This window comes from Pollicipes pollicipes, unplaced genomic scaffold (assembly GCF_011947565.3).
Source record: "Pollicipes pollicipes isolate AB1234 unplaced genomic scaffold, Ppol_2.1 Scaffold_4740;HRSCAF=5597_pilon_pilon_pilon, whole genome shotgun sequence".
Lineage (NCBI taxonomy): Eukaryota > Metazoa > Arthropoda > Thecostraca > Pollicipedomorpha > Pollicipedidae > Pollicipes > Pollicipes pollicipes.
The window spans coordinates 37,387,855-37,444,653 of NW_023596545.1; the positions used below are offsets into that span (position 1 = coordinate 37,387,855).

At 56.0% G+C, this 56,799-nt stretch overlaps 3 protein-coding genes and 1 long non-coding RNA gene across 4 annotated transcripts; 3 read left to right on the forward strand and 1 right to left on the reverse strand.

The window, feature by feature from the left end:
- The first annotated feature begins 22,073 nt into the window (after positions 1-22,073).
- LOC119098427 (uncharacterized) lies at positions 22,074-23,500 on the forward strand. Its single transcript, XR_005094226.1, has 3 exons — positions 22,074-22,102; positions 22,721-22,813; positions 23,395-23,500. It is a non-coding gene; the product is annotated as an uncharacterized LOC119098427 (long non-coding RNA).
- Positions 23,501-23,583: 83 nt separating this feature from the next.
- Positions 23,584-27,437, forward strand: LOC119098317 (putative uncharacterized protein DDB_G0294196). The gene is made up of 5 exons (XM_037221239.1): positions 23,584-23,678; positions 24,060-24,104; positions 24,657-24,744; positions 25,105-25,454; positions 27,432-27,437. Exons 1-5 carry the CDS (start codon positions 23,610-23,612, stop codon positions 27,435-27,437), a joined length of 558 nt encoding a protein of 185 aa, XP_037077134.1. The 5' UTR covers positions 23,584-23,609.
- A 715-nt stretch (positions 27,438-28,152) lies between these two features.
- Positions 28,153-34,881, forward strand: LOC119098318 (eukaryotic translation initiation factor 4 gamma 3). The gene is made up of 10 exons (XM_037221240.1): positions 28,153-28,337; positions 28,773-29,014; positions 29,616-29,993; positions 30,434-31,048; positions 31,481-31,549; positions 31,847-32,116; positions 32,243-32,323; positions 32,861-33,020; positions 33,649-33,789; positions 34,649-34,881. The coding sequence occupies exons 1-10, from the start codon at positions 28,322-28,324 to the stop codon at positions 34,819-34,821; spliced, it is 2,145 nt and encodes a 714-aa protein (XP_037077135.1). The 5' UTR covers positions 28,153-28,321; the 3' UTR covers positions 34,822-34,881.
- Positions 34,882-37,871: 2,990 nt separating this feature from the next.
- Positions 37,872-51,015, reverse strand: LOC119099362 (dynactin subunit 4). The gene is made up of 11 exons (XM_037222498.1): positions 50,734-51,015; positions 50,292-50,429; positions 49,213-49,324; positions 46,705-46,834; positions 45,754-45,856; positions 44,799-44,901; positions 43,348-43,531; positions 42,758-42,857; positions 41,267-41,376; positions 40,384-40,512; positions 37,872-39,755 (listed from the first exon to the last, which is right to left on the reverse strand). Exons 1-11 carry the CDS (start codon positions 50,860-50,862, stop codon positions 39,536-39,538), a joined length of 1,458 nt encoding a protein of 485 aa, XP_037078393.1. The 5' UTR covers positions 50,863-51,015; the 3' UTR covers positions 37,872-39,535.
- Positions 51,016-56,799: the final 5,784 nt, after the last annotated feature.

The window sequence follows — 56,799 nt, forward strand, 5'->3', positions numbered from 1 at the left end:
AATAAAGCGCAACCCACAGCTGAACTGCCTGGGCCAGAGACTTTGACATGTCCACTGAACACTCTTGCACGTCTGCCAGGCTTCCGTTCCCGAACACAATTTCAGAATTAATTTCAAACTGTATTTTTCATTTCGGTCACGATTGGCAGCACCGCGTTCTTGACATGAACGCAAGTGCACTAAGGAATGCAGATTTCGCGCGGTCTCTCGCGATTGCTGCTTCCTTTTTCACCTCCATCCTTCTCAAACACGATCCTCGCAGGGCATTCCGATGAAAGACATGCAACAACAGTCCCCACTCACCGAAGGCGCCACATCTCACGCGCCGTGCCGCAGCGCCCCACGCCAGCGGAATGCACAATACTTTGTGGGCTGTGTTTTACGGATACACCGCTAGGGGCGCCACCTTCACCTTCAAACATCAACAGAGATGCAGTGTTTCGAGCCTGGCCGCCCGGCGCAGCGTACCGACCGATCGCTGACACCAGACACTGGCCGGTCACTCGTTCTGTCCTGGTGTCTCGGACGCGCGTTACACATGCGCGAGATCCTCTCACACGGCGCTGGCACCGATCATGGACGGACGCGGGCCCTCTTGCCTTTCCCAGGCCTTACCCTTTCCCGCCCATACTTAACGGTGCGACGCCTTCTCTCTATTCCGATTTATTTCGCCTTCCCAGCAAACGGAATGTCGTTCAGCAGGTGCCGTTTGGTTAGGCGGCGGCCAACGCGTGCGGGTCGCAACAGGTCGGCGCCAGTACAGAGCTCGTCTTCTCGAGAACGTTAGGTGACCATCCATGGACAGGGAGGTGCAGTGTATGTTGCGTGCCTGTTTCCACCGCGCAAGTCACGAGTCTCCAGTAAAGCCCAGACGGCCACTACGTCCCCATTTCTGGATGCCCACTGGACCTCGAAGGAACGTGACGGTCGACCTGGTCGCTCCTTGCCACAAATCTAGCAGAATCACTGAATTGTCCAATGTGACAAGGGCAGACAACGGCCCGGAGAAGCGTCCCGCAAGGACGCGGTGATCGGTGTCCTTCGCCACTTATTCGCCACGGAGTGTGCTTCTGAGCAGCCAGTCTCCGACAGTGAGCTACTGTCGCGACACGCGGAGATGCCCCCTGCTCCGCTCCACCTCGTAACGTCACACCTGCAGCACGGCGACTGGCTAAACAGGCCGACGGAGGAGCCATCCTGTAAAACGAGACGCTGTCTCGGTCCGAAGCAGTCTTTGTGGACGGTTCTTGCGGTCGCACTGGGGCCCTCATGCATTCTGGGATTGCGCCGCGCAGCGCTGCGCGAGGGCACAGCAAGAGCGGGACGATTCTCGGCGTCTTGTCACCTCCCGACGTCCGGGAAAGCAGTTCGCGAGTCTGGACCGCTCGTGTGTTTTCAGGGTCTGGCACGGTCAATGGGGCCTTCATGGTCCGGCGCGGTCAGCGGGTTGGGACTCCCCCAGGGTGGGAGGCTGGAGCCTCGTAAGGATGCAGTGACCCCTGACCAATGGCCCGTTAGATAGCGGATCTTACGCCGGTCTGCGCCCAGGCACGTGCAAAGTCGGTGAGTTACATGAGGATCGAATTCGGTTTAATTTGTCTCACCGCAGTCCATGACGAGATATGTCTGTCCAGGTTCCCGAACGCACACCACCTACTGCTACAGAGGAGAGGGCTTTGCGACGTGATTACAGCCAAATGGACGCTGGTGGCCGCCGCACACCGAGCAAGCCCCAGCGGTCCGGTGCAGCTGGCAGTGCTGCTGGACCGCACTCGGATGCTGCTGGTCCGCACTCTGATGCTGCTCGTTTGCACTCCGGTGCAGTTGGTTTGCACTCACAGCTAGCACTCCAGTGAGCTGATCCGGCGCAACTGTATTGCTCACCAGGGAAAGGGGCATGAGCCATCGCGAGCACATTCAAAGAAAAGTCAGGAACCACAGACGTCACTTAAACTGACGAAATGTGAATGTTCAGTCCTTGAATGGGATGGATGCATGCTCGTATCTTCGTCCGCATCACTAAAAGAAACACTGCAGGTGGTAAAACTTTTTCCAAAGTTATATAAGTGGATGTTTTTATCCTTCACGGCCACAATAAAAGTATGGGGCATGATTAAACAGCAAGGGAGACCTAGCAAAGCTACGGTCTCTTGCCCACGAGGTGACAGAAGCGTGATAATGCAAATAAACAGCTTTGGTCCTCTAATCATACTGTGCACAGCATCACACCTGCCAAATCAGCGACCTACAGCAGCGGGCGGCGGTCGTGTCGTTGGCTGTTTGTGTGGTCCTTCCGTACCATGTCACTTGACCTGCATTCAGGTATGCAACAGTATAGCACACACCCACACATACTGCGCTGAACCTCAGAAACTGGAGAATTTTATGCCTTGCAACACTGTGATCATGATAATCTCGTTGCATGCTCTATTTTGGCTATCTCTGTTGAAAGCCCCACACAAATATGAAACACAAGAGGTCTCGGCTTGCTGCGGTGTGCCAATAGACGACGCTGATGGCGTCGGTGGCACCTCTGCCGACGGCACTACGTTGGCTCGCTTCTCGATAACACGAAGCGAATCTCATTTCACACAGGCACGCACGCAGAACTTTCATCACGGGGGGGGGGGGGGGGAATGTCGAATTTTTTTCGGCAATGCTGCGACTCTGGGCGGAAATCCAGCGAAATCGCCCACTATCTAGCGTAAAAACCTCATGGATCAGACGGACCATGGCCTCAATGTCGCACGTTAGCTACGCCCCCAAGCTTAAAATTTGTAAGCTGTTTAATATGGATCACGGGATCACATGGATCACTTAAACACATCGCCCATCCAACCCTGTTTCGCGCTCTTGGGACATCATATCTATATTATTTAGTTGTGGTGGTTCATGCTTGCTTTGCTGCGCAAAGAGACGGCGACGTTGGCGCAGATATAATAGCACGGCCTGCGCCATGTAACACTAATTCACACCTAAATTATGTAAAGCGTGTCTTTGAGTTTCCTTTCCAAACTTCCAGTGTGTGCATCAATGGTCAGTCCATACTTGTGAGCATGTTATACTCATTGTTGCTCGAGATTTGCAGCTCATTGACAGCTTGGCCATTGCCCACCTGTTTCTCCCAACACACACCAAAATCTTTCCTGCAGAATACCAAAGTATCCACCCCTGCCCTCTCAACCATGTTTTGCACATTGATATTGTATGAGGGTTGTGATTTTATGATGAGGCTGTCCAAGGGTAAAACCTGTTGAAGTGGAAAGTTCATGCCAATCTGTGTTGCTGACAGTGTTGTGTGTCTGGCTGAAGAGATGTGGACAGACAGCTAAGACAAATGTACAGATGCAACATCCTTGAAAATAAGTAAATCAGACTTGTTTCAAAGAAAATACAGCGATCCACCAGGCACATACTGACCTGAATGGTAGATACAGGACACACTGTCAGATTCTGTTGAAAACGTGTTTTCAGTCTGCTGGCTGCAGGTCCCATCAGTTGGTCCCATTCATCCCTGACCATGAATCAGATCAGGTACACCATGTGGTCCTGGAAGACCACCAACATCAGTAATCTACAGCACCCTGGCAACCAGACTTTGCAGGGATTATTTCACCAGTGCTAAAGTGGGCTGTTGAGCTGCGGGAGCTAGACTTAAGTATATGGGAAGACCAACAAAAATAATCTGATTATATCTTAAATTTCTATAATTTTTATGCTTGCAGGCAACCAGTCTGAGCTCAATTAAACTTTTTTATCATTACCATCATTCACATTTGTGCAGTTTGTTTACAAATGCAAACCTTCATACACCTTTTATGAGGTTCACAATGCACAATAAAGCCTGTCATCAAAAACATGATTTTTTCTACATTAATTCCAAAAGGTTGGTACCAGTAGCTAATGGCTCAGAGAACTTGCTGGTCAAAGTTTCTCTGAGCATTCCTTTATCCACCCCTCAAGCCTGAAGCTACCCTAGCTAGGAAGGTACCCAATTCCATGCATAATTTGCTCTTTACTCTTTTAATAGGCATGTATCACCCTCCTAAAGAACTGGCTATGACAAATTTAAAGTAGACTGGCATTTTAAAGTTGTTAGCCAGAATATAGCTGTCAGCCATCAGGTATTACTACAGCAACATATGTTATATTGACATGGCGACTGAAACTTGATGATGAGTTGATTCGATCAATTCACATATGTTAGGAGTCAGAGGACAACTTGTAGCCCATCCATCCTAATAACTTGGTTGGCTGGTGTCTGCCTTTTAATTTACCTTCCAATGGCAGGCAATGACAATGTTGCTAAGGAAGTTTTTGAGGCTGTGCCCCCTCCCCACCTCAAGGTCAGAAACCCCAGTACTTTTTGGCAATCTTACACACCTGTTAGGTCTTCAAAGCATAACACAGGCTGCTGGAGCTATGCAAATGGAACTCTGAGCTTAAAAAAACCTTCAGTATAAATATCAGTCTCCTAAGTTAACAAAGCAGGAACTCCTTAACTGTAAGGGGACCATCCATGAATGGGTTTGGCCAACTCAGGCCTCTTTCCTACTTATCCCTGACAGGGGTGGCCCGCATTGACAATGGGGAAACATATAAGTCTCAAGATAAAGATAGACCCCAGGTGATGACAGCGGCAGAATGGTACACAGCATTAGGGCACATTTGCATGCTGCTCTCCAGCATACTGCTTTATGTTGGTACAGCCCTCTCCTTTTCATGGGAATGTTGCTATTCCCCGATCACTACTTTTAGGATTTTGGGCTGGTAGCTCACGTATTAAGCATCGGTCAGCTTGGGGAAATGGTATTTCAGGCGCAGGCCACACACTTTCCCTGTTTAACTGAATCTAGTGTGCAATTCTTACCTGAATAAATATCATGTGTGTTGCACGTTAATGGATGCTTACAACCACCTTCAATTATCCATTTGTGTCACATACCGAGAACAAGTATTTTCGTTCATATTCGTCACCAACCCAGTTTCCACAAACGGACAAGCAGATTCGAGGCCCCGCCGATTATGCGACGGTGGTTAAGGTGCCCTGGTATTCCATTGCCCAGGTGAAGGTGGAACACACTTCCATACAAGCGCACGGTGACGTCACAAAAACTCCTGCCACTGGTGACAGCCCCTTGTGCCAACACGTAGCTGTACGCTTCAGTTTGTAAACGTCGCCAGAGAGACAAGCCGCAGCAACTAGATTTATGGAGAGCATGAAGTTGGCCAAAATGAACTAAAAATCAGTCGAGGCCATTTGCCTCGGGTGATAAAACTCTGAAATATCAAAATCTGCATTCATGCGTTGAATATGCGGTGTTAAACAGCGACACAATGAAGCAAAACAAATTCATTTCCTTTGCGTGGAAAACTTCAAGATATTACAAAGCCGGCCAGCCCTACCAAAGTCCCGCAAAGTCGCAGATTTTAACGATGCCGTGCATGGCGTCCCTGGATTTCACGGAATATGGGTTAGCGCTGACGGTATGGAAATGGGACCGGACGGGACTGGATGAGCGTGAGTGGGACTGGCCGAGACCGGACGGCACCAGACTAAATCAGACGGGACCAGGGTGGAACCTGACCAGGCCAATACGGGACGGGGTGGGAACCAGAGGAGACCGGACGGAACTGGATGGGACCAGACGGGATCGGTCTGGTACCGTGCACCCCCGTCGGGTCTCCTTCTGTCCCGTTTGGTTCAGGATCCTTTAAGTCACGTTTAGTGCCGCCGTCCCATCCCGTCTCATCCCGTGCGGTCACTCCAGGTTGCAAGGTCGCGTCCGGTTCCGTCAGGCTGCCGCCCAGTTCCGACCGGCCCTGTCTGGTCCGATCTGGTCTCGAAAGATCCCATCTGGTCCCTTACTGATCCATTCGGCTCTGTCCAGTCCTGTCTGGTCCAGTTCCATACCGTCCCGTTCTGCCCGGTCACGTCCGATGCTGTTCGATCCCGTCTGATCCTGTTTGGTCCAGCCTGGTCCCGTCCGATCCCGTCTGATTCCGTCTGATCTCCTATGGTCTCGCCTGGTCCCGTCTGGTTCGATCTGGTACCGTTCGGTCACATCCAGTACCGCCCGGTCCCATCCGGTCCCGTCTGGCCTCATCACTACATCGCGTTCTGTTCGGTCTTGTCTGGTCGGCTCCGTGCCGTCCAGTTCCATTGGGTCATACCCAGTGTTGTCCGATTTTGATGAGGTGCCTATATTCTCAGAAAATCATTCATAACGTTGAAAAGTTATCCAGACCGGTTTTCATCACGGCCAAACGAAGTACCCGCTGAGAACCCCACCTAAATTCGGGACGATTAATTACCATGACCTTTGTGCCGATTGGAGGCTCCCGAAACAATAATAGCCTCTTTCGGTCAGGTACCACTGTTACGCGCGGTTTTCAAGCGAATATATTTTGTCCGTCCCGGTGGCTCAGTTGGTTAGAGCGCATGCCCTCCGATCCACCCACCCGTGGCGAGGTTGGTTCCAGTCGCTTTAAGGCGCTCGCTATTTGACCTTGACAGGTATGGCCTGCGGCCGGCGGCAGCGGTCGCGCTGAGGGTCAGTTGGCGTCAGAGGGCAGGACGGACCGTGCCGAGCATTGCGGCACGTTAAGCTTTCGCCACCAAATTCTGCCATTGACATGGAATCGCGCGATCGGATGGTACGGGTCAGGGCTCACGCAACAAGCACTGCTTGGCGTCAGTTCTGATCCCAGAAATACATCCATTCAAAGGGTTCGGATCAAATCTTTAAACAAATATTCTTGATTTTATCCTGCTTACTTCTTAAGCGGCGTCCCTTATTCTGGCCACTACTATGTTACGCGCGGTATTTCACTATTTTAGTCATATCGCTTACTTTGTTTGGTCGTGTTTTTACACTCTCATGCTTTAACTCTAGCTCTTGGCGACCGTCCTTCTGTTGACCGTCCGCACAAATATAGGCATTTGCTCCTCACTTCTCAGCAATATTATCATGATTTCCAGACGGCTTCCTCACCGACACAATCGCAATTGAGGAGCAATCGCAATCGCAATTCCTCACCGACGCAATCACGAGATTCCCAGAGCCCGACTTGCTCAAAGGCAACACACGCCGCGGCTGACTAAAAAAATAGAGGAGGTCCCTGTATGGTTGTTGCTTACAAGTTACGTACTCGCACATGACGTTGTGTAATGCGTAATGTTTTGAGTACGTTTGCAAATACTAACCTCAGTTAGTATTGTATGGACCCTCAGCGACGAGATATATATATAATATATATAGATATAGATATATAGATATATATATATAAAATACATAACATGCCTCTCTTCTCCTTCGACCACGAGCGAGATATCTCCCTATAAGTCTCATCTCGCTCTATCATCTACTCTTTTCGAGATCCGATCGTTCTGTCATCTCTCTCTCCTCTCTCTCTCTCTCTATCTCTATCTCTCTCTCTCTCTCTCTCTCAGCTCTCTCTCTCTCTCTCTCTCTATTCTCTCTCTCTCTCTCTCTCTCTTTCTCTCTCTTCGCCTCTCTATCTCTCTATCTATCTCTCTCTCCTCTCTCTCTCTTCTCCTCTCTCTCTCTCTTCTCTCTCCTCTCGTCTCTCCTCTCTCTTCTCAATTTAGTTGTTTAGATTAGCTATGCGCGTGGGAGTGGTTGGTAGCATTGAATCCTTTTTGCCCCCGGTATTGATCCTATCATTGGGGCTTTGTGACGCCATCAGCTGCTCGGACTCTGGAGCATCGCCTACCTGCCATCCTGGTGCGAATGGCGACCACTGCTGGTCCACAGTAGTCTAAAGGCAGTACAGGCAATTGTACTCGCTAATGCTCAACATCACAAAAGAAAAGCTCCTAGGGAATAATACGTCTATCGTGAATGATCATACTTGCTTGGATTAGTTACACATGTCATTGTCAATGGCGGCTGTCGGCTAATTGATCCAGTGTATCCAGTGATCGCAAGTAATTATCATCAGGCAATTCCGTCATAAACTGACCAACTGAGAGTGACTGCAAATGTTGACGAAAACATTAACTCATCGGCAGTACATGGACTTTTCCGGCACGGATGCTCTCGTCCTAACACGGGCAGTAAACGTCACTTTACGCGAATTCCGCAACTAGTATTCCTGCATTCACACCGTCTCATGCGCGCCTGTTCACCAGTCATGTTAAAGGGAGGCCTATAGTGCGGTCGCTACACACAAACTACAGGTCACGCGCAACGATCAGACCCCTCTTATCATGAGCGGAACCGTACAGTCATACATCACGCACCCCTCGGAATTTGTCCATAGTAAATAACTGTCAAGGCTCACCGCGGCATCACCACGTAGCCTGCACTCTCTATCGCCTCCGAACTATGCCGACATCACCCGTCGGACCACCGGAATTTCCCGTCGGCTCCAATACCCCATCGCTATCCGCGAGGAGCCCTTGTCTATGTGACGCGTTGGCCTCCCTACCCGCGAGTAGGCATTGAGAAAAGCATCTGTGACGTGTTTAGCCCGTCGTGCCAAAAATATGAAAAGAAACGTTTGAGCTCGTGGAAAATTAGCAGTCGCCCTAACCTGTGCGTAGGATATCACCTATGTCACATAGAGGAATTTAGGTAAAAACATTCGCCTGACTACGACGCGTTGTGCCCCTTGACACAAAATTCAGGCCGCACATTATTACTTGATCTGCTATTTTCCTTACAGAACGTCTGTTAAAACGCGTAGAGCAATACCAGGCAGAGGTCAGTGCGCGAATTAACACCACACATTAGTGACATATGTGTATATTACGTACGCTGATCACCACAATACGATACCAGCACGAAAAGAGTGCACGACATGTAACGGATCAGAAATGATGTGCGAGTACATAATCTCAACATTCCTACAAAACGTCCTTTTCTTTAAGGTACACTAATATAACACAAGATTACAAAACATACAAAAGGACCGGGGGATCTCAAGGAACCGCCGAAGGGTCGACGATTCCTCCGCTGGGCTTACATTTTGCGGAGGTGTAGGCGCCGAGCGCTCAGCCGTCGGCGCGCCAGGCCAGTACGGTCTCCCAACAACGTGTCCACTTAAGGTTCTTCCGTCTGTGTATGCCTCCTTATGTATGATTGCGACTGTCCCTTCGGTGGGGACAGTCGCGCACAATCGGCGATTGTGACTATCCATCTCCGACGGGGCCGGTGTTTTTAAAGGCCGTCCCCTTTGATCGTCCTAACGCGCATGTCCGGAACGAGCGCCCGGGGAAACGTGACAAACAAAAACCGTACTCGCACGTTGAAAAAAAAAAAAACACTTAGCCCGCAGTGGATAGAGACGCCGCGTGCCACACACTGGGGCGTCTTTTTAACCGCTGTTAATTCGAGGTTGTCCTCTAAAGAGATTAATAGTTACCGCAACACAAAAAATTTGGACTCGTACTTTTCTTTCCCAGCTCCACCACCATATTCTAGCACTATTTCGCAGCTCCGTTTTACATTCTTATTATCAATGCAAAACCGCACAGGTCAAACATACACCAGGCATCTTCAGGCCTTTTCAGATGTGAACTCGATGCGTTGTTGACTGTCAAATGCGTGGCCATGTTTTTTTAATCCTATCTATCTGGAGGCCCTATGGTGACCTTTAAAGGTCATGTTGCCATTGATGCAACTTGATGGCAAGACCACCATATGGCTTTTTCCATATTTGGATTCAATGCGAAGTTATGTGCTGCCGAGTTTTCGGAGTATACAGCTGATTCCGAATGCGTACGTGTTGCTAACTATATACGGACATCCAGACCGAACCGGATGGGACCAGACGAAAGCTGAATTGAACGGGACCAGACGAGACCAGACGTAACTGGACAGAATCGGACGGAACGTGGCCTAACTGAAACGGACCGGACGGCACCGGACGTTACCATGTGGAACGGAACGGAGCCAGACGGCACCAGGCGTGATATAATGGGATCAAACGGAATCGGACGGCACTGAGCGCGTATGAATGAAACTGAACGGTACAGATCAGGACTAGACGAGACCGGGAGGGGTTGGGATGGAACGTGATGGAATGCCGTACGGGATCGGATGGGACCAGATAGGACCGGACGGGAGCGGACGGATGTTACGCGGGGATTTTCCCGTCATATCGTCGTCGTTCCCTTCAACATCATTTTTGCCGTCCGCGCGACTAGGAGCATTGGCCCCTCATTTTTCAGCAATGTCGTCATGCTCACCCTATACATTGCTGACCGGCACGAAACAGCAATCACGAGATTCCCAAAGTCCAGTTTGCATAAACGCAACAAGCGTCGTGACTGGCTCAATGATTTGATGGAGTTAGTGTATGGTTTTTGAAGTAACTTACTCGCACATGACGTTGTATAATGCATGATGTTATGAAAACGTCTCTAGAAATGGTGGCTGCGCTCACTAATAATGAACCTCACAAAAGGAAAACGGCTCCTTGTTATTTATAAGTCCACGGGCAATAATCATATTTGCTTAGATTAATTATGCATGCCACTGTTAATGACGGCTGTTTGCTAGATGTCCCACTGCATTGATCCGCAGGTAATTACCATGGAGACAACTCCCTGCTATAAACTAACTAACAGGGGCGACCGCATATGGTGGCGAAAACATTGGCGCACCGACATTACATGGACTTTTACGAAACAGATGCTTTCGTCCTAACATGGGCAGCAAACGTCATTTTACTGGGATTCCGCAGCTAGGATTCATACATTCACATAATATTGTGTATGCTTGTCACCGATCATATCAATCCCCTATCCGGAATCTCCTATCTGTTCATATGTGCGAACCTCAGTGACCGAATTCACTGCCAGTGCTAATGGTCAGTTACTCATGGTCATCTAATTGAACCCGCTTCTGTGGCCGCAAGCCAATCCACGAAGGGGAAAAAATAAACCCACTTTTCTGACAGCCCAACACCCTTTTCCGACCTCCACCCTCTGGGAGAAGCAAGAAGGCAGCTGAAAAGCGCATCTCACGTTCTGCGAGTCGCGAATCCATCACCGGCGCGATACACGTGCCACTGCTACTCTCACCAGCGGCCAGCGACGTGCAAAATGCGTCCCAACTCATCTGAGTTGCGGAGAGGTCAACCAACAGCCAACTCCCTAATTTCTGAAGGGAGTGGGACCTTTCAACCCACGGCTAGACAACTGCCTGCGCACCGCGTAGGAATTCCTCCATCTCTCCCCGCGAGGACTCATAATACAAAACATCTGTGATGCATTCAGTCCGTTGTGACACAAATCTTTTTTATTTTTATTCTTTAAATTTGATCCGAACCCTTTGAATGGATGGATTTTCAGGATCAGTGCCCACGCTAAGCAGTGCTTGTTGTGTGAGCCCTGACCCCCACCACCCGATCGCGCAATTCCAGGCAACGGCAGAATTTAGTGGCGAAAGCTTAACGTGCCGTAATGCTCGGCACGGTCCGCCCTGCCCTCTGACGTCAACTGACCTTTAGCGCGACCGCTGCCACAGGCCGCAGGCCATACCTGCCAAGGGCAAATAGCGAGCGCCCTAAAACGACCCGAACCCACCCTGCCACGGGTGGGTGGATCGGAAGGCAGGCGCTGTAACCAACTGGGCCACCGGGACGGACAAACCTTTGACCTTTCATTTCACTCGTAGAAAATTCACAGTCGGCCCAAGCTGTACGCAGTATATAAGCTTTGCAAGATAAGCATATTAACGTCAAAAGCATGAAGCTTACCGCGACATGTCCTGTTTCATGGCTCAAAATTCAGACTGCACATTATTCATCGACCTATTTTTTCCCAGATTGTTTATTGCAGCGCATACAACAATGTTAGGCAGGGTCAGCACGCCAATTAACATCACACAGACTGTGTGTAGTGGCATATTCAATGCACATATTCAATGTACAGTCAGTATGTGTGTCACTACTGAGTGGTGACATATTTGTGTATTAGAAATGCAAATTACTATGATACGATGCAGGCACGAAAGGACTGCAAGACATGTAACGGATTAGAAATGTGCCAGCAGCGTAAGCTCAGCATTCTTACAGAACGCGTCTCATTTATTGTCTTGAAAGTGGAAAAAAGGGCTCGGGGTCTCAGAATCGCCGAAGGGTCGGCGATTGCTCCACCGGGCTTACATTTTGCTGAGGTGTATGCGCCGAGCGCCCGGCCGTCGGCGCGCCAGGCCGATAGGGCTCCCATCACCTGTCCATCCCACTATCCCTCCGACAGCCGACTGTCAGTGTTGCTATACTGTGTGGACATGCGCATGTACTGGCTGAACGCGTCATACACCAACGGGGTCAGTGGTTTTAAAGGGCCGCTTCCTATTGATCGTCCTGGCACGCATGTCCGGAACGAGCGCTCGGGCCACACGTAACAAACAAAAACCATACAGGCACATTGAAAAAAACAGCACGCGGCCCGCGGCGGATAAATACGCCGTGCGCGACACGAAACCAGGCGGAATCGGGCGGGACGGGAAAATCGGTAACCAGACAAGATCAGGCGTATCGGGGCGGGACCACACGAAATCGGAGACACTGGACGTGACCAAAATACAGCTCCCGTCTGGTTCGGTCCGGCCCTTCTGATACCCTAGTTTTTTCCGGTCTCAGCTGGTCCCGTTCGAAGTCATCTGGCCCTTTCCGGCCTGAGCTGGTTCTGTCCGGCCTTATCTGGCGCCGCTGAACCTGATCTGGCATTGTCTGGCCTTCTTTGGTCCTCTCCGGCCTCATATGTTCCTGTCCGGTCTCATTTGGTCCCGTCCAGCCTCACCTGGTCTCGTCCGGCCCCATCTGATCTCGTCTGGTTAAGACTAGTCCCGCTGGGACTCATTCAGTCCCACCCAGTTCTATCTAGTCTCTTTAGTCCTGTCCGGTCCACCCCGTGCCGCTTCAGCCGGTCGGTTTACGGCTCCTTCGGCCTCGTCTGGTCTCATCTCACCTCGTCCGGTCCCATCCGATCCTGTCCGGCCTCATCTAGTCCTACCAGATCCATTCTGGTTTAGCCTGATCCGGTCCGGCTCGGGTCCCGTCCGGTCCCGTCCAGACCAATCAGACCTCACGTGGTCATGCCCGGCTGCAGCGACGCTGGCGGGATAGAAGGTTTTGCGGCACCGTTTTGTGTTGGCGGGCAGTTGGAGCGAGGGGTAAGGGAAATATGTCGCCTTTTTCTACTGTTGACTGTTGTTAGATTAGACGCGTACGACTTGATCAATAATGCCACTTTTTGAAACCCTGAATAGCTCAGAACTTCAATTTGAAGTAGTCGCTTCTGCGGTAGATATATCATTGGACTCCTGGCTCACCACTACGAAAATAATGCATTTCATTGGTCATTTTTTTCTCGATCGTGTGTGTTCGGTGCTGTTTGCAGCACACTAATTTATCAAAATGAATGTGTAATAAGTGCTACGAAAGCTTAAAGCATTCTGCTTAGACGTAAAACATATGCAAGCCCGCGAATCCAACAAAACGTTACATAACAGCTTTGATTTATCCCCTTTGATGTTTACCCTAGTAACTCTTGTCGAGGCGAAATTTGGCTTTGGAAATAGGAATATCACACGGTCCGTAGTGACGCAGCGGTTCAGACATCAACCAGTATACTTCTCGATAACAGAGCCTTGCCGCCCGCTGTGCTAATCATAAACTTTTTTTTTTATTCGCAGCAAGGGGTGCCAAGACGGTTGTCATGACGACGGTGATCGTGTCAACGCGGGGAAAGAGGATCCTTTTAGGGAGCGTTGACGGCGAATGTGCAATAGGAAATGATTGGCACTGATTCCTGATGTCTTCACGAAGCTGCAGTGGCACTATCCATGACGCAGTGGCACTACACATTTATTAAACGCAACTGGTATTGAGGGTTCACTAGTATTTTTTTAAAAATTAACCGTAACACATTCCCTTTAACTTTGCCGTGTTTAACTTATGGTGTTGGATCATTTGCAGTAGAAGCGGAGGCGCAACTAATGTTTAGTTATGGGAGCCCAGTGAGAACTAATCCGGCTGATTTTCAACTATGCCAGGATCCATCTATGCTGCTAAATAAAATTGGGCCGAGGCACCCCGCCCCCTCCCCTCCCCCCCTGGCTTTGCGTATGAGTCAAAGTACCCGCGTATAGAAACCGTCGTCAAGTTTATCGTTAAAATTTCCAGACGAATTGTCGGAAGGGAACGGTTGGAACGCCACACGTACTGAGCAAGCTGGGCACGCTCCTGACATCTCAAGATTATTGTCCTTTTCGCTATTGCACAAGTTTCGTATCTACCATTCTAAATACGCCATCACCACGGATACGCGCATGCGCACTAAACTTGCCCGCATTGTAAGTTTCTGAACGTGATCGAACTGTGCTAGCGATAGCAAGAATAGTAATATGTAGCAAATGAAATATCAATATTCACTGACGGACCAATAAAAACACGAGAACTCCGTTTAAGCCGTCGGCGTTGGTCATGTTGCAGCTAACCTACGGACCTGAATTTCGGTGACAGATCTCTCTTGCAATTGGAGGATTTGCACAGTTTGGGGTTATGCTTGCCTCGTCTGATTTAATTATCCGCTCCCAGTAATAGGTGGTGAATATTAGTGAAAGTGAGTGGTGACTACGGTGCTGTGAAGAAGAAGGCTTAAAGTTGAAGTGGCACTGTAATTCAGTGGCGGATGCGGAAAGCGTCCTATATGTCGTCGCAACAGGAAACCATTTCTCAGTTCTGAAATGAGCTTTCCCAGTGGCAAGCAACAGCCACCATTGATTCGAAACAGGAACTTTCCTCAGCGATTTGCTCACCAGGGGTATCAGCAATATGGTAAGATACTGCAAGTGTTGTGCGTTCTGTATGGCCAGTAGCTGATGATGGCATTGTGATTGCATGAGCATTTTGGTATACATTGAGTTTAGTCAGCATCAAGCAGATCAGACATATTATTAAAGTGATGAATGCATACAGTGGTGTTCATGGTGTATATCTCTGCAAGTTTGTCACAGTGCAACATAAACTGTGCAAAGTAAATAATAAGGTGCTCAAAGTATGCTGATGTGGGTATAGAAGATCTGAATGCTTAGTTTTTTGTCAGGTCTGTTCTCAGACCAAGCTTCTAGAAGCCCATCTACAAGCAAAATCCATTACTGCATTGGATGCTTGCTCAACAGTGGTGTGTTGAACAGTACTCCCTGAATTTGGGCCAGGTGAGATTGTACCAGTGTACAAATATTTTTTTTGCATCAGGGACTTCAGAGCATATTTGTAAAAAATCAAATTTCCACATTATTCCTTGAAGCAATTGTTCCCTTAGCACTGAAAGTGGTCACAGGTTTGTTTTTTTCTCGAGTGCTGAAATTTATGGTACTGAAGCTTTTACAATGCCACTGCTACACTAGATATGGTTCGGGTAACATGTGTGTCTTACAATTGTGAGCTATCCAATGTATGGCTGATGACAGAGAACTTATCAGGATGGGCCCATTGGTGTCTGAAATGAGGAAATCTGTTTATTGAGAATCCACATGCTGTCATACAGGAGCCCAACATGCACAATGTCAGGGACATACAGACATCACAGTAATGGGGCAATCTAGACTTTGTGTAGTTATACAGTAAATGTCAGGCTGCCATGTAAAATAGAAGGGCCTAGCTTGGTGCAAGTTTCTTAGAACATGTTTCAAAGCAAGTAACTGCTAAGTCATAAACATTTGATTGCAAACATGAAGCCATATTGTTTTTTCATGGTCGCACACCTTTTGTACAGTGAAAAGAAGTTACTGTTCATAACTATTACATTTACAATGCTAGTGGGTTTCTACCATAGTTGGTTTTATGGTGGATTTGCATGGTTTCACATGTCATTCAGGTTTAGCTAAGATACCATGATGCCAAGAGATGACAAGGAGTGTGAACTAGCACTCTTTGTAAATAAGAAATAATCAGGCTTAAGTAGTTATTTCATCATTTCTGATCCATTAGATGTGATATGCTGCATTTTTGAAAGCATGGTTGTTTGTTTGTTATTGCTTGTACTTCTTTCATCCTTGTCTAAGCAGTCCATGAAGCATTTGTTCCTTTGCTGTTTTCATGGAACATTATAGCATTTATTGATAATGTGTTGGAAATGTACTGCAAAGACTGGTAGTGGTTATGTAAAAAATGAAACAGCTTCCTCAGGTGATATTGTGTACAACATCCTGTGCCACACATCAAATGCAGTGTCAGAATTATCTCAAGATAACACAAGAAGTCCTCACTCTGCTATTTCTCCTTAGATTAATTTATGGTTCACCATTTTGTGTATTTCAGAATGGATGGACAAAGCTGGTAATCTCATATTTCTTCTGGCAGTTATATGATTCTGAATCCTGCAAATAGGTCATGAATTCACTTTTGATTTGTTGGTATACAAAGCAACCGGGAACCCAGGGCATCAGTGGTTGATCTTTTATGATAACTGTGGTACCTGAGATAATTATTGAGTGTCCCAGATTAATCAAATACAGTCATCATATTATAGTGAAGGGCCACCAGAAATATTCAGTGATATTTGCACTTACAGTATGCAGTGTGAATTGTTTTTAACTGCAAATGCAGTGTGTATATATCTGAAGATTACACAATATTGGCATTTAAGAGGCATCAGAATGGGACATAATATTACTTGGCAATGCATGGTGAATGTCATCATGCTATTGGTTCTTTCCAACAAGTACTGAGAATGTCAGTTTTACAGGGGAATATATGACCCAGTGGCATCATATTTTGCATGATCTCATGCAGCTGATCAGTGGCTGGCAAAAACAATTGGCAGTCAGGCTATTCATTTGTATTGTCATTTCTGATGATGCGTTACAAAATTGTCATAAGATAAAATAAAATTGTTCAATATTTTACTCAAATAATTAACAGCAACAAGCATGGGCATTTTGACATGGAAACTATCATTTTGGGCACTTCTAAAGAGAACTTTGCATGTCTGCTAAACGATTGGAGTCAAGCATGAGGCATTGTATAGCTAGTTCACCACTTTGACAACTCTACTGACTGTGGGTTCTGGCATGGGGATGCCATGAATATTTTAAGCCATGGCCTAGGTATTGCAAGGGAACATGTTGAGATTTCAGGAGGACAGCCTGTCCCAGTCATGCTTGAGTAGGAAAGATGAAACATATGCTCATTTTACCATTCTCATCAGGGAATACAATTCTTCTTCCACAAAAGTCAGTTGCACAACCCTCAGACATCCTGCAGCTGCTTCTATGCTGTGAGCTGAATGTGGAGCATTTCCAGGGTCACATCATCCACCAGGCTTGTGATCTGTGTGGTGTGCTTGTTATGTTGGAAGTGTAAATTTGCTGTACAATACTGTGTCTTTTAAAACTATTGTAACCTGAAAACCAGCTGTTAAATGGTGACTGTTTTGGTTGGTACTCTATTATGTAATAATTTGAACAGTACCTGAAATTGTGATTGTCCAAGTAACTGCATGTGGTGCATGCGAAAATTTCCAGCCCTGGTTTCTCCCTGCGCCATCGCGTGGTGATCTCGCCTGGGACACTGGCAGAGAAAAGGGTTTCTACACATGTCTTGCCACGACGGCGGCCGAGGTCTAGCCTAGAGGCGGCCGGCAGTAACCGATCAGGCGGACCCAAGCAGAACCGGGGATCGAGAGTCGGTCGCCATGGGAACCGCTGGCGGCGGCTCGGCCATCTGGCAAACGCGCTGTCGTCATGCGAGCATGGTGGCATGCTGCAGCAATGCATGCCCGCTTAGAGGTGCGGTTTCCTTTTCAGTTTGCGCAGGGAGGAGCCTCCAGCTCCCTCCCCTCCACCTTGGAGAATATATGTATGACAGAGCTGGCCAAATCCAGCAAACACCCTGTTTTTATACTTTTTGGGGGGATAGGTTCTCCACTGGTTAGCAACGCGTTTTGGTTAGCGCGTTTTGGTCGTTTTGGTGCGGTTTCACTGGTCCCAACGCGTTTTGCGAAAGCACGCCCGTGCGACCGCACAGTCTGGCGGAAGCGGGCTGTCGCATGACGTATCGCAGTGGTGAGCCGAACGCTGAGCCCTTGAGCCTTGAATCTTGATTGCAATGTTAGCATTGCAATGTAATCATACTATCAGCGGCTCAGCGTTGCGGATGGGTTGTGTGTGAGGCACGAGCGTGTACTCGCTAAGGCCACCTGGGATTGTCACTGATGCGGTCAAAAATCGGGAACTCGGCTTTGTGGCGTAGGGCGTGGCTAAGTGCCAGTGTCATTCTACCGTGCTTTTACCAAATCGCCCGGGGGGAGGAGGAGGGGGGGGGGGAGGGGGACCCCTCCGCTCTGGCCTCAGCTCCCATGCTGGAACGGTGCGGCGTCTGTGGAAACGGTGCGGCGTCTGTGGGAACCGTGCGGCGTCTGTTGCGATGGCGGTCCGGCCGGCGCGGGCCCACCACCGTCGCCGGGAGGCTGGCCGGCGGCACGGACCGCGCGCTTCCGCCGGAACGGAGGGGGCGTGGCCGCGGGGAGGGGGTAGCACAGTGACCTACTTACTCCGCCAACCGTATTCGATTGCATTGCGGCCTGTCGCGAACCCGCGGTCTCGTCGGCGGTGCCGCCCGTTAGACGAAGACTCCCTCACCTCAGCTGCGCCCGGGAGCACAAGTGTACTATCGCGTGACTCATCTGCGTGATAACGCATGTGCCGGCTTCGTGCACCAGCTGGAGGGACGCTCGGCGTGCAGCGCCGCTCCTCGCTCGTGGCCCCGATCCGACGTCACCGGGCTGGCGACGGGACGCCGGGAGCGCCGGTGTTGCCGGAGCCGTCGGTGCCTTTTTGCGGTGGTGCGGCTGTTCGTGGCGCCTCTGTTTGGAGCCGACTCGTCAGCTGGCACGGCCAGCTGACGGGGTCATTGCCCCGTGGCCTTGGCAGGGGCGGCGGGCTGCGCACGCACGCACGGGCGACGCCCGCGCCTGTCGCCGTGTTTTGGTCAGGGCTGCTGCGCCGGCGGGGGTCCAGCGCCGTCCGGTTTTCGCCGTATTGACAGAAGCATGCTTCCTGTGAAACTGCGGAAAAAGGCGCTCAGGTGGCGTTTTCAGGTGGGAGTGAATTCGACGAAGTTTTCCATCACTGATGTTTGACGCACTGTTGTTATCGATATGCTACTTGTAACGAACAAAATGTGATACGGGAAACGCCGTCATAAATGCAAGGCTGGCCTGCGCTTTTGCGGCGCCAGCGACGCACCCCGACCCCGCCCCGTTCTCCCTCCGGCCGGCCGTCCGTCCGTCCTTTGTGACGTCACAGGCCACGTGCAACGGCAGGCACCCGCGGCTCACGGGGCGGACTGCCTGCAAATCTGCCGCCGCGCCCCTGACATGCGCCTACCGGCAGTCGCAAGGGCTCCGGCTCCGACCGGCCGCGGCGTCGCACGCGTATCTCACCGGGTGACATTTCCATTGTGAGCCGACTCCAGTACGACCATGGGCGGAGCGCATTGGCGAGCCCTGTGCCCAGAGCCAGCATATCTGGTCTGTTAAGCGGCGCACTGCGTGCACTGCCCGCTCGGTGTCGTCCCGACGCTGGCCTGCTTTGTAGGCTGCTGCGCCAGTGACCGCCACTGGGAACGCGTCGAGGGTAGCAGCTCCGTTGCGTGGACACTCTGGGCGAACTGAAGTGTGTTTGTAGGCGTGGCGTCTGGCAGGCTCCCGTTGGCTTGCACGGCTACGGGTGTCATTCGCAGCGCCGTTGGTTGGCCTGAGGTCGCCAGTGATGTCTAAGCGGCGGCACGTGTGCCGTGTGGCGTCGTTCCCGGAGCGCCGCCGGCGGTGTGGTGGCCGGCCCGGCCCGCGGCCGTTGACTGCCAGTACAGGTACAGGTACAGGCACAGGCACAGGTACAGGTACAGGTACAGGCACAGGTACAGGCACAGGTCTGACTTGGCGGCGGGCTCTTCAGGTGACGTCTGCCGCGTCCGGCGATTAACTCTAGTGACGTGGTGTAAGCCGCAGCTGGGGGTACTACCGGCGGACGCGCGGCTGACCGTCGCGTCGTGCATCGAGCGGCGGCGGCGGCGGGTACGTCCGGAAGTCTCAAGCGGGATCCCGGAATACTTAACTGTCTCTCGCAGTCGGAATCGGTGTTTCGTCATGCGCTGGGCGGAATTTACTCTGGCGCAGCAGAGGGATACGGTGAACTCCTCGTGGTGCTCAGCGATTGTAGTCGAAATGGCCGGTTTTCTCATGAAAGCTCGTGTGGCTCAGCCGTTTGCCAGCATCTCCTAGCATGGGTGTCACTGGGCGGATGCCTCCCCGGCCTTGCTCCGGCCACCGCCGCGCTCCCAAACCGGCGTACCCGTTCACACCTGTTGGCGAGCGACCCTCGTACGCTGCCGGCCCTCGCTCCTCTGTCTACGTCGACCGGAAGCAGCCGACAGCCGCATGCCCGCGGCGGCGCCGGTTCAGAGCCCCCCTCCCCCCTCTCCCCTCCGTGAGCAGACCTTGGCGCCGGCTGTTTACCGTCGGGCGGCCAACGATGACCTGGCGCGGCAAGCCCTTTACACCGGGCCCACGCCTGGCGTCGGCCGGCGAACGTGCGCGATCCCGGTGGGGTTCTGGGAGCTCGTGGCTCATGGCGACCGGGGCGCTTCGATTTGATGCTTGACACGCGTCGTCACGGGCCTCGAGTGCCCCTCAAAGGTTCCCGAATGTCGCGCCCCGCGCTGCCGGGACGCCGTGGTTCCGGCGATCGGAGTCCGTCGCCGCCCGTTCGGACGCACCGCGGTCCCCGCCGCGCCCCGGCCGGCCTGGCCTGGCCGGCGGCGGGGAGGTCCCGCCGCCTCACCGCGCCGCGCCGCCGGCGTCGGATGAGTCACCGGTGACGCCGCGCCGGTGGCACGCGCCGGCCGTTGGTGAGGTCACGCGGCCTGGTGATCGGGGCTCGGCGCCCGTTGCACTACGCGCGGCGGATTGTTTCCCGTGCGCAGAAGGCATAGCGCGGGAAAGTACTCGGCACGCTCGCATTCAGCAAATGGGCGTGTTGTGCCCGCCCGGCTGTGGACGCGGCGGTGGTGGGCGGACGAGAGCGAGGCGCCGTCAGCGGCCCCCGTGCCGTGCCATGCCCGTGCAGGCGGGGTCGCCGGCCTCGGTGGCGCCGCTCCAAGCCCCTGTTCCGCGCTGCGCACTTGAGGCAGCCGCGCCGCTGTGAGAGCCTGTTTACGGCGGCGCTCGCGGTCACGGCCGCCTGTTCCGTGTCGCGTCGCGAGCCAGAGATCGGGGGGCGGGAAGGGGGGAGGGGGGCGTGGGTGACGCGGCTCCGTTTATTTGGGGGTCGGGGCGAGGCATGTTGGTGTTGACTGCGATGTTACCGATAAGCGGTGATGACTTCCGCCCACATCGGAGGATGTTGACTCTCAGCGGTGCCTCCTACGTGGAATGTGCATTCACTGGATCCTTTGCTGGGAAGCTCATTGTTGTCACATCTGCAGCACCACATTTTGAGTACGGGTAGGGAGGAGCATTGTTGTTTTTTAGGAACGGCCGCTTTGTCTCCCCTATATGCGTTGCCAGCGAACAGTTCAGTCAGCTTCAAGTGAGCAGCACCGGGAATTAAAGATGAAAATGCATTTGTTATCTAACAGCCTGGATATGCAAAAGCTGCAGGGTTACCCTGCAGTGTAATATATCCAACTTTTACGAGGGCCCCCCCCCCCCTCCGAGCCCAAAATCGTTGGGAAGCAGCTCCACCAGCAGGGGCTTGTTTGTCCACACGATGCCTGCGGTATTGACTTAAGAGTCGACTTTCCGCAACAAGTCGTTAAACGCTACAAGCGTGCAGCCAAGCACCACCTAGTCCCTGCATCTGCCCGCTGGTCCATTATTTTGCATCGCGCCGATTTCTGCTGCTGGTTGTGTGCCACGTCTCTGACGGCCGTGCACCTCAGTGCCGACCGGAGTGCCGTACAGGGCCCCGGCTCCGGCGGTTGTAACGCGGCCGCGCCTGTCCGCCGGCAGATAAGCTGGAGTGCGGCCCCGGGATGGCGCGGATGGCCGCGGCCCCGCCCCTGACCACAGCCGGCCGCTACAACGCGCCGCCCACGCTCGGCTATGGGCCGCCACCAGGTCAGTCGTCGCGCTGTCGGGCCCGGCTGAGGGGCGTTGTGCCCTGCCCGGCGCGCCCCGGCTGGCCCGGCCCGGCCCGGCCCGGCTCGTCGCCGGATAGCGTGCTGCGACCTCCGTCGGTGTAACGGGATCCGACTGTGGTGTACTCGATGGAGCTGGGTCCATGTCAACCCGACGTGACGAGTCCCAGCAGATACGGGCCGTCCTATCCCACCTGTAAGCACTGATGTGTGGAGGTGGCTGCTGCGGGGCATCGGACAGGGGCGGTCCGCGTGGAGGGTTACGTGACGCTGACATCGCCTGGTGCGACGAGCGGTCATCGGAAGCCGCGTCATCCGGTGAGGTCATCCGCCGGCGCTGCCCTAGTTCTGGCGTGGGAATGATGTTTAATGTCCTCCCCATGTCCTTTCGTGGCCTCGCTGCTGAGTGACACGCACCAGGCACGTCAGAAGTCAACCCCCGCCTGAGCTTTCCGTACTGTCGCGCTGCCGTCACGTGACACGCTGCGCGCTCCGTCACGTAACTGCCGCCGCAATGCGTGCGCCGCCTGGCCGTCGGCTGACGGGCGCGCCCGTCGGCGCTGGCGGCGGCCTGACCCGCCGCGTCCTCCGCCGCCAGGTCCGGACGTCCCGCCGCAGCCCGGTTTCCACCAGACGCTGCTGCAGCACGCGCACTACCCGGCCACCGTGCACGACATGGCCAAGCCCGGCCGTGAGTGGGCCTGACCCCCCCACCCCACCCCCGATCGGTCGGCGCGCTGTGCGTTCGCCAGAGAGACGCTCCCTGGCGAGCCGCCCCCGTGGTCGCGAGTCTGGACCGGGTGGTGACGGCGCAGTGGGGCGCCGCGCTGAGAGTGCGACGCGGAGCTCTGTGGCGCTGGCCGTGCGACGGAGCGCGCGCGCCCTGGCGCTAGTTCAACATCTGTCCGGGCTGCGAAGCTGCTGGCTTTGTCTTCAGCTGCTATGCTGACTGTATGCAGTCAGACGACCGGGCCTGCTGTGGGATGAGTCAGCTCCGCCGGTTGCGTGTGTCACCTCGGCGGCAGGTGCTGACGATCTGTTCGGCTGAGCTGCCTCGCCGTGGTTCTGCTGGCGATCGGACCGCCACTGTGTCGTTGCGTGCTCCTGTAATCGATCATTCTGCTGCTTGACGTCGTGGGCAGCCGCCGCGGTTTTTAATGCCGCCGACGGCGCGCCGGCTGCGGCGTCGGGCCCGACTCGGCCCGCACTGGGGCTTGAACCCGCGTCCTCGCGGTCCGGACGCCGTGCCTCACCGCCGTCCCGTGCCGGCAGTGGAGCTGGGCAGCACGCCGGGCGCCGTGTACGCCGGCCAGCATCAACATCAGCAGCACCAGCACCAGCACCAGCACCAGCACCAGCACCAGCACCAGCAGCCGGGGCCGATGCTGCGCGCGCCGGTGGGGTACGGGCCGCCGCGCGGCGCCGGGCCGCAGATGGTGGGGCCGCGGCCGCCCGGGCCCGGCGGCTACGCCGGCCACGGACCGCCCATGCCCGGCATGGGCATGCCGCCGCCGGTGGCGCCGTTCGGCCTGCCCGGCGGTCCGCACGGCGGCCAGGTGAGCAGGTGGCCGCTGTGTGAGAGCGGTTTGGCGGCGAAGGCCTCGAGCCAGGCGTTGTGCGCGGCGCTGTTCGCCGCAGCCGCGGCTGGTGATAGTCGGCTGTGTCAGTGCTCACGACGGACGGCACACGTCGGCCTGAGCCTGACTGATGGAGCCGGAGTTACTGGGACTGTGCGGCGGAGACGGGATGGACTGTATTGCTGGGCCGCGCTGGGAGCGTCCGTTACATCATCGGCTATCTTATCTGTTGCATCATTATCTTGTTGCCCGCCGGCCATGAATAGAACATTGCCGCTATCGGCCGCAGCTCCCGGCGCTCGGCGTCCCTTCCCCCCCCCCCCCTCCGCCCTTCCTAAACCGCCCCTCTTCCGTCCTCAGGGCAGCGTGATGATGTTCATCCAAGGCATGCCGCCTGGTGGAACGGTAGGTGGGCCCGAGACCGCCGCCGCCGCTGCCGCCTGCTGGCTCACGGGGTGCATCGACACCGGAGCCGTCTGTCCTGCTCACTGTGTACCTCGCAGTATCCCGTAGTCGTCGGTTGGGAAGCCACCGATGCATCCGTCGGGCTCTTGCGTTGTACACCTGGGGGGGGGGGGGGGGGGGTTGAAGTCGAGTGGTGCGGCGCGGTGTACCAGCGGTCACCCGGCTAGGGCCGAGTGACCGCTGACCGCCGCTCTTGACCGTCCCCCACCGTGTGGGCCCCGCCGGTGACCGCTGACCGCCGCTCTTGACCGTCCCCCACCGTGTGGGCCCCGCCGGTGACCGCGACCGTCCCCCACCGTGTGGGCCCCGCCGGTGACCGCTGACCGCCGCTCTTGACCGTCCCCCACCGTGTGGGCCCCGCCGGTGACCGCTGACCGCCGCCCTTGACCATCCCCCACCGTGTGGGCCCCGCCGGTGACCGCTGACCGCCGCCCTTGACCATCCCCCACCGTGTGGGCCCCGCCGGTGACCGCGTGTCTGCTCTGTCGCCAGAGTCACGCGGTCGTGCCGCAACAGTACATGACGCCGAGCATGTACCAGCAGCAGTACGCGCCGCTGCCGCAGCCGCAGCCGCAGCAGGGTGAGCAGGACTGGGGAGGCCGCCGGCCGGTGAACCGCCGTCGGGTCACTGGTGGACGGCTTTCGCCCGCGGGACGGGCACCAATATGGGCCTGGCGCCCCTCTGGGCCGGGCAGCGGGTATCGCTCTCGTAGTCTGTGCGCCCGAAATCGTCAGGACCCTACAGAGTGCTGCGTGTACGAGTGGGTCGGCCTCCGATCTTCGGAAGTGTGTGCGACCCCAGCGTCGCTCCGGCGTCGGGGGGTCCGAGGTGTCTGCTCAGCGCGTTGGTGTCCGCTCCGCTGAGGCCCCGCCCCGCGGCCGGCTGTTCGCGCTGTGTGTGTGTGAAGTCTTCACTCGCATTGCCTCCCTCTGTCTGCAGGCATTTACTCGCAGCAGCAGCAGCCACAACAGATGTGGTCGGCCATAGGGCTGCAGCAGCAGCAGCAGCAACAGCAACAACAGCAGCAGCAGCAACAACAGCAGCAGCAACAGCAGCATCAGCAGCAGCCGCTGGAGCCGCGCCACCTGCAGCAGTTTGACCAGCAGCTGTCGTCGTTCGAGCAGCTGCAGCAGTTCGACCAGCGGCAGATGTTGCCGGCCGTGGTGCCGCCGCCGGCGCCGGCGCCGCCCCAGCCGCCGTCGGCGCCGCCGCCCGCAGTCGCCCAGCACGCGCAGCACGCGTTGACGAGCCACCGCATCCCGATCATCAACCCGAGCACAGGCCTGGAGGTGTCGGCCCGCGGCACGCCGCCGCCGGGCCAGGTACGTGTCCCGCCGCCGCCGCCGCCGCCGCCGCCGGAGGGGGGAACAGATGCGGGGCCGAGCCGGACCACGGCAGCCGGAGAGCGGCGGATTCCCGGGATATGCATCTGGCGAGCGGCGGCTGAGTCCGGGTGGCGTCAGAGGGGGGGGGGGGGGGGGGCGGGGGCGCACTGGCAAGAGAGAGGTTTGAGTTTGTTGGTAAGGAAACGAGTGGGATGCTATGGACTACGGTGTGCGCCAGGAAGAGGCGTCATTTGTTTTGGTCATCCCAGGCACTCATTGGAAAGAGCAATCATTTTTTGAGTGCTTTAAAAATGCTTTGGTTTTAGAAGTTTGTGTATGACAGGTGGGTCTGATGTGTATTGGTAACGACAGCGGGATGTGGAAGTGTGTGGTTTATGAGGTATACGGACCGCAGAAGCTATGGTCAGCTTGCAGCAGCGACGCCATCTGTTTCCTCCCGGGGAGTCGCCCCTTCCCGCCGCCGCCACCCGCCCCGTCATACCAGCCCGTGACGCTCCACCCCCCTCCCGCAGGGTCACGCGGCGCCGGCTGAGCCGCCGGCGTGGCGGCCGGGCGCGCCCACCGGCGACGGACCCTGGCAACGGCCGGCCGCTCTCGGCAACGGCGTGGTGGGGCCGCGCGGCTACCGGCCGCACAGCAGTGTCAGCGTGTCGGAGCTGGCCGACGCCGGTGACGGGCCGCGCGCCGGCCGGCCGCGCTCCAGCGCCAGCCTCACCGAGGCGGCAGCTGTACGCCGACGCGCCGGCAGAGCCGCCGCCGCCGGGCGCGCCCGAGTGGGGCGGCGCGCTGCGCTACCAGGCGGCCAACGGACGCGTCGCCCACTCGCCCGACGTCATCAGACGCGCCGTCATTAGGAACGGTAGGCGGCAGGCGGCGCGGTGGGGACGGCTGGGGCGATCGGAGGCGCTGCCGTTTGGTGCATGCGAGCGTTGGGCGGAGAAGGTGGGGGTTCTCGGACGCGTCGTTAAGTGTGGTGTTGCATTGAGGCAGGAGCTGATTGCGTACCGCGAAGATGCAGGTCTCGGGGCCCTGTGAGAAATCAGTGTTCGGCACTGAGGTATAGCGTGAAATATCGTCACGTAGTTCACGTAAGCAGCGTGCGTGCGGCAGCTTCAGTGTGCAGGGGCAGGGTTGCCGCGCACGTCCCCGTGCGGCCGTGCTGACCGTGCGCGCGTGTTGCAGCCTCGCCGGCCGCCGCCAGTCGCCAGCTGGAGCCTCGGGGCGCGGCCCGGGAAAACGGCAACGGCCGGCCGCCGGCCGCACGCGCTGAGGAGGCGCGGCCAGCCGGCAAGGAGCCGTCTCCAGCGCCCGCCGCCGTCCAGCAGGAGCCGCCGGCGCGCGCCGAGCCCGTCCGGCCGGCAGAGGAGGCCCCGCCGCTGGCTGTGAGGTCGTCGCCGGTGCAGGAGAGCGAGGCCGAGGCGCCTGCGGCGGATATGGAGCCGGTCGCGCCCCCACCCGCTGTGGCGGAGGAGCCGGCTGCCGCAGAGGAGGCGGAGCCGGCAGCTGCGACCGAGGAAGCAAAGCCGGCAGCCGCTGTCGAGGAAGCAAAGCCAATAGCTGCGGCCGAGGAAGTGAAGCCGAAACCTGCCATCGGGGAGGTGAAATCGACAGATATCATTGGTGAAGTGAAGCCAACAGCTGCCATCGAGGAAGCGAAGCCGAGCATCGATTTAGGAGAAGTGAAGCCGAGGGCTACTGTAGAGGAAATGGAGCTAGCGACTGCCATCGAGGAAGTAAAGCCGACAGCTGTCGTCGAGGAAACAAAGCCGACTCTCAACGCGGCCGCAGACGAACAATCAGCTGCTGCCACTGCGGCCGGTGCGCCCGCCACCGCTCCGTCTGTGACAGTAAAGCCTAACGCAACAGAGATACCTGGTAAAGCGGCCGTTGTCCCTGTAAACCCGGCGCCGCCGGTTGCAGAGCTGAAGCCTGTGGCCGTGCCGTCTGCGGCGGAGGTGACTCAAGCGTCGCCGCCTGCCGTGGAGGAGGAGCCTGAGCCTCTTGTGGAGGACCGGGGGCCAGCTGTCGCTGACGTTGACGACGCGCAGCCGGCTGTCGTGGACGATGGCGTGAAATCTGCTCAAGTGATCAAGGAGGTGAAGCCCGCTGCAGCAGCCGCGGAGTCCGCCCCGGCGGTCGCAGATGTGCAGCCAGCCCTTGCCAGTGCTGACCCAAAGCCAGCTGCAGCTATTGTCGAGGTGGAGGCGGCGCAGCCACCTGCAGAGACGCCGCCGGCTCCGGCGGCTGCTGTGACGAAGTCAGCTGCCGCATCAGTGCCCTCCGAGCCGGCCGCAGCTACGTCGGACACGCCTTCAATCGTGAACAGTGTGGAGGCGAGCGCCTCACCGCAGGCGGCGGAGCCCGCCGCTGAGGAGCCTTGCCCTGCAGCGGAAGCCGAGTCGACCGCCGAGCCACCGTGCCCCTCCGCCGCGCCCACTCCGGAGGATCAGACAGTCGAGGAGGAGGCGGCCGCGGCGGACCCCGCCGCCACCGCACCGTCAGCTACGGCGCCTGGGGAGCTGCCGACAGCGGCCCGGGAGGCGCCCGCTGCCGCTACGCCGCCTGGCGGGCCGCTGGATTGGCGGCAGGCGCGGCCGGCGCCCGCCGCCGCGCCGCCTGCCACGGCTCTGAACTGGCGCCTGGCGCGCCCGGGCGCCGCGCCGGCCGGCGACGGCACGCCGCCACCGCCGGAGGCGGGCGCGCGGAACGGCACGGTCGGCGCAGACGCCGCCGGCACGCCCGAGGCGCCGCCCGTCGTCAACGGTGACGCTGAGAGGGAGACGCCGCCCGCCGGCCGGCCACCGACTCACATGGACGGCATCAGAGGTGGGCAGCACACGGCCGGTGGCAGCGGCTGCGTCAGGGCCGCGGTACATCGGCGTACGCGGGGCGGGTGGTGACGGCGATCGTCTGCAATATCGGCACGTAGTTCAAACGCCGCGGGTCGCGAGGGCTTGTCCGTAATGTAGTGTTTGAGTGGCGTTTCGTTTCCACTGTCAGTATCTTTTCAGTTGGACAGACACATGGATGTAAGGCGTGGAACAAGCGTGACCCATGAACCTTGTGTAGATGGGTTATCTGTACGTTGATTCTCGTCTTCACCAACGTTTGCCGGCTATCTGTCATGTCATAAGCCAGCGTTCCGATAGCCACCACTGTCTGGAACGCGTACGCTCTGTCCTCGCGCCCGTGTGCCCGTCCGTGCGCCGGTACTCCCGCGCGCCTGGGCTCTCGCCGCCTTAACCGCCGCCTCCCCGGCAGCCGACCTGGTCTCGCTGTCAGGCAAGACGCAGTACGGCCGCGAGGACCTGCTGCGGCTGCAGCACTGCCCGCTATCGCAGCGGCGGCCGGCGGCGCTGCCCGACCTGCCGTCGATCGTGCGCAGGGACCGGTCGGCGCCGCCCGACCCGCGCGCCGCCATGGCCGCCTTCAAGTCGCGCAGCATGGGCGGCAACACCGAGTTCTTGTCCGGCTTCAAGCCGGCCGTCGGACCGCCCGGCAAGGTGCGATGGGGTGCGGTCGCGCGGATGGGTGTGGGGTGCGTGATGGCGTGCGGTATGAGGTGCCGCGAGGAGCCGGTGCCGTCCGTGTCGCGGGAGCGCCGCCGTGCTGCCGGCGACAGTGCGGCTGCCTGTTTAAATAAAGCTCTGGCCGTCCGCCCCTACGCCGCCTAACAGTAGCCGCGTTCGGGCTGGTTGCCTTTGGCTGGCTGTATGCTAGAGCACAAAATGTGGGCGTGGGCGTGTATCCTTTGGCGCAAAATGACCATTGCAGTCGACGCGCCCGGAGACGGCAATAAACAACAAAAATATCCGAGAGGAAGGGGGGGGGGAGCAGTCACGTCTGTTCACTGTTGAGGTGTGCAAGGTCCAGGCCCTGCTTGTTTTGGCCGTGTCCCAATGTTGATCACTGTGCCTGTCTGTCTGTGCTTGAGCGTTGGCTGGAGTTGACGTCTGTATGCGGCGCGGCCTCGCCCGTGCTCACGATGGCTGTCGGCGTGTCGGCCCGCTGCACCCTGTCGGCGGGCGCTCTGTGACTGCTGTCCGGTGCCGTGCGACTGCGGCCCGGCCCGACCCGACCTCTGACCGACCCTCCGGCCGGCAGTACCGCGGCCGCGGCTCGGGCCAGGGCCGTCGCGACACGCCGCAGCAGGGGCCGCCGCCGCCGCGCCGCATCGAGATCAGCCTGAACCGCGACGTCAAGCTGCGCACCACCGACAACGCGTGGAAGCCGTCCAAGGCGGCGGCCGACACGGTCGACGAGGCCGACGCCGAGATGGCTATCATCCGCGCGCTCAAGGGCATCCTCAACAAGATCACGCCCAGCAACATCGAACGCCAGATCGAGAACATCAGAAAGCTGGAGGTGAAGGGCAAGGAGCGACTCGCCAACATGATCAACGTGCTGTTCGACAAGGCGGTGGACGAGCCGGCGTACGCCAGCCAGTACGCCACCGTCTGCGTGGCCATGGCCAAGTTCGAGGTGAGCGGACGGGACGCCGAGTTTCGGCTTGCGCCCGATGTGGTGGCCGTGGTGTGTGTGTGGGTGTGGGTGTGTATGCGTGCGTGCGTGCGTGCGTGCATGTGTGTGTGTGAAGCAGAGGGATCCATAATCGGTTATGCAGCCGGTGTAGCAGGTGAAGATTTTGGGGTGCTTGAGAAACATTAATACTTAGTTTTGTCCAGCACGTTATTAGCACAGACCAGCTGCTGGAAGCGACCTCAGTTATATGGCCGGCGTAGAGGCATATTTTAACGGGCCTACAGCGTTCAGCAGCTGGTTCACGTGGACGCGAATCCTGACATAAAGTTGTGCTGCTCCTGGGCGGTCATCACCGCTTTCTTTGACGCCTGCCGTGTGCCGCGTGGACCGTCGCGAGCCAGCTGCCCGTCCGTCGACTGACGCCGGGTGGTCCGCCGCAGGTGGACGTCGACGCCAAGGAAGGGAAGCCCGTCACGTTCCGCAAGCTGCTGCTCACCAAGTGCCAGGAGGAGTTTGAGAAGGACAAGTCGCTGGGCGTGAACCGGGAGGCGCGACAGCTGGAGATCGAGGCTCAGACGGACCCGGCGCTGCGGCGCGAGAAGGCGCACGCGCTGGCCGAGGAGGAGCGCCGCGTGCGCCTGCGCTCCAACGGCAACATCCGCTTCATCGGCGAGCTCTACAAGCTGGGCATGCTGACGGACCGCATCATGCAGCAGTGCATCGTCAAGCTGCTGCACGACAAGCACGAGGACTCGTACGAGTGCCTGACCAAGCTGGTCACCACCATCGGCCAGAAGCTGGAGAAGGCCGAGCAGACGCGCGGCAAGAACCTGAGCCCGCAGTTCGACGAGTTCCGGCGGCTGTCCACGGACAAGGCGCTCTCTTCGCGTGTGCGCTTCATGCTGCAGGACCTGATCGAGCTGCGCGCCAACAGCTGGGTCAGCACGCGCGCCGCCGGCCAGCCGCGGCCCATGACCATCGAGGAGGTGCACGAACAGGCGCGTCGACAGGCGGCCGAGCAGCAGGTGGCGCTGGCGCAGGCCGAGGACCGGCGGCGGAGCGACCGGCGCCGCGGCGGCGGCGGCCGCGACGGCCCGCGCGGCTCCGGGCCGGCCGCCGACGGCTGGAGCACGGCCGGACGCTCCCGCTACGACGCCAGCCGCATGATGAACGTGCTCAGCGGCGGCGCCGCGCCGCCGCTCGGCTCCCAGATGAAGCTCGGCCCCGGCGGCGGCGGCGGCTCCTGGTCGATGGGCTCCAAGGTGGGGCCGGCGCGCGCCGCACCCGCGGCGCCCGCCGCCAATCGGTTCCAGCTGCTGCGCGGCGAGGGGCGCGCGCCGTCGGCGGGCCGCGCCACCGACGCCGCCAGCCGCGGCAGCTCCGGCGAGCGCGACAACAGCCGCGGCAGCTCTGGCGAGCGGCCGCCGCCGCCTGCCTCGCGGCTGACCGGGCCGGCCGACGCCACCGCTGACGACATGAAGCGCCAGGCGCGCGCCATCGTCGGCGAGTTCCTCGAGAACGGAGATATCGAGGTGAGGGACGGCAGGCTGCTGCCGGTGCGGTCGGACCGGAGGTGTGGTGGTGTCCACCATGACGGTGTCCATTTGCAGTGTCTTTCGTTATAATTTATAGTTTTGTATTGCAGGTTGGCAAGATATTGTGTTACTTCTATGACTAGTGTGTTGGGAGCTACCACCAGGTCTCATGAGCGGTACTTGGACCGCTTAAGACGCCATTCGACGTGGGAGTGTAGTGTGGACCATACCCGCTATCTCTGCATTAATCAGTGTGCAACCTCTCCCTCATCTCTCTTCCGGCAGCCGTGCACTGACCCCATCCGTCCCCACACTCAGGCGAGCATGGAGGATTGCGAGACGCACCTGCACGAGGCCACGCTGTCCACATTCGTGGCCCAGTGCCTGGACGTGTTCGTGGACGCCCGCTCCTCGGAGCAGCGCCACGCGGCCGGCCAGCTGCACCGCCTGCTGCTGGAGCGTGGCCTGCTCACGCCCGCCATCTACCTGGCCGGCGCTGGCGACGTGCTCGACGCCGCTGTCGACCTGGCCACGGACGTGCCGGCCATCTGGACGAACCTGGCGCAGCTACTGGCGCCGGCGCTGCTGGCGCGGCCCGGCCGCGTGCCGCTGACCGGCCTGGCTGCCGCCGCCGCCGAGTGCGTGCGCGCCGGCGGCGGCGCGCGCCTGCTGCTGGCGCTGCTGCGCCGCCTGCAGACGCTGGTCGGCGACGAGCGGCTGCGCGCGCTCGTGCCGCACGACTTGGACTGGGCGCTGTTCTTCGGCGAGGAGGACCCGGCGCGCGCCCTGAAGGAGGTGAGCGGCGACGCGCGCGACGCCGCCGGTCGCGGCGGACTGCGGTGTGGCGCAGCAGAGCTCGGCTCGGGAGGCGCCTCTCTTCACGGGTCTGGCAGCCCAGCTTATCAGACGCCACCCCTGGCACACGTGTTGTCAGGGGCCCGAGGGCCGCATTCCTAAAGGAGGAGGGGTCTGGTAGGGTGATCAGACTGGGCAGAGCGCTACAAATCAGCTCTGCTATGCGTGGTGGAAGAGGCTGGCTCGCCATTGACCGCTGATCCGGGTTGCCTGGACATGACCAGCCTGTGCTACACCTGGGGGCTGGCGCGTAGTGCGTGGGACTGTTGTAGGTCGACGGCTCATCCCACGCCTCCCGTCCGCTGGTCAGCTGGGCTGTCGCTCGTATTTGCCCAGCCTGCGCCGGCCGGCTCCTGCTCGCCGCCGTCTGCGTATCCGCCCATGGCCGTCGCGGCCTCTGACAACACCGCTGTGCGGCGGCAGGCGCAGCTGGAGGTGCTGCTGTCGCCCGACGGCCAGCCGCTGCCGCCCGAGCAGGCGCCCAAGAGGCGGGGCCTGCGCGCGCTGCTCTCGGCCATCCGCGCCGACGGCGAGCTGGCCCGCTGGCTGGAGGCCAACTGCAGTTCGGAGGACCGCCGCAACCCGGGCTTCGTCACCGACCTCGTCTCGGCCATCGCCTTCAACGCCATTGTGATAGGTGAGGGCTCGGCGGCGCCCAAGTGGGGAGGGCCGGCGTGGTGAATGGGTTCTGTTGTCGTTGGATTCCCGCCGCGGCAATCAAAGTGAGGAGGGGGGAAATGTGGGCAGGTCAGGGAAGACAACCAACAATTTAGTCAATGTGCGCCCATTTCCATCGTGCCGGGCATAATGAAAAATAGTGGGGTATAGAACGACACTCAACGGGGACAACTACTGCTATCATCACTGATCGTACCCACGCCAGCATCTCACCGACAACGGTCAAATTTCAGTTTGGTGGTTCTCCATCATTCCTTGACGAACACATCTGAATCTGGACCTGTGGCGCAGTGCTAACCGGCCCAATTACCAGTGAACCCTGTGGCGAACCTGCTGTAGGTGTATCAGCCCCAGATGTGTTGCCTCGTGTGGGAAAACTCACGTGACAATCTCGGGCATGTTCCCCTGACGCACTGCTGTATCCGTCCCGGGACCGTGCGATGTGCGCCACTGCTCGTCCTGGCTTCGGCTCTTCCGTGCTCTGGTGCCGTCTGTGCTCGCACTGGTGTTAGCCCCGCCCTGACGGGGTGTCCCCACCGGGCTCCCCCCCCCCCCGCCCGCCTGACCCTGTGGGCGTGGTGCCGCAGAGGGTGGCGCGCTGCGCGTGTCGGCGTCCCGTCTGGAGCGGTTCGCCGAGCTGCTGCGCGCCGAGCTGGACACGGCCGACCGCGAGCTAACCGCCGTCAACAGTGTGCAGACGCTGGCCGAGCACCTCGGCTTCCCGACAGGTACGCGCCGTCGCTGCATGAGCGGCCGAGAGGCGGCGCTGGTGGCGGGCGTGGCTAGGCGTCTGGGTTTGGCTTCCGCAGGCTGTTTCAAGACGAACGGCCAGCTTCGGGAATTGCATTCGCATTTTTGCAGTCTGGCCTCAACGACGTGTACTTTCTTTTGCTCGTGGTTGTTGTGTGTGACCCGTGCATTCTCGTGTCTATATGGACGCTACTTTTCAGGGGGCACGCTTCTAGTGTGTTGTTCAGGCTTTCACCGAGAGACGGGCGGCATCGAGGCGTGATGTCTTTCCCGTGATAGTTCCCGGGCGTGTCCCGGAGTCATGCCTGGGTTTCGCCAGTTTGTAGTGTGATTCTTGCTCGTCTGCAGTCGTTATGTCCTGGCCTATGCCATTTTTTTTCTGCCGGAACTTATCCCAAAACACTATGCTATTTCACTTATCCATGATGTAACAAAGGAGAAACGATAGTTGCTGTTTTAATATGGGCGAGTCATTGCGATCAGCGGGGTGACAGTGACATAGCGTAAGACTTATACGTATTCCCGCAATCATCCATCCAACAAACCCTCCAGCGTTTTGTATTTAACATGCTGTTCCTGTCTGCCTCCGCCCCCAACACGGTGCCCCCCCCCCCCCCTCCGTCTCCACCTCTTGCGCCGTGTCCCCCGGTCTCCGCCTCTAACACCGTGCCCCCCGTCTCCCCCTCTTGCGCAGCGTCTCCTCGTCTCCTCTTGTGCCGTGTCTCCCCGTCTCGTCCTCTTGCGCCGTGTCCCCCGGTCTCCGCCTCTTGCGTCGTGTCCCGCGCTCCCGTTCCTGCTCCGCCCCGTACCCGTGTGACACCCCTCCCGTGGCCGCAGGCCTGCTGGACCAGCTGCTAAGGCAGCTACACGACCTTGAAGCGGTGCCGGAGGCGGCGTTCCGGCGCTGGCGCGACTCGGCCGACCCCGAGGGCGAGGGCGTGGTGGCCGCCTCGATGCGCGCCTTCTTCCAGGCGCTGGACGCGGCCGGCGAGGAGGAGCCGCGCGTGTGATGGCCGCCGCGCCGCGCCGCGCCACATTAGCCTAATGGGACGGGAGGGGCGGGACGCTGCACTGCCGCCGCCGCCCGGCGAGCGGCGCAGGAGCGCGCCGGCTCCCCGCGCGCCCGGGCGGCGGCGCGTTATTTAAAGATAGGTGTAATGATGGTGGTCATATGGCGGAGGGCAGGCGGCACTGCACGTGGGCGCGCGCGCGCCGACTCAGTGGGCGAGCGCCGGCCCGAGCCGGGCCACGCTCGTGCTGCCGGGCGTCGAGCAATCGATACCCGCTTTATATGATAAAACAAAGGATATTTTAATATAAAAAATAAAATCAAACTGTGTTTTAGTGGTGATGGAATGGACGCTCACCGAATGCCGAGGGACTGTGGGACCGAACTGCCAAATGGCTGATTTGTGTAGGATCCGCGCAAGGTCCTGCTCTTTCAGACGTCTAGCGTCAATAATGCGTTCGACGACCGAAATAGGGAGCATGGCGCCACAAGACGTGTAAGCTTATGTCTGACAGCACTTCTTTAGCCGTTCTGTGGGCGGCAGGTCCGGAATGGAGGGTGCGACGCTCGGCGAGTGCTGTTGGTCGCGGCCCGGCCACGGGTCGGCTCGAGTACAGCCCACACTGAGCTCGGTAACCGGGGGCGGAACACGCGCCTCGCGCAACTGTGGCGATGACGTTTAGTTACGGCGAACGCAGTACAGAGCGGAAAACGAGGGGTGGCAAGCGCCGGAGGTATTCTTGATCGCGGACCGCTGGGAGGGCTGCGCGGCTTACTCTCGTCATGAAAATGTGCGGGGCAATTTCTACACAACGCATGCAAATGCCAAATGCTAATGCCAGCCGCGGGTAGATGGACGGGCCTCCTTGTGGAGCCAGCGTTAGAGCGCCAAGCGCAGACCCCGCAGAGGGGTCACTGCGTGGGCCTAGTCCTGTCGGTTGGGCCCTCAGGTGCGTGTAGCTCTGCTCCACCGTTATCCATACCCCTCCATCCCATAGCCCAGAAATGGTCGTCACTGGCCGAAAGGGCTCTAATCCAAATAGTCAATTACCCAAATCATGCACAAAGGTTACATTCAATGCACTCGGTTCAAGGCTTATTGATGTCCGTCGATGCAACGAATCGTGCTCGCGTACGCCATACACGACTAACTGGATGATCGTAGTTTTCGTAATCTTGAGAACTGCAAGGTCATTTAAGAGGCCACATTCGCGTGGCGTATGTAGAGCGTCGTGACCTTGACCGTCGGACCTTGACCTCGGTGACCTTGAGATAATTGCAGAAGTACGCGGGCGTCAAGATCAGAAACAGGAGGGCCCTAAGGAGGGCATGGCTGCGAACTACACTGGATGATTTCCAAAATGGTTATTTCAGGTCAAAACCTCACACAAATGTGGAAGAGTTGCCTGCGGATAGTACCTGCTGAATTAGCCCGCCCACAATTAAATATTATTATGCGGTATTCAGTAAACAGGGAAGCACTGCATGCGTTTCGACGATCTGCCATTAGGTTTCCATTTAACACAGAAAATCTTGCGAACTACCACATGGTAGAAGGTGCCATGCTTTCACATGTCCATAGCATAGAAATGACACCGCGCCAACAAAGGCACTGGCGCAAATGATTCACTGAGCCAAGGATATTGGCCTCATACCTCGCCCTCCTTTGTCAAAGGTAGGAGACAGAGACCTGTACGCTGTGCCGCCGCACCCTATGTCCGTAAAGTTAGCGATTTATTCAGTGTTTTATTCAGCCACGAGATCCGATTTCGAGCATGTGATCTTGTGGGGGTCACATGCTTATTCAAGTGACCTGTGACCAATGTGACCATACGTGGGTCAAATCGACCCCCACCCGAGCGAAGGGCATCCAACCGGCCGGCCGGCGCGTGTCAATTTGCACGCTTACTTCGCTGCGCTCCTTCTCGAACGTAAACATTTGATTTATCCAGGCATTGCATCACGCCTCTATGCCTCCACCCACGGATTCACATCTCAGCTGTGAAACAACTTGGCGTCGGCGGTGGTCGCCCTCCCCCCGCCCCTCCCTGGGAAATCGAACGGTATCCTGTCATCGCGGTGTGAAAAGCTTAATGCAGCCCATTGCCTTTAGCCAATCTGCAAGCGAACTGGGGCAGAATAAAGATGAACAAAGGATGGTGAAAAGAAACAATAAATCGGGAAACACGCTTGCGTGATGGTTAATGCCACAATGAGCACAGCCCCGACGGGAGTGTTCTGTATTCCGCAGTATTTTGTCGAAATCCTAACAATGGCGAATTTTCCGATCCTTTGCGGATTGATCGGCGAACTTGCCCGAAGTTTGCTGAGTCTTGGAAAAGGCAGGTGAACATGTGAAAATGTCATTACGCATGTCATTGTCATTATGTCAAATGTCATTACATCATGTCTTTTGTAACGCAGACAAAAAACTGTGACAGTTGCGTTGTTATTTTGATTAAATTTGCTGCGAGGCAATAGGCGGCCGTGCTGGTTCAACGTGTACCACAGTAAGCATAAACTATCTTGTTAGTCCATTTTTCTCTTCCTGAGTGCGGAGTGCTGGCGCTGCTTCGCAGCCAATGACCTTCCTTCTGCCGGGCTGCAATTGGTGTGGTAGGCGGGGCACAACTGCAACGAAAATAATCTGGACTGATGGCACAAATTATTATAGGGTTGCTGGTTCCTATTCAGAGGCGCGATAGCGCTAGATTGAAAAAAAAAACATTGCATCCTCCCCCTCCCTAAGCTCATGCTTTAGCTAAAATCTTGCATAACTGTTCCAGCACAAACAAAATATTATGCTCAACACATGCGTACGACAAGGACATTACCTATGCTGCAACTCCATACATATGCCCCACAAAGATGGTGCCTGTATGTGTGTGTGGACCCCGTTTCCAGCTCAGTCTGAAGTCAGAAATAGGCGAGCCAATGGTACATGCCTATATGGCGATGACTCAAATCTGAGGTCTTGAATCTTACACCGACTTACAGGATGCATGTGGTCACCATCAGGCCAAAGGTAGCCTCAGTCATAGCACAGGCAATTAATGCGTGTATTGAGGCTATTGAAGCACACATGACACACCATGTATCGTTAGCAAGCAACAACACTGCAAGTGCCTAGGCCGACATGCGGGATTCTCATACCGTCTTACAGGGAATAACTATAGCCCAACGTAACCCGGCATTACTCGTCAGTCCGCCCACAGAAAAGTTATCACAAACCAAACGGACCAGTGTCATTGCTAGAAAACAGGCAAGGAAGACAAGAGCCCTACTACTGGGCCGTGACCGCCGTCAACCAATTAGCGGATTCTACTGCGCCGCAACCGAACGCTCATTGGTCCGTGACAGCTGGCCGCCGACCAACTGGCGGACTTTGCAGCATCGCAACCGAACGCTCATTGGTCCGTGACAGCTGGCCGCAGGCCACCAACAATGCAAACATCACAGCAACAGTGTGTCACGGAGCCTTGTGATGTCTCGGAGGAACACCAGCTGGCTAGAACACGCACCGCAAGCCAGCACGGCCGGCAGAGCACTACGCGCCGTGAACACGCGTACAGGCACGGACGACTACACTGTGCGACTGGAGATAGAGCAGTGCATGGCTCCGCGTCAAAGTGGATTCCGCCCGGTCCATCTATTCTAAGTGCCGTTATATATTGGTATCAGTGCAGCCATCTAAGTTTACATTGTGCGGTGTCAGTCGCCAAAGCAGCAGGGGCCGTTGTTCGAAAAGAGGGGCAGAAAGTCCCGGGCGAAATATTAGCGGTCGGTCTGAACGAGACTCACACAGCACTGCACTCCACGAGGTGAAAAGGGCGTGCCATATCGGCCAGGAACACGTCGGAAGGAGCCGCCGCTGATCTCATTAAAATTACCCACCTTCATATCCGAGTGTACCGATAACAACACGTGGCGAACCGCATACAAAGCTGAACTGGTGACAGCAGACACAAACCGCAAGAAGCAGTAATTTAGAGCATAGCTTACCTTTATACAGGCCAGTAGCGCCACGGAAACAACGACAGATTTGAGTGGACGGGACAACGTCCAACGAACCCTGTTAAAGCAAAAAATGACAGACTAAATACCAGGGTCATCCTGAGCATGCAAACAAGGCGTTGGATGACGTTTCACTAGTTTAGGCCCATTTAACATTTCTCAGTGCCTATCTTTTTCAAATCGGTTGGAAGGATTCATAGCAGAGCTGGAACTGCAAGTTTTCGTTACGAAAATAGTACAACACGGCTACAAGAACGCATTAAAAATATTAGCTGTTCACTACAAAGTGTTATTGCCCCCAGAGACAAAAGCCCACATTGCAGAAAGCACACCAAGATACTGTGTGACACACTGCTTACGATTAGCCTTTGCAGCTGCTGCCAACTTGCCAGACGATAGACTTAACCAGACTGGTGCGCGATATTACACCGCCCGTCACCCCGCAGCGTGTCAGCGGCTTTGCGGAGCCGGAGCATGCCACTAAGTGATGTCAACGCACCGAGGAGCCAGGCTCAGTGGCTGGAGTGCAGCCATACAACTTAGAACCCTCACAAATAGCAGAGCAGATGCCAACACCAGCGAGCAGTGGGACTGCCGGCACGTGTGACGTTACGGAGGCACCGCCGACACGTGTGACGTCACCGAACTTGGCGGCCGGACCCGGCAGCGGACACCGAACCCCGGCCGACCGCAAAGCCGCCCTAGCAGTGCGACTCGGAAGCGTGAACGTCTCCGAAATCGACCATGAGGCGCGCGCGCAGCTGCAGCGTCTGCGGCAGCTTGGCCTCGGCCGTGACGATGGTGTTGGTGTAGCGGTAGTGGAGCAGGAGCGCGGCCGTGGCGCGGCCGGCGCCGGCGGCGGGGAGCGGCCGCACGGCCAGACGCACCGCTACCTTGTTGGCCTGGCGCCACACCACCACGCTGAGGAGGGCCGACGGCGGCGTCAGTCGCGGAGCTGGGGCGCCGGCCCGCCCGGCCAGCCCATCAGCCACACCGTCACCGCCACACACGCCACACATTTTGCGCTGAAAACGACTCACTGCGATGTACTGTTAAGGCACCAAGATTCTAAAGCCCTCACCACGTCTCTTACTAACGACGAAGACAGGCAGCTGTATTTTCCGTCACGATCCACTGCGGTACAATTGTACGCTTCATATTGCTGTTAGGGGGGGGGGGGGGGGGACCCCGAACGGTGAAGCGTCCCATAGCCTTCACATCGCACCGCTGCGTGTTATGCATTGCAGCCACGCGTTTTCGAGCCGTACGTTGCTGAGCATGCTCACTAGCGAGCATGCGGTTATTTACTGATGGACACAATCAGCCAGCAGGGCTCAGACAAGCACTTCTCACACTGAACTGTGCGGCAAACTCACATGCACCCGTTTCGATGCGCAAGCAGCACGGCCTGAATTTTACAACAGCCGATTGAACAATAATTAAATCACCCATTAACTCATTATATAATGCGATGGGTGGCTCTCCAGTCATCTGAACTCCTGAACCGGCTCAGCATGACACCTTAATCTGGCGCCGTGCATGTCCTGACCTGGGGTCGTCTCTGAATTCAGACGACGTGGGCGCCTCGTCAAACTCGGCAGAGTCGTCCCGCGGAGCCAGCACGATCTCGGCCTCCGGCAGCGTCAGCTCCGCCGTCTGGACTATGTTCGGCTCCACCCTGCCACGGAGGTCACAGGTCAAGGTCAAATCACCATGCCACGGAGGTCACAGGCCAAGGGCACCTCTGCCCGTACACGCCTGGCTCCAGTCTGCCCCGACATTCATGTGATGCATGCTAAGGCATGGTGAATGTCGAGTGGTAACCAAGCTATCGCCCGGCACCGCCTTTACGAGCCAAGTTGGATGTAAAAAGCTTTACCGCAACGCAAGAGCGATACTTTGCAGGAGCATAGTGGATCAGGCAGTAAAGAAAACCCCGCCAACGACCGTTTACGGCGCGCATTTCCCCTCCCATCAATGTATAATGGTGTTGCGCCCACTCACGCACGCAAACCATGATGGGACAGCCCAGGCTCGAACACCTCACCAGTGGGCTCTCCTGACCTTCACATTGCTCTCCTGACCATCACACCTATCTCCCACCTTCACACCGCTCTCCTGACCTTCATGTTTCTCTCCTGACCTTTACACCATTCTCCTAGCCTTCACACCGCTTTCATGACCTTCGCATTGCTTTCCTGGCCTTTACACCGTTCTCCTGACCTTCACATCGCTCTCCTGACCTTCACACCCATCTCCTACCTTCACACTGCTCTCCTGACCTTCATACTGTTCTCCTGGCCCTCACACCGTTCTTCTGGCCTGCACACCAATTCCCTGGCCTTCACACCAATCTCCTGACCTTCTCATCGCTCTCCTGACCTATACATCGCTCTCCTGACCTTCACACCGCTCTCATCCGCTCTCCTGACCTTTTCAGGGTGACCGGTCGCAGCAGAGACGATTCCTTGTGTTCCGGGTCCGGATCCTCCCGCAGCTCCTCCTCGTCCGGATCCCGATACGTCTCCAGACGGATCGCCATCTGTGGATCCAGATGCGCCCGACCGTCAGCAAGTTTTATCTCTCGCGGTTGGTTGCATACACTTGACCGCAATTTCTGTGGGCTTGATCTTGGGATCAGGAACTGCAGTGAGCACACGGAGTATAGTGACGGAACAAACTGAAGAAGAATGAGAGCGAAATGGCGGGTCACGTCTCCGACTGCAGCGAAATGGCAGAACACGTCTCCGACTGCACACATGTCTGAGGCCAACAGAGAAGCCTGCGAATCAGCTCGGAGTGCTGGGAAAGCAGGCGAGAGCACGCCTCCAGTCAGACATAACGAACATGGATGGTCCACTGGCAACGACGCAGCTGATCGAAGAGGTCAGCTCGCGCGTCCTCGTTACCCCCCACCCCTGACCAGCCACCGGCGCACCACCTCCAGCCCGCCGGACCCACCACGCTGAACGCATCTCCCAACACAACGCGCGCTTGCCAGGGGTCGAACTCAGCGTCCCGCTCCCCGGCCTCGTGACTCAGCACCGAGGTCTGGTGGGGAGGGATAGGGGGAGGGGGGGGGGGGGGCAGCCCCAACGGGTCCACTGACCGGGTGGCTGATGGGGTTGGTCTGAGGAGAGATGGGTGGGGGGGGGGGGGGATTAGCCCCGGATGGCCCACTAACCGGGTGGCTGATGGGGTGGGTCTGGGGAGAGATGGGCGGGGGGGGGGGATTAGCCCCGGACGGCCCACTGACCAGGTGGCTGATGGGGTGGGTCTCGGGAGAGATGGGTGGGGGGGGGGGGATTAGCCCTGGATGGCCCACTGACCAGGTGGCTGGTGGGGTTGGTCTGGAGGGAGATGGGTGGGGGGGGGGGGAGGGGATTAGCCCCGGACGGCCCACTGACCGGGTGGCTGGTGGGGTTGGTCTGGGGAGAGATGGGGGGGGGGGATTGGCCCCGGACGACCCACTGACCGGACGGCTGATGGGGTGGGTCTGGGGTGGGGGGGGGGGGGGCAGCCCCGACGGGCCCACTGATCGGGTGGTTGATGGGGTTGGTCTGGGGAGAGATGGAGATGGGGGGGGGGAGGGGGGGGAGTCAGCCCCGGACGACCCACTGACCGGGTGGCTGATGGGGTGGGTCTGGGGTGGAGGGGGGGGGGGGGCAGCCCCGACGGGCCCACTGATCGGGTGGCTGATGGGGTTGGTCTGGGGAGAGATGGAGATGGGGGGGGGGGAGGGGGGGAGTCAGCCCCGGACGACCCACTGACCGGGTGGCTGATGGGGTGGGTCTGGGGTGGAGGGGGGGGGGGGGGGCAGCCCCGACGGGCCCACTGATCGGGTGGCTGATGGGGTTGGTCTGGGGAGAGATGGAGATGGGGGGGGGGGAGGGGGGGGAGTCAGCCCCGGACGACCCACTGACCGGGTGGCTGGTGGGGTTGCAGAGCGTCAGCACCGCCTCCGTCTCCTGACCAGGCACCAGCTCGCCCACTGACAGGATCTTGACGTCCGGCACGTGGTAGCTGCCGGGCAGGGAAGCTGACGTCACGACACGGCCCCGCGCGGCCGGGACACCCGCGTTACCGGACCGGCAGGCCGGGGCCTCCACACTCAACCGCCCCCTATGGCGTACGGCACGCCACAAGCCAGCTGGCACAGAAGGTATTCGTGTCTGCGACCTCCGTCGTCACCTCCGTGCTACATCAGTCGGTTCCGACCGCATGGCGCATGTCAACGTGACAAGTCACAAAACGATGGCTTGAAACACAATCACTACACGTCACACAACACTGCATCAGGCCAATGGGTGTTCATTAGCCAAGCAGGTGGAACGCCCGTACATCCGATCCATCGCCACTGCGCCACACCACAGCCCGGCACGCTGCACCGTCCCACAGCACAACTGACAGCATCCCAGGCGATGCTGCCTCAGCTCCACACACGGTGTGACGTCATCACAGCCGGGGGGGGGGGGGGGCGGGCGTGAGGCGCCATCGGACGCCGCCGACTCACTAAGCGTTCAGCTGGATCCTGAACTTGACGCTGATGGCGCTGTACTCGGGCTTGCTGAGGTTGTGGTCGCAGTAGCGGCAGCGCATGGAGCGCTTAAGCTCGGCGTGCTTGTGCTGCGGCTGGAGCAGGTCGTGCCGGGGCGTCTGGAACTCGGGGAAGGCCAGCCGCTGGTCGAGCGTCGTCGCTGGCGGCCAGAGAAGGCGGCCGTCAGTCGGGCCACACACAGCACGGTCAGAGGGCGGCCGTCAGTAGGGCCGCACACAGCACGGTCAGAGGGCGGCCGTCAGTCGGGCCGCACACAGCACGGTCAGAGGGCGGCCGTCAGCAGGGCCGCACACAGTACGGTCAGAGGGCGGCCGTCAGCAGGGCCGCACACAGCACGGTCAGAGGGCGGCCGTCAGTCGGGCCGCACACAGCACGGTCAGGGGGCGGCCGTCAGTAGGGCCGCACACAGCACGGTCAGAGGGCGGCCGTCAGTCGGGCCGCACACAGCGCGGCCAGAAGGCGGCCGTCAGTAGGGCCGCACACAGTACGGTCAAAGGGCGGCCGTCAGTAGGGCCGCACACAGTACGGTCAGAGGGCGGCCGTCAGTCGGGCCGCACACAGTACGGTCAGAGGGCGGCCGTCAGTCGGGCCGCACACAGTACGGTCAGAGGGCGGCCGTCAGTCGGGCCGCACACATCACGGCGAGAGGGCGGCCGTCAGTGGGCCGCACACAGCGCGGCCAGAAGGCGGCCGTCAGTAGGGCCACACGCAGCACGGCCAGAGAGCGGCCGTCAGTCGCGCCGCACACAGCACGGTCAGAGGGCGGCCGTCAGTAGGGCCGCACACAGTACGGTCTGAGGGCGGCCGTCAGTAGGGCCACACACAGCACGGCCAGAGGGCGGCCGTCAGTCGCGCCGCACACAGCACGGCCGCACCCACAAGTCACATTATGCGGTGCAGAGCACGTGACGGACGGAAGGCTTTCAGCACATCATGAATTCACGAGTTTTTACGCCGGCAGTTATCGACCTTCAATGTGCCGATAGGTCCAGGTATGTCATGGAAACATTGGTTATATTGTCAATGCTCGACATTTCAAAGCTGTGTTCAATGTGACGAATAAACAAGGGGTCCACTCCCCACAACAAAAAAAAAAACAGGGAAAAGCCGCGAGTGGTCTCAGATGCAAGAAGCCCATTGGTTGGGAGGTTCGTGAGGTTCGAACAATGTTCTTGGTTCCCAGTGTTGGTGATAATACATTTTATCTAGCACTCGGCACAGTTATACGGTTAAATATACGGTTAAAAGGGTATTATATACGGTATCGGCACGGTTATAACCCTCCAGCTTAGCCGCCTGTCTCGTGCAGATTCTGGGCTCTAGGCACCCTACGCATACAGCACCGCATAGCGGCGCGCCGGCCGACTGGCGGGCGGGCGCGCGACTGCAGTGCACGCATCTCTCACCAGATGTCAGCACAAGTGGCTCGGTGAGAAGCTCCTCGGGCAGCGATTCGGCCTCGTCCGCCGGCTCGGCCTCCAGGGCCTGCATAGTCTTGGCGTCCATATCCTGCCGATGGAGGCAGCGGTCCAAGCGGGGCGGAGCGAGCATCACCGCCGCGTTCGGGTCAGTCAAGTCCCATCTCGCTGCGTCTGAGCGTGCTAAAGCTGGGTTTCCAGGTGTTGGGGGGGGGGGGGGGGGTCGCGTCACTCGCACCCCTGCGCCTGCTTCTCACTGAGGGGGGCCGCAAGAGGGGCGTGACATCGCCGATGCGAGACAGAGGTCTCCGATGTGCTGCCTACAGTCGGGGGGACAGGTGTCCTCGGTAAGACACGCCTGTCGCTACTGCGCCCGCCCAGGACACCAAAAGGCAGCTACATGGTTTGTGTGGGGCTCAGGCCTGAGTCTGTGGGAGGACATTTCCCCCGCCGAAAAGTGCGGCCTGGAAAAACAGCACGGTGAGAACCGCGAGGTATATCCGCTACACGAGGCTGTGGTCAGCTACGCAGACAATGTAATTTAACAAATTACGCTTAAATTTGGTTATCAGCTGACTTAAACTGATCGCGGTTCCCCAACGCTACATCCAGTTACGTATCTGAGTTTTATGACGTCGTGAGCAGTCCGGAAAGATAATTGTAAAAATAAGGCCACAATCCCTACTAAACCGTTACGCACCAATCCACTACATGTTGCAAACCTGAGTTTTATGACGTCGTGAGCAGTCCGGAAAGATAATTGTAAAAATAAGGCCACAATCCCTACTAAACCGTTACGCACCAATCCACTACATGTTGCAAACCTAGCACTCAAAAGATAACCCCAGGGTCCCAGGTCGCCAGCGTTCGCGGATACGGGGTGGTGGGGCGGTGGGACAAGGGAGCGGTGGGGCGGTGGGGCTGGAGGAGGGGCTCGCCTCACCTTGGCTAGCGCCAGGCTGCGCGACGGCGGGAGGCCGGCCTGTTTGCGCGTGGCCCGCGCCAGCACGCCGAACTTGCCCTTGCTCTCCAGAAAACGCCGGTTCCTGACACGGGTCAGAAAGAGAGGTGAGTGAGTCAAGAGTATGGCCTGTCGACGATAGTCCGCGCTGGCCGCGCCGGGACACAGACAGTGCACGCGTTAGGTACCTCCAGTACGCTTCACTATCAAACGCAAGGGAGGACTAGGGACGACTCATGGTTCAAAAATGTCGACGTGTCGCACGAGCGACAATGCGAAACATAGGCGAAGTTAATAATGCTTCCAATTCTTACGAAAAAGAGAGAACACAAACAAGGCACAAATGATGCGACCAGAAAACCTCACCAACACAAAACCATCGCTCACAAGAGGCCCATTCCAATGTCATTCGACGTAAAACACTTTAAGCACACGTGAACCAACCATGAGACCCCAATGAAACACGACAGCGCCAGGAGCTTGACCAGTAAATCCAGTGCAACCATCGCTCCTGGTCCTTCCTTCGCGTGTCGCAAGTCCCGATTCCTCAAGAGATGCTTCCATTCGCGTGTCATAACAATCTACTCGCACGCCGCACCCATGAGTCAGAGTACACCCACGAGTCATGAGAACATCCAACAGTCGCGAGTGCACTCAAGAGTCCGTGTTACACCAAAGAGCCGCGAGTGCACCCAAGAGTCGCCAGTGCACCCAAGAGTCGTGAGCTCTCAGCCGTGTGCCACATGTTTTCAGCGGCGTGCCACCGTGACGTCACAGCCGTGACGGCCGTATGATCGGTATCACGAGCCCCTACAGGTGTCACCTTTCATTACCGTGGGCCGCTCCCTTATTACCCAGCACAAGTTCCCACACGCGCGACACGAGTCATTCTGCTCGACACCGCGAATCGCGAGTGCACGAGTCCTGACTCACGTGTCCTGCCGGCCGTACTTGCGCTGCTCTTTCTGCACCTTCTCCAGCATGGCCAGCGCGCGGTAGTTGTCCAGCAGTGTGTTGAGCCTCTCACGGTCGGGGTTCTCAAACTCCGTCCACGTGCCGGACGCTGGCGGGCCAACAGCAGCATCAGACGGACCGCCGCCACGCACAGGTGGGGTTCTCAAACAGGCTCGGCTCAGGCGATGGACACTGCTGCGGCCCCACTGGCGGTGCGCACTGTGCTAATTCTGGTTCATATTTGGCCAGAATCTCACTTTATTCCTGACATGCTTGGCCAGTGACATGCATGACTGGCCAACTACCTGCTTTCGTTGCTTACTTACGCCGAATGAATCAGATCCTGTGAACCACTTTCAGTCGCTTGAGCCGATTGATCTTGGCGGCCATAAATTGACAGCAGGTTTGTCATGTATTCAGGAAAAAAGAGATTTTTAGCACAACATGTATCGGCATCAAAAGGATAACCAGAGCGTGCCTTTAATATTCATGACATTTAATTTGACACAAATGATATTAAAGTCATGATTTTGAGACACATGTGTGGCATTTGAAATACAAATAGAACATAAAAGTAATGGATATCAACACAAAAAGGCACTGCCGGTGTCCACTTTTGACTGCATTCAGGATGCTTGACAGCATGTGAGGGACAGTCTCCAAAAATTGTTACAGCGATAGAACAGGTCTTGTTGCTTACTAGAACCCTCATAACACAGCGTGATGCGGATTCTAGTAAGTCGGCGTCCAGCCGACCGGTCGGCCGCGCGACTCTGTCGAGTCACCACTGCTCTGGCAGACACCAAGAGCAGTGCGTCTTGCACTGTGTGCGAAGCGAAGCGGAAGGAAACGACTGGCCTGAACACGCTTTCAGCTCGCGTCGCACGCACGGAGACGGGCCACTTTGGTCCCTCGACGGTGTATGTTTGGATTGCGGCTTTCGAGCGCGTCATTTGGGTATCATATGCGCTGCCAGTTTAGACCAACACGGCGGTTTCAAAACGCAAAGCGATTGTCAATAAACGGGACAAAATGGCACAAAGACATTTCAGAGAGAGGGTGGACTGGGTGGCTGACCAGCCGTGATCAGGGGGAAGCGACACATCAGACGATGGCATACCGGCACGTCATCCGTGCCCAGACGTCAGCAAACCCTGTGAGGCGGCGGGTGTGGCTCCGGCCCAAAACCGGTCCACCCTGTCTGCCCTGGCCTTATTCCCACCTATCCACATTCATAGGTGCGCGCAATACGCCACGGGCACGAGTTAGTTGTTCGTGTCACTGTGTCAGTGGTAATTTATGCCATCGTCAGTACACAAGGCGCTGGTTTATGGAGCGGACGTGATCGAGTCATCTTCACTGCCTACTGACATGTATAGCTAGGGAATGCGGGAGGCCTGAAACGGACACAACCGGTAGTGGACCAGTTCTACCGCCTCCTGGTGACTAGCGATCCACTTATTGCCATCATCATCGGACTAGACATCGGTCCCGGCGCTGATGATGACGTTCGCAGGCCGGTTCGAGCGCATTAGACATCAGTGCACTCAAGGATGTCGAGGGGCGAAATAGCTATACAGAGTGAAGATGAGGGAGACTATAGTAACGCGGCAGGCAACACGAGATGGCTCAGTCGAGCCGTTTGAAATGGACCAGGTTCATCTTACAATTGAAAATCTTAAGCTGATGCACGGTTTAACTTGCTTGCTTGTTTAGCTTTTACATGTTTCATGTTTGAAGTCCAACTCATCATTACGAACCACACTGACCAGATTCGCTCGTCCGATCCGGAGCACCGCCAGCTGTGTTGTGAATGAGTTAAATGTGTCACGTAAATGAGACCGAGACAGACCTATCAAACGCCACTACGTCACGACGCTGGACTTATCACAATTACACGTACCTTTGAATGTGTGCTGCGAAGTTTTTATGACTTGTGTTATGCACATTCTGCTCGGTTCTCGTTTATGCAATGCATTGGCCCGCGATGTACAGGTGCGTGTGTCAATGGCACAGCAAAGTGACACATGCACCAGGGACAATGTATGCTGGGCTTCTTTTCTTGCATGCGTTGTTGTTATTAACGAATACTTCTACACACTTCTCCATCAGTCATTCTGTGTTACTTGGGCACTGAACAGGAAAAAGGCCTATGTCATAACTTTAGTCATTACCATAGGTTTTGCATTCTTGTGCTCTCTTATTTTCATTCCGGAAGGTCATTTTAGTATGATCTGAAGGACAATACTATGTTGTCATTCATTCTGACTTGCTTAACTTGACGCCACACCGCCAGACCACTGACCGACGCTACCCGGCCGGTGACAACACCACACCGCCAGACCACTGACCGGCGCCGCCCGGCCGGTGACAACACCACGCTGCCAGACACTGACCGGAGCCGCCCGGCCGGTGACGGCACTAAGCCGTCAGACTACTGATCGGCGCCGCCCGGCCGGTGACAGCACTACGCCGCCAGACACTGACCGACGTTCTGGTCGGGCAGGCCGCTGTCACGTGACGTCCAGCGACAGAAGCCGCAGGCCACATAGTACACCTTGCGCGCCACGATCTTGGTCGGGTCCTCCATGCTGGGTGCCTGCCGGATGGCCAGCCGGCGGTCAGCCAGGGGGGAGGGGGCGGACGCACAGCACGCGCAGACGCCGTCCCGCGACTTGGCCGCAGCTGCAGCTTAGTAGTGGGATTGTAAGCACAACGTGCCACCCTCAGCTCAGAGAGTGATCAGTGCTTCTGTACCTCAGAACAGTCAGAGGATAAGCCAAGCTGTGATGTCACCAATAGACTGGGAAGTCATCATTGTAAGGGTGGCCATCAAGTTTGACTCACAAGAGTGACTTGCCAGGATGACTTGAATCCTTGCATCCATATAAACACAACCACTAATACATGACGGTGGTGCACAGCAAGCACTACATACACATGTCTGATGGTGGGGCAGTGAATGCAAAGACCAATGTTGAGACCCGGGCAACAAAGTTGTGTCCACTAGGATAGAATGCTTAGATCAGAAATAACAAATGATTACTATGTAACATAGCACAAAACTTCTACCCTTTTTATGAGGCCAATCACTACAATCAGTACAAACATGCTTGGTGTGTGCTGTTGTCACCCCAAAAAGCCAGCTGAAGGTGCACCAGAAAAGCAATGAAGCATAGCCAAATATAGGTCAAGTGAAGCCATTATGTGCAGGCAATTGCACCAAATATTGTTGGAAACAGTCTTCCAGCAAAGCACATTGGCAGCAGTTAAAGATGTGAGACAAGCCATGAGATTGTATAGTCTACAATTACCATTTTAAAGACATTCTACACTACATTACCAGGCCCGACAATCAGGGCCTTTCCATGTGAAGTGATGCACAGCAGCTTACCTGAATGTTTGTGAATCAGGTGCTCAACTCATCAGCCCATTGGAGCACTTGTAGTTCAGGCACTCACCTGACCTAAACACAGCACCTGTGGCCCAGGTGCCCAGCTCACCTGCATGCTTGTAGCTCAGGTACTCACTCACCTGAACACTTGTAGCTTGGGTATTAAGCTCACCTGAATGCTTGTAGCTCGGGTGCTCAGTGTTTGTCCACATGAGGGACACTCCTTGCATGTGGCACACCTGTTCTTTTTCAGGCCAGCCTCTGTGTTGGACATCATCTCCAGGCATCCACTGCAGTACATAAAGTCCACCTGGAATTTGGCTAAAACTATTAGCCCATCAACACCAAATAAGAACTATTTTCACACCTTGTTGAGCTAAGCATATGGATCACTGGGTAGTGATGATGCCTCAGATTGAATCACAGCAAATACTTCATTGAGAACTATGGGACCACCATAAGGCCAACCATAAAACCACTTCTGAGTTATGTGCATGTGTGAAGGAGCATCACCATATGACCAAAAGTGCATAGAAAGGAAAGGGGAAACAAGCAAACCAATGATTCAACATTGTTATCACAACTATCCAGAGCAGTCTACAAGGATATCATACCTCATGAGAAACGCAGTTTCCACATCTGATTTTCAGGCAATGCCGGCAGAAATACACAAGGTAGACAGGCTTGAGAAAACCGCAGGAGCATAGGTATTTTACCCTATCCGATAACAAGATTTGATCCATGTCTTCGTCTTCCTCCCTTTCAGATTATATAAATATATATTGCTGTTTGTCCTATGCCGCTAAACTTTACGATATCAATCACCACAAAAACGCTCTAAGCACCTACACGTAAACCACGCCCAAGCACCGAACGTATTCTGATATCCCATTCGCGTAAGCACATCCCACAAGATGGGATAATACAAATATGACGCAGATGAGCCTTTCATAAAGATATGGTGTTGTGAAATATTTGTTCAGAGTCTGGCGGCTTATTTACGCGAGATGAAGGCAAGCAATCGGCGTGGTTATTGACAAAGCCGCTGGGTACTTCTTAATACGTTTTTCAGCCGAAATGTGATAAAAATTGTTGCATTTATTGGGATAAGAATATGATACAGAAACCACTTAAATTATAAAAGTCCAATGCAGCCAACAGCTGTGGTGTCTTATCAAAGGGCGAATTTTGAGCAACGTCTCAGGGATTTAGTCGTCTAGGCAATATTAAGGAATCAGAGCGATAAGTGCTACTGGTCGAGGTAAAAGGGCCCCAGATCTGCCCCATTGCCCATAGGCAGGGGGCAGATGAGGCGCACGCAATCCCGACCCCTCTAGCTTTAGGTTTTGAGGGGCTCGAAAGGCCCCACGGGACTGGCGATCAAGAGACAGATTGGGGGGCCCGGCGGCCGGCGGCCGGTTGCATCAAGGAACTTCGGGCGACAGGGCCGGATCTTCAAATGCCAGAGAGCCTCTTGCGCTGACGGGGAAATGAGATGGGGTGGGGTGAGGTGGGCTTTTTCGGTCAGAGACCACGGAAAATGAACAGTCGGTTTTGTGTCGGTCCGGGCCGTATATGCCCGTTTCCCAAGCTGTGATAAAGGCACGCGATAGTATCTGAAAACCTCTTGTAATGGTCGGCTCCCTGTGTCGGGCAGAGCTGACTGGGTATCCCGTGTCGCCGTGTCGGCCAATCCCAAAGTGGCTAACCTGAAAACCTGTGTCAATAAGAGCCCCGAGTCGGCCAGAGGCACATTTGCTGAGCATGGGCAGGGACGGGACTCCGAATGTCACAGGGCCTCGTGGAGCGGTCGAGGCCCTCTGATAATGAAAGGCAGTATCAGAAATAGCAACGAAACTGTTCGCAAGAGGCAGTTAAAGGAACATGGGTCGAGTCAGATCCCCGGTGCTGAACGAGGACCCTCCGTGCCCTATCAGCCAGAGAGCTGGTAAGTCGAACTCGGGTTCATGTGTCATTTATTGGACCCCCTATGCTGGTAAGAGATCCTTTTGCGGCGCCAATCCCTGCGCCGATCCGGGACGCCAGAGCGAGAGCACCTCCGCGTCATGGACCAGGGAGCGATGCCTGATGCATTCCCCTGAGGACCTCAACATCGGTCAGAGATCCCCCTGCCCCGTGTCACCAGGATGGCAGCTCTTGGGTTCCGGGTTGAGACGGAAGGTTTGAGACGAAACGTTGATGGCCGTCGCAGCCAAGACCAGGCGTCGGGCGCGCGGGAACGTCGTAAAGTTCGTTCGTAAAGAAAGACCACGAAAACCGTTCAAAATTGATTCGTGCCACACAAAGGTTTGGCGGGGGGGGGGGGGGTTAAATTCACGAGCTCATTTGTCTGTGTGTTCATTTAGCCCCTATTTAGACTGGAGGTGCAAAACAAACATAGACATGTTGCTTATCATGATGGGAAATCCACGGTATCGGTGTTAACTTTTTAAAGCATTAAAAAGGGCCCAAGCACGATTTGCAGCCGGACCTGAGAAGAACGTTACACTTTCCAACCCCTACCCCTGTGCTTCTGTCGTGCTCTATCAACACCCTGCTCCTCCTGTGCTTGACGTAATGTATCACTCGGCCAAGTGGTCGGTTGAGTGCAATGCGTTCGGATAGGCAAGGATACATTTGACACCGTGATATACCAAAAAGTAAGAGAAATACAAACACCAACTTTACAGAGTAGGTCGCACTCCCGTGCCAATATTAGAGGCCTCTAGGTTATGAACTTAGTTAAAATATGGTCAAGGAAGGCCAAACTCGAGGCCAGTGTCCAAAGGAGTCTCAGCCTTCCTTACACAACCAGATTCAGTTCACACGCCTTTTCTACACAAAACGCCACTTGGAGTCATGTCAGATCAGTGATCTCATCTGGCCATAAGAAGATGATAATGACTACCCAAAACCGAAAGCGAAAAGTTGATCGAGGTCATTTTTGGTTTGCCCTGACCTTCACGAAGGCAAACACAAAATCCACCAACGTCCATCATGCCCATGGAAATTCGAAACATCAGTCCGGTGGCTGCCCTTTTTACGCAAACATCATCCGGTGAAATGCGAGCACATTAAAGAACTAGGTAAGTCCCACCCATGCCAAGGGCAACTGATATCTTAATGCTAAATATGAGGCTGCGTGCACGTAAAACATGGCGATAAATAACGCTCAGTTAGGTGTCAATATTGCGTGCTACGAAACGTGGCACGCGTGGTGTCCTTGGTTTCGGTAAACCATCGCGTTGTTCAATTGAGAAAAAAATGGTAAAACGCGTCTCACAGAATGTAGGCAAGATAATTGCTTATTAGACATTGCACAACTGACAAAGTTCGCTTGCCGCAACCCAGCCGTGAGTCACGTTCTGCACACTAACAAACAGCCCGGAGATGAAAATGTACGTCTCACGACCCTGATATTGTCGCGTGCTACTTGGTTATAATACCACTCGACCGCTCACATAATCGTGTGCGTACGGCCCAAAATAGATCAGTGTACTCGCATCCAAACAGTTCCTAATTATCTGTGCCATTAGCTTAGGTGAAGATTGCAAGTAGTGTACGGCATGTGCGTGCGTTAAGCTCAAGACAACACGCCACATGCTTTGGTCAACAGATGATGATGGGCCGATTACAAGGATGCGACTACCACGGCTGGGCCACTGGCATATGGCATTATGCTATTGCTTTCGTCGCAAATGCTTGCATGAGGCATGACTCACTTTGATTGCCGTTCGGTGTCGGCTGAGTAACCCCGCTGACCTCACTGCTGACCACACACCAGCCGTCAATGTTATCCTGAGAACGTCAAGGATCATATGGCCAAAGTAAGTGAAAGTCGAAAGCCACAGCTGTCTCAGCATGTCACGTGGTTGTTGTGAACAGAATCACTTTTATTCCGTTGCTGGAAGACCTGTTCCGTGCAGGACACCTTGCATGAGTTAGCTTGAATTCAGATCACTAAATCATCTGCTTGAGTAATTAAACTCAGGCGAGGAAATGACGAAGAAGCGGAGCGGAAGAACATGGAAGATATAGGCAAAAAAGGCGTCGTGAATTGGGAGGTCTCGTTCTGACAATAACCGACCCTTAATGTACCAGAAGATACTCGTCAGACGGCGTTATCAAGGAAGCATTGCTTATGTGGACAAAAGTGGACATTTCAAAGCCGTGCCACGGTCACGAGCGCTGTTTCTGAAGTCGTGAGAGGGCACCACGGAGGTACAGAATGAGAGGTTCCAGCAAAGTATGACATGAGCGGCTTGAAGGCGTTCGCGTGGTGCGATCACACAGGAGTTGCGCACCAGGCTGCAATTTCAGTGAAATGGTAGCAGGACCACATCCTTCGCGTCATCCAGCCATGGGGCTTCAGTGGGTTTGTCTTTCCCATGCATTTAGCTTCGATCTGGTGTTCTGCATACGCATACATACCGCTGTAAGTTTTCAGCGGATCTGCTGAATGCGGATGCAGTTCCACTAAATTTGAGCCCACGGCGGATTGAGCTTCTTCTGACCGGGTCCGAGCCGGCACGGTAGGGCGCACAAAACCTGGCGACTCGGTCACGTCATTCGCAGTGGCAGAACAAAAACGGATTGCATTTGAGACGTCAAAAGCGTCACGCTGTTTGACGCAGGATGTAGTAGTATTTGGCGTAGTATGTAGTGGTATTTGGCATAGCATGCCGTATGGTAGGAAAACGCGACATGTGACTTGCCTTCGGGCGAAAACAGGAGATAGTGAAAGGTTGCATCAGGCCCGAGTTTCCCCACTTTAGAAAATTGGATATTTTCAACTATTTGTATTTTCATGATGCGAAGCACATTATACGTCAAACGTCTATTCCTTCAAGTGTTTGGTACAACTGTTACACCCATACTGGTGATTCCTGCCTTCCTTGAACACACTTGAGCAGCTGAGTGCTCCAGGCAGATAGTCAAGCCTTAAGATGCAGAGTGAAACCCGTTGGGAAGAAGTTAAACGGCACACATTTTTGTATTCATGAGGTTCAACCCACTTAGACTAGAAACCACTTTTCTGGAATTTGTACGCGGAGGGTCAGTCCGTTTAGGCAGCAATTTATTCAGCGACGAGTTCTGATTTCTCTGAATGAAGGTCGTAAGGTCAATTGTGGCATGAAAACATAAAAAATTACCCTTATTTTTTCAGTTTGACGTGACCTTTGAGGTAAAAAACTGGGTCAAACGAAGGGAGACTCGATATCACCCACAAATTACCGACCGATTTGAAAACTATAAACACAAAAAGCTCACAAGCGCAAGATCTAGCGTCCGTCAAAAACCTGACATATCAAGGTCAACCTTTAAGGTCAAACGCGAGCTCAAAGGACGGGGAACTCGATAATATCCAAAATTTACCGGCCGATTTGAAAACTGTAAGCATAAAAATATTTACAAGCGCAAGAGCTAGCGTCCGTCAAAAGTTCCTGACATTTCAAGGTCACATTTCAAGGTCAAACGCGGGCTCAAAGGATGGGGAACTCGATATCGCTCAAAGATTACACACCAATTTTAACCTTGCAAATATGAGAATATTTGCTGTACTTTTTTATGGCCGCTAGTTCTTTTTGTGGTAAATATTCTGACATTTGTAACTTGAAAATCGGCCGGTAATTTTTGGGCAATATGGAGTTATCCGTCCTGTGAGTCCGCGCTTGACCTAATGATGACATCAAATTCCCCGTCCTTTGAGCCCGCGTTTGATCTTGAAGGCTGACCTTGAGAGGTCAGGACTTTCTGACGGACGCTTTCTGTGGTGAATATTCTGACATTCGCAGGCTGAAAATCGGCCGGTAATTTGTGGGTAATATTGAGTTCCTTGCCCTTTAAGCCCGTGTTTGATCTGGAAGGATGTCCTTGAGAGTTAAGGACTTTTTCACGGACGCTATAATTCTTTCTGTGGTGAATATTTTGAGCTTTGCAAGTTAAAAATTGGCCGGTAATTTTGGATGATGCAGCGATCCTTGTCCTTTGATTTCGCATTTGGCCTTGAAAGATGACCTGAAGACGCCAGAACTAGTTCGCTAGTTCTTTCTGTGGGGAATATTCTGATGTTTTAAGTTGAAAATCGGCCGGTTTTGGTAATGTGGAGCCCCTCGTTCCTCGAGCCCACGTTTGACCTTGAAGGGTGACCTTAAGAGGTCGGAACTTTCTGAAGGACGCTTGTTTTCCTGTTGTGGGTATTTTGACATTTGCAAGTTGAAGATCGGCCGATAACATTTGCGTGACATTGAGTTCCCGGTCCTTTGAGCCTACATTTAACCTTAAAGGCGGACCTTGAGAGGTTAGGACTTTTTGACGCACGATAGCTCTTGCGCTTGTGAATATTTTGATGTTTATGGTTTTCAAATCAGCCGGAAATTTTTGGATGCTATCGAGTTTTCCGTCCTTTGACCCAGCTTTTGTCCTTGAAGGTCACATTATAGCGCAAATAAGTGTCATTTTTGATGTTATCATGCCGCAATTGACCTTGAGACCTTTTTCAGAGAAATCAGAACTCGTCGATGAATAAATCGCTAAATAAATCGCTAACTTCACAAACATCCTGCATGCTTGATTTGGCAACACAGTAAGCAAGTACTGCCTCATACCCGACGGCCCCTTCAGGGCCACCTGAAATTATGGGGAGCAGGACAAAAAGATGCCTTTGCCCACGTCTCAAA

What these genes read in the sequence shown, in the direction of transcription:
- LOC119099362 (XM_037222498.1), bottom strand. Translation starts at nt 50,862, where the DNA reads ATGGATCAAATCTTGTTATCGGATAGGGTAAAATACCTATGCTCCTGC. An exon ending in GAAACTGCGTTTCTCATGAG is followed by an intron (nt 50,430 to 50,733) that starts GTATGATATCCT and finishes GCCAAATTCCAG; the next exon opens with GTGGACTTTATGTACTGCAG. An exon ending in CCCGAGCTACAAGCATTCAG is followed by an intron (nt 49,325 to 50,291) that starts GTGAGCTTAATA and finishes GCCATCCGGCAG; the next exon opens with GCACCCAGCATGGAGGACCC.
- LOC119098317 (XM_037221239.1), top strand. Translation starts at nt 23,610, where the DNA reads ATGCCCGGCATGGGCATGCCGCCGCCGGTGGCGCCGTTCGGCCTGCCC. An exon ending in GCATGCCGCCTGGTGGAACG is followed by an intron (nt 24,105 to 24,656) that starts GTAGGTGGGCCC and finishes CTCTGTCGCCAG; the next exon opens with AGTCACGCGGTCGTGCCGCA. An exon ending in GCAGCCGCAGCCGCAGCAGG is followed by an intron (nt 24,745 to 25,104) that starts GTGAGCAGGACT and finishes CTCTGTCTGCAG; the next exon opens with GCATTTACTCGCAGCAGCAG.
- LOC119098318 (XM_037221240.1), top strand. An exon ending in CCGTCGGACCGCCCGGCAAG is followed by an intron (nt 29,015 to 29,615) that starts GTGCGATGGGGT and finishes TCCGGCCGGCAG; the next exon opens with TACCGCGGCCGCGGCTCGGG. An exon ending in TGGCCATGGCCAAGTTCGAG is followed by an intron (nt 29,994 to 30,433) that starts GTGAGCGGACGG and finishes GGTCCGCCGCAG; the next exon opens with GTGGACGTCGACGCCAAGGA.